The 72,089-nt window shown below is 44.8% G+C and overlaps 1 protein-coding gene across 2 annotated transcripts; it reads right to left on the bottom strand.

The window, feature by feature from the left end:
• Positions 1 to 34,554: 34,554 nt before the first annotated feature.
• LOC144594461 (E3 ubiquitin/ISG15 ligase TRIM25-like) lies at positions 34,555 to 67,730 on the bottom strand. 2 transcript variants are annotated; one of them, XM_078400955.1, is made up of 10 exons: positions 66,650 to 67,730; positions 63,901 to 63,996; positions 63,565 to 63,795; positions 61,013 to 61,184; positions 57,938 to 58,006; positions 54,015 to 54,113; positions 43,474 to 43,565; positions 41,583 to 41,670; positions 39,495 to 39,625; positions 34,555 to 36,477 (listed from the first exon to the last, which is right to left on the bottom strand). In XM_078400955.1, exons 1-10 carry the CDS (start codon positions 67,235 to 67,237, stop codon positions 36,397 to 36,399), a joined length of 1,647 nt encoding a protein of 548 aa, XP_078257081.1. In that variant the 5' UTR covers positions 67,238 to 67,730; the 3' UTR covers positions 34,555 to 36,396. The 2 variants fall into 2 exon arrangements, with proteins under 2 accessions (XP_078257081.1, XP_078257082.1); XM_078400956.1 differs by having other exon boundaries at positions 39,495 to 39,600.
• Positions 67,731 to 72,089: the final 4,359 nt, after the last annotated feature.

Raw genomic sequence — 72,089 nt, 5'->3', positions numbered from 1 at the left:
TAGACCTCAGCAAACTGACCTTTTGAGGAATGTTATGCCTCACAGAGACGCAATGAAACACTGGGATTATTTTACAAGCCCGCATAATGTCCCAAGAAAATACTGTGCTTTATTTTGTGGCAATGAATTATCCTCACGGCCCTAATGTCTAAGTGCTTTGGGCTGGCAGGTATGTACAAATCAGATTACTGTAATTCAATACGGCATTATGTCTCGCTTCTACACTACACTCAGAAATTATTTTCTGTTGGGGGGAATAAAGGGCAATTTAAAATATTTCAGTTTAAGTCTGAATGCTGGTCAGAAAACCTTTATGCTGCAAGAAAAGCAATTTCATAGTCATTTCTATCTAAAACGCACAATGATACAGCTTTCTGAATGCAGCCCTCTGCAAAGAAAATAGTAAAGTGTCCTGGTGTGGAGGCCTCCTTACATAATCTGGAAGTATTAAATGTCTCAGTTTCAATTTCTATCTTCCCTACAAGGGCCAAGACTGCACAGTTAGGGGTTACAAAATGATGAGAGTGGTTGCTTCTGTAAAGTGCATGATGTCGCATCCAATTAGTGCTCAAGCACTATCCGTCCCCTGTATCCGTCTCATTTTATTTGGTATCCAGGTTGCTTGCCCAGATATGCATGGGAGGTCACCCCAGTGTGCACTTCAACCCAAACTCTGAAAGTCCAGAGATTGTGGGCTGGATGAACTGGGGGGGAGAGGTGCTAAGGTCGTGAAAAGATGTTGAAGGAACGGATTGGATCTCAACATCTTATTCAACTAAATATTTCAAAAAGCTAAATGACAATCAGAACAAATGCACAACTTTTGACTCCATTTCCATGCCTCCTGCAGGTTGAAACAAGAATTACCAATAAAAAATATTTAGTCCCATTAAACAAACGTAGTTTCAGTGATTCATCATCTTTAAATCTTGCTCCAACAAGCCAGTTTCATGCACGTTTTCAATTTGGGAAGAAAAAAATTCCAAAGATTTTCCTAAACTACAACTGAACTCGACCCAAAACACCACCCATTCCTTCTCTCCAGAGATGCTGCCTCTCCTGCTGAGTCACTCCAGCATTTTGTGTCTATCTACAACTAAATAGTTTCCTTGTTAACAATAAAGCACTAGATTTAATGCAGGTTACACACACAACTGCAGTCCACACTGGGTTAAATGTTTTCATTTGGGATCATTTTAGATGGATTCCCCCTTTGTCAGCATTTAGTTCATCTGCACAAACACCTTGATGATCCTTACCTTTGTTGTGGAGAAGTCATCTGTAGATGTGATACTTAATCCTATCACCAATCTTTACAAGGCTGAGGGGTTCCAATCTGCAGAACTAAAAATAAATCATCTTATTCTTCATGAGGGCAGCAACGTAGTGCAGCGGTAGAGTTGCTGCCTTACAGCGCCAGAAACCCGGGTTCGATCCTGACTACGGGTGCTGTCTACACGGAGTTTGTACGTTCTCCCTGAGGCTGCAAGGCGTCTTCTCCAGGTGCACTGGTTTCCTCCCACACTCCAAAGATGTGCAGGTTTGTAGATTAAATGGCTTTGGCAACATATGTGTGTAGTATAGTGCTTGTGTATGGGGTTATCGCTGGTTGGCATGCACTCAGTGAGCTGAAGGCCCTGTTTCCACGTTGTATCTCAATAGACAATAGACAATTGGTGCAGGAGGCCATTCGGCCCTTCGAGCCAGCACCACCATTCAATGTGATCATGGCTGATCATTCTCAATCAGTACCCCGTTCCTGCCTTCTCCCCATACCCCCTGACTCCGCTATCCTTAAGAGCTCTATCCAGCTCTCGCTTGAATGCATTCAGAGAATTGGCCTCCACTGCCTTCTGAGGCAGAGAATTCCACAGATTCACAACTCTCTGACTGAAAAAGTTTTTCCTCATCTCAGTTCTAAATGGCCTACCCCTTATTCTTAAACTGTGGCCCCTTGTTCTGGACTCCCCCAACATTGGGAACATGTTTCCTGCCTCTAACGTGTCCAACCCCTTAATAATCTTATACGTTTCGATAAGATCTCCTCTCATCCTTCTAAATTCCAGTGTATACAAGCCTAGTCGCTCCAGTCTTTCAACATATGATGGTCCCGCCATTCCGGGAATTAACCTAGTAAACCTACGCTGCACGCCCTCAATAGCAAGAATCTCAAAAGTCTAAAGCCACCGATGGTTAATGCAAAGTCAACACAATAAATGTAGTACTCTTTCATAATGTAATTAATTTAATTACAAATAATCAATTTAAACATTGATTTTAAATTCAACAAAGGCAAAAGGAAATTAAAATTTTAAATCATTATCGTGCATCCCTATTTTTCACGTTACTTGTGAACAGGTCAGGCCAGACCTCCAATAAAATATGTCACATGCTCCCTCTTCAAGACCACACAGACACTGAAAAGGTCCCTGAAAGTGAACTGAACGGTTTATGTTGACGTTACCCATGGACCACAGAGCCTAAGATTCATCTCAGACAGATATATTTTCCAGAAATATTGAATGAATTAATAAATACAGCGTGCAAACAAGTTGTTTGGCCCACCGCATCCATACCGATCTTCGATCACCCATTTCACACTAGTTCTATGCTATCCCTCTTTAGCCTCCACTCCCAAAAGATTAGGCAATTTAGTGTGAGGAAACCAGAGCACCGAGAGGAGGCCCATGCCATCACAGGGGGAATGTGCAAACTCCGCGCAGGTCAGGATTGAACCCTGGTCTCTAGTGCTGTGAGATACCAGCTCTACCAGCTGCACCATTGTGCTGCCCTTGATGGTCGAAACATAAACCCTTGTTTATGACACAATCTGCTGATCTCAGCTTTGTTCATAATATATGCTGCAGGTGGCCGGGGGTGGGAACAGAACGGGCTGTGCAGCAGTAGAGTTGCTGCCTTATAGCGCCAGAGACCCAGGTTCGATCCTCACTAAAGGTGCTGTCTGTGAGGAGTTTTTACGTTCTCCCTGTGACTGCCCCGGTTTCCTCCCACACTCCAAAGAAGTGCAGGTTTGTAGGTTAATTGGCTTCAGTAAAATGTAAATTATCCCTGGTGTGTGGGATAGTGCTAGTGTACGCGGTGATCACTGGTCAGTGCAGACTCAATGGGCCTAACAGCCTGTTTCCCTGCTGTATCTCTAAAGTCCAAATGACAAATATGAAGGTACAGTCCCGATCTGAAGAAGGGTCTCGATCCAAAACGTCACCTATGCCTTTTTTTTAGTTTAGAGATACAGTGCGGAAACCGGCCCTTCGGACCACCGAGTCCGCACGAACCAGCGACCCCCACACATTAACACTACCCTACACGAACTAGGGACAATTTACACTTATACCAAGCCAATTAACCTACAAACCTGCATGTCTTCGGAGTGTTGGAGGAAACCGAAGATCTCGGAGAAAACCCACGTGGTCACAGAGAGAACATAGAAACATACAAACATAGAAAATAGTTGCAGGAGTAGGCCATTCGGCCCTTCGAGCCTGCACCGCCATTCAATATGATCATGGCTGATCATCCAGCTCAGTAGCCTGTAACTGCCTTCTCTCCATACCCCCTGATCCCTTTAGCAAAAAGGGCCACATCTAACTCCCTCTTAAATATAGCCAATGAACTGGCCTCAACTACCTTCTGTGGCAGAGAATTCCACAGACTCACCACTCTCTGTGTGAAGAAATGTTTTCTCATCTCGGTCCTAAAAGACTTCCCCCTTATCCTTAAACTCCGTACTGATAGCACCCGTAGTCGGGATCGGACCCGGTTCTCTGGCGCTGCAAGTGCTGTAAAGGCACTGATGCGCCACCATGCCACTCTCCAGAGATGCTGCCTGACCCGCTGAGTTAATCCAGCATTTTGTGTCTATGCACTCTGCAATATCTCCATAGGTTCTAATAACCAACCATCTCCCAGTGTCCATGATCCATTATAAAATAAGTCACTGGTATTTATTCACAAAATGCTGGAGTAACTCAGCAGGTCAGGCAGCATCTCGGGAGAGAAGGAATCTGAAGAAGGGTCTCAACCCGAAACGTCACCCATTCCGTCTCTCCCGAGATGCTGCCTGACCTGCTGAGTTACTCCAGCATTTTGTGAATAAATACCTTCGATTTGTACCAGCATCTGCAGTTATCTTCTTATAAAATATGTCACTCTCGACAAGAAATTGTAGCACCTTGCCTCTCGTGAAGCTTGGCGTATGCATGATTCAGCAGTTTCTTGAAAACCGGGGACAAGAATCGAGAGCAAGGAAACAATGCAGAAATGATAACTTTTACTGCATTTTCCCTGAACTATTTCTCAGGATAAAACCCGAACAAACTGGAGAAGATCAGCGGAGGAAAGCTGAGCTCTTATTACTGACGTGACTGATTCCACAAATTCCTCTCGAGTTTGGGCAGCGCTACTCCCTCGACGGGGAACGGCAAAGCAGGTCCTTTTTTGGGGGGTTTCTTGGCAATCTTTGAATAAGAAAATTCAAAGAAAGAGAGTGTGTGAATTGTCCCACCGGTGCAGTAAAGTGCGTTCCTTCGACGTCGAGTTTCTGGCTGTGTAGTCGGGGGAGGGCTGCACTCCATTTCGAATGCACAGATCTGATCTAAATGTAGGAAAGAATATTACGTTTCCGAACTTTTCAATCCGCCCTTCACTAAGCACATTTGCCCAGCAATATATAACCTCGACTGGCTTACAATTTTCAATAAACGTAAATGTTTCACTTTGCTACATCCAGATCCGGGCATATCTGCTCACATCCTTCATCTGATTATTTACTGCATGGCTTAGGCTGACATTCATCTGGATTTTGTCCACTTTTAAACAGACAGACAATTTTTCGAGCATTCAGCTCTGAGGCAGCACCAGAGAACCTTAACTACATCCAGCCCAAGGCTATCCTCTCCATAAATTAATGGTGTTTGATTAGATGGAGAAGACATAACAGACCCTGGGGCCGGGACTTAGAGAGGGGGTTGGGGATATGCATCGTGTGTTGAAGGTTCCAGCAGGGAACTAAGCATCAGAGACATTGGGATGGATGGAGGCTTCGGTTATTTAGTTGGATTAGGTTTAGCCACGGGGGAATATCTGTACAGGGTCATCCTTTGGTGCATGAAATGAATGGGGTGATATTCAGGAATCAGCAGAGGCAGTGTATTCTGTGGAAGGTGAAGCCTTTTCTTTTGGATGAATAGTCTTCTCTTGTTCCACGTTTCCCGATATCATCAATCCAGAAGGTCCACGTGGAATACGGGTAACAAAGTTCACAGGGTCTCCTCCACGCCCCCTGGATGAGACTGCTGCCTCTGCTCTGCAAGAGTTCAGATGGAGCATTAAACACAACATGTGGCGCCAGACAAGAGTGAGTGGACTGTACAAAGACTTGGCTCCTGTCTCCGTTATCCCACATCAAATGCCTGGAGCCTCTGTTGCTCGTGCTAACTAACGATCAGGATAAACTTTTAATTTCCAATTTGCTGCATTCAGATTCTTCCCTCCAAAGTATTATTAACTGTATTTGCATCTCTTCAGAGAACAAGCCTTTCATTCCGCAAATGGATGAATGGAGCCATTTTTTTCCGTTTAACATGGCTAACGGCACACGTTTCCCATTGAGAATGAGTTGAGCGATCTGCACTGGCAGAACACCTCTCCCTCGACAGTCATCCTCCCTACTCCTGTGCCTCTAACAGATGGCAGGCACAAAAAGCTGGATTAACAGTGAGTCAGGCAGCTTCTCTGGAGAAAATGAACAGGGTGATGTTTCGGGTCGAGACCCTTCTTCAGGCTGAGAGTCAGGAGAAAGGGGAACGAGAGAGAGATAGACGGTACTTGGGAGAAACGAATGGAAGGTATGCAAAAAGCAACGATAATCAAGGAAATGTAGGGCACACAATAGGCCATAATTGGCCGTGGGATAGGTGACAATGAGTAAACAGAGGAATTTAACAGGCCGACAGTAAACAAGTACGATGACCAGGGTGAGCGTGGGACGGTGCGAGGGGGACAATGCAAGGGTTACTTGAAGTTAGAGAAATCAATATTCATACCGTTGGTTTGTAAGCTGCCGAAGCAAAATATGAGGTGCTGTTCCTCCAATTTGTGTGATCTCACTCTGACAGTGGAGTAGGCCCAGGACAGAAAGGTCAGTGTGGGAATGGGAAGGAGAGTTAAAGTGTTTGGCAGCCGGGAGATCGCGTAGGCCGAGGCAGACTGAACGAAGGTGTTCAGGGATTTGCCAGGCAAAATGATGGTGCGAGTTAATCCACCATGTACTTGAAATATTGATGCACATGGATGTGCACCATAATTGTTGTGCTTTCTGCATTCTTTTGGTTGAAGGTAAAATAAGACATCATTGAAAATTGAGAGTCGAAATCATAACTGCATGGATCATGCACTCCAAGACTTTTGTTCTGGCCCTGCATGAGTCCAATACACTGGCACTCTGAAGGGTTTTGACGTCTGCCTTGCACTTTAAATATGTGGTGTGTGACTCAATGGAACTTCTCTGAGCTGTCACAGGCTGAGGTTAGGAATGTCCTTTATCTTGGCTTCTCACTACACCGGCCTTCATGATGGCACCACCCTCTCGCCCAACTCAGTGTGCTTTATCCAAATACCCCACACCCAATAATCTGCCACTTAATGCAATGCAACATAATCCCAACATTAACACACACCACCATTGCCCCACCCAACCACCTTGATGGACGATCATACTTTCTCAACACAAAACCCCACCTATAACCTCCAGCCATGTCCCTTGGGCAGATGTTGGTTACAAGAGTCCTTGACCAGCGAACACTCCCATCCCAGCACCTCGGGCCTGGTGATTGCAACCCCTTACTTCAACCTCTACATCCTACTCAATGCCACTGCAGTCCACCGCCATCCCTCGACAATCCCTTCATCTTAACCAGTAGGTTATGGCGGAGTGAGCGTAAATGTTCAGCGAAATGGTTGCCGGGTCAATACTTTGTGTCCCATTCCAACACTCACCTTTCTATCCTGGGCCTCCTCCATTGCCAGCGTGCAGCCACATACAAATTGATGGAATAGCTCCTCTTATTTTGCTTGTAACCCAGCTGTATGAACATTGAATCTTCTAATTTAAGGTAGCTTACGCAAACACTCCCACCCCCCTTCCCCTCGCTCTCCTCCTTCCTCCTCCCCCCCCCCCCCCCCTTCCTCCACTAAAAGTCAGCTAACCAGTTCCACAATTCGTAACCATATGGAATCTTGGGTTCACACCCGTCCCTAGCCAACAATCGGCCTACCAGGGGACCTCCTTGTCTGATCAGGGTCATCTGTTGCCCGGTCCTGATTTGTCCTGGCCTTTTTTTGCTTCCAGATCCCCCCACCTTCCCCCCCCCCCCCCCCCCCCATCTCTCTTCAATCAGTCTGAGGACCCAAAACGTCATCGATCCATTTTCTCCAGAGATGTTGCCTGGACCGCTGAGTTACCCCAGCATTTTGTGTCTACCTTTGGTATAAACCAACATCTGCAGCTCATTTTTATTACCCACTGCACCTTTTCTCTTTACTCTCTCTCGCATACATACGGTGAATTGTTGATACAAAGGAGTGTCTATTAGGAAGGGTTCTGCATTCAGAATATCCAAAGGCATTTTGTTCCATCAGTGGTAATGGTTTCCACTTGCTCTAATTATCCTTCTTATTCCCAGAATTAAAGCCATTCCATTCATTGTTGAAACAATGAAGCATCACCAGAAAACACTGCCCAGACCCGCTCCCCACACACAACTTATCTCTGTAATTGCTCAAGGGAAATGTGAATTCCAGGCAGATTTATCAAAGAGCTTCCACTCTCCCCAGTTCTTCCTATCAGCACTGATAAATTGGAAGCTGTCTAAGGAAAAAAATAATTACTTGGCTTGTTTGTAGATAAAGGCAAATGTTAGATTCCTACCCCGATGGTGATTATGCAGTTTGTATTAATTGCACATCAAAACTACTCCCATTTCTGGGAACAACAGAATAGGGAGGATGGGACAGCTTGTTGAAGACTGTGGCAGGATTATCACTCACAGAGTACATCCTGCTGCACCAACTCTATAAGGGGTGTTCAATGAGTTTATTTTAAAATTCCTTCCACAGGGAAGAAAATTATAGACAAAAAATTCTTTCAATCCATCCTTGCCGATGATTTTTCTCTTGCAAAGGATCATCTTAAGTTAAATCTAAGGGGGAAATATGTACACTGAAGATAGACACAAAATGCAGGAACGACTCAGCAGGCCAGGCAGCATCTCTGGAGAGAAGGAATGGGCGACATTTCATGGTCACAACCCCAAAACGTCACCCATTCCTTCTCTCCAGAAGTGCTGCCCTGTCTTGCTGAGTTACTCCAGCCTTTTGTGTCTATCAACAGGGTAAAATGTATCTACAGTTCTGAGGGTCTCTGTCATAATTCATTAAACAAACATGACTAGGTTTTACACAAAGTGCTGGAGGAATTGAATGGGTCAAACAGCATCTGGGGAGGGACTGTTTTATAGTTTTAGAGATGCAGCATAAAAATAGGCCCTTCGAAGAAGGGTCTCTACCTGAAACATCACCATTTCTTCTCTCCAGAGATGCTGCCTGTCCCGTTGAGTTACTTTTTCGGTTGTGTCTATCTTCGGTTTAAACCAGCATCTGCAGTTCCTTCCTACACCATTGATTCTTCAGACCCGTCAGTCTGAAGAAGAGTCACAACCCAAAATGTTACATATCCATTTCCTCCACAGATGCCGCCTGATCCGTTGAGTCCCTCCAGCGCTTTGTGCTTTGGTCAAGATTCCAGCATCTGCAGTTCTTATGTCTCCAACAATTCATTGATGACAGGTTGAAAAAGACATTAGGTGTGAACAGAATTGTTGCTCAAAGGCCAATGTGTTGACTTGTTCACAATCACAGTGAAGCTAAGAGCACATGATTAAGTTGTGTGAGATTACACAGCTAAACGTCTTTGCTGACGGTAGGAAGATCTGACCACAACCAGAGAGCAGTCCTGAACTACTATCTACCTCATTGGAGATCCTTGGACTATCTTTTTATTCACAAAATGCTGGAGTAACTCAGCAGGTCAGGCAGCATCTCGGGAGAGAAGGAATGGGTGACGTTTCGGGTCGAGACCCTTCTTCAGACTGATGTCGGGGGTGGGACAAAGGAAGGATATAGGTGGAGACAGGAAGATAGAGGGAGATCTGGGAAGGAGGAGGGGAAGGGAGGGACAGAGGAGCTATCTGAAGTTGGAGAAGTCGACGTTCATATCACCGGGCCGCAAACTGCCCAGGCGAAATATGAGGTGCTGCTCCTCCAATTTCCGGCGGGCCTCACTATGGCACTGGAGGAGGCCCATGACAGAGAGGTCAGACTGGGAATGGGAGGGGGAGTTAAAGTGCTGGGCCACCGGGAGATCAGTTGCGTTAATGCGGACCGAGCGCAGGTGTTCAGCGAAGCGATCGCCGAGCCTGGACTATCTTTGATTGGACTTGACTGGCTTTAACTTTCACTAAACGTTATTCCCTTATCATGTATCTGTACACTGTGAATGGCTCGATTGTAATCATGTATCGTCTTTCTGATGACTGGTTAGCATGCAACAAAAGCTTCTCACTGCACCTTGGTACACGTGACAATTAACTAAACTCAAGTAAACTAAACTAAGAGGTGTCTTAAGCGTCAATCTGACTGAAAATCAAATGAGTTTGAACTCAAGACTTGGGTTGCAGTATTGAATACCAATCTCGATCTTAAACCAATTCTGCTAATCATGGACTCATATTTCTTAATTCCATAACCTTGAATATGAAAAATCTCTTACTGGGAAACTGAAATGTGTATACACTGGAATTTAGAAGGATGAGAGGGGCTCTTATTGAAACATATAAGATTATTAAGGGATTGGACATGCTGGAGGCAGGAAACATGTTCCCAATGTTGGAGGAGTCCAGAACCAGGGGCCACAGTTTAAGAATAAGGGGTAGGCCATTTAGAACGGAGATGAGGAAAAAACTTTTTCACTCAGAGAGTTGTGAATCTGTGGAATTCTCTGCCTCAGACGGCAGTGGAGGCCAATTCTCTGGATGCTTTCAAAAGAGCATTAGATAGAGCTCTTAATGATAGCGGAGTCAGGGGGTATGGGGAGAAGGCAGGAGTGGGGTACTGATTGTGAATGAACAGCCATGATCACAGTGAATGGCGATGCTGGCTCGAGGGGCTGAATGGCCTACACCTGCACCTATTGTCTATTGTCCCAAATCCCATCCATCATATTCTATTATGCAAACTGCATTTACAGCGATGCTAGCGTAGAGATGTGGTTACAAAGCTGATATCCAGAAGCTTGGATAATAATCTGGAAACTTCAACTCAAATCCTACTCTGACAACTGGAGAATTTAAATTAAACGAATGACATAAATCTGGATTTAGAAGCCTAGTAATGGCAATGATGAATGTACCGATGATATCTGCAGATGCTAGAATCTCGAGTAAAATACAAAGTGCTGGAGTAACTAAGCAGGTCAGACAGCATCCATGGATAGGTGACGTTTCGGGTCGGGGCCCTTTTTCGGACTCATCCATGTTCTCCAGAGGAGTCACCTATCCATTTTCTCTGGTTGAAAATAATAGGTTTAGGGGAATATAGGGATGTATATAGGTTTAAGGTGAGGGGGGGGAGATTTTATAGGAATCTGATGGGGCAACTTCTTCACACAAAGGGTGGTGGGTGTATGGAACGAGATGCCGGAGGAGGTAGTTGAGGCAGGGACTATCATAACATTAAAGAAACAACAAGACAGGTACATGGATAGGATAGGTTTAGAGGGATATGGAACAAACACAGGCAAGTGCGACAACTATAGATGGGACATGTTGGTCGGTGTGGGCAAGTTGGGCCGAAGGGCCTGTTTCCACACTGTATGACTATGACTCGAAAAGTAATTCACAGCAGTGACATGATACCCCTTAATTCAATATGCTGTACAGGAGGAATGGGCAGTCAGTAGTGTGCTGCTCCATAATCAAACCCACTCAAACTCTCATTTGCAAAGACGAGTTTACCAACACTATTCCACCAGGTGGCGCCGTCAGCGATGGCAGCCTCGCCAACAGTCTGTCTGTCTTTTCATCTTTTTTGCTATTTTTAGTGTGTTTTAAAAGTTTGTGTTAATGTTCTTTGGTTTGTTTTGTTGGGGGTGGGGAAGGGGTCAGGGAACTTTTTTCAATCTCTTACCTTGCCGGAGATGCGATTGTTTTCTGGATCGTATCTCCGGTCGCTCTGCGGCCTAGCATCATGGAGCCGGCGGCCTAGCTCGAGACTGACTTTGAGCCCCACCGCGGGGAGTGGACTTACCATTGGAGCCTGCGATCCCTTGCCTGGGATCGGCGTTCCAACTGCGGCCTGCGGATTTCAACATCGAGGAGCTCGCAGTCTCGGGTAGAGACCGATGTCGGGAAGCTCCAAGCCGCAGGAGGTTTGACTAGCCCCGACCCGGGGTCCGATCGCCTGGCGGGGGGGAGTTGAGATCCCCCTGATGCAGGAGCTTGATCGCCCCGATGCAGAGGGCTCGACCGCCGGGTATGGGAGCCAAGATCGTCCTGGAAGGCTCGAGGGCCCCGACCGCGGGAGGACAAAGAAGGGAAGAAATTGAACTTTTCTTTCGCCTTCCATCACAGTGAGGAATGTGGCGAAGTCAATGTGGTGGGTGTTTATGTTAAAATGTATTTTGTGTGTTTTGTTGCTTTTTATTGATGTGACAGCGTGGCAAAGCAAATTCCTCATATGTTGCAAAACATACTTGGCTAATAAAGTAAGATTATGATTATGATTTAGATCATTTAACCTGTAATACAAAGTATGCATTATTGTATGATGAAGGTAGAGTTGTTGAGGTCTATTCATATTTTGTACTTCACAACACTCCAATGATAAAAGTATTATCAATTAATTGAAATTATTGGAAAAAGAAGCTGTTTCATTAAATATTTTATTTGTTCTGGGTTTTTTTAAAGAGTATGGAATGAAGATGAGGAGGGTCCTTTATTCAGAGGGTAGTGAATCTGTGGAATTCGTTGCCACAGATGGCTGCAGAGTCCAAGTCATTGGATGCTTTTAGAGCAGAGATTAATAGGTTCTTGATTAACAAGGGTATCAAAGGTTCCAGGGAGAAGGCAGGAGAATGGAGTTGAGGAATAATAGATCAGCCATGACCAAATGGTGGAGCAGACTCGATGGGCCAAATGGCCTAATTCTGCTTCTGTGTCTCATGGTCTTCTGGTCCTCCAGAATGCCATGCAAAACAGAACCTGGTTCATTAATTTAGATTAGTATATTACTTGCCAAAATTAATAATTATTATATTTCATATTTTCATATTTCAGATACAGCGCGGAAACAGGCCTTTTCGGCCCACCAAGTCCGCGCTGCCCAGCGATCCCCGCACACTAACACTATCCTACAAACACTAGGGACAATTTTTACATTTACCCAGTCAATTAACCTACATACTGTGTGATGTGTGATAATGTGTGATAATTAATAATAATAACAACCATATTAATAATTACTAACAATGATAATAACCAGTTGGACAATTAGTCCAACTGTTATAACAATAACAATACTCATTATAATAATATAATATTAATGCCATAATACTTATAATAATAAATTATTTATATTATTATTAATGATAGTAATAATAATAATTAATTATTCATATCAGCTCCAAATGGTGGATTGGGTGTTATATTATGCAACATTTTAAGGTGTTTTGGAACATAATCATTAGCTGCTTACACCAAGCTACAAATATCTTTGTGTGGGAGGAAAGTTCAGCTATAAAACTTAATTCTTGCTCTTTGCTCCACGTGGATGTGCCATTAAAAGGTCTCGTGCTTTAATACTGGCAGAGAATCGTGCGGCACAGTGGCGCAGCGATAGAGTTGCTGCCTTACAGCGCCAGAGATCCAGGTTCGACCCTGACTACGGGTGCCGCCTGTACAGAGTTTATACGTTCTCCTTGTGACCACATGGGCTTTGGTTTCCTCCAACACTCCAAAGGTTGGTAGGTTAATTGGCTACAGTAATTAGTAATAGATAGTGTTAGTGTGCAGGGACTGCTGGTGGGCACAGACTCGGTGGGCCGAAGGGCCTGTTTCTACGCTGTATATCTAAAGTCTAGAGTAAAGTAACGGTGTTTCCCTCAATATCATCTTCAATATTATCCCTCAATCAACGTCACAATAACAGATGATGTGCTCATCAATATATTGCCCTTTGTAGGGACATGCTGTGGTAAAATATGAATGAATGAATGAATGAATGAATGAATGAATGAATGAATGAATGAATGAATGAATGAATGAATGAATGAATGAATGAATAAATGAATAAGCTTATTGGCCAAGTATGTGCGTATACAAGGAATGTGCCTTGGTGCTCCGCTCACAATTGACATCACAAACATACAGTTAACAATTAAGAATAAAGTATAAACACATCAAAACAATAAGGATACAACATTACGATCTAAACATGTGGGTGAAAATAAACCAGAGCAAAAAAGAGACTACAGATTGTGGTTATTAAGTAGAACTACCACTCGTGGAAAAAAGCTGGTTTTAGATAAAATATCCTCCTGGGTTTCCTTCAATACAACAATACTTTCTGTTGTATTCCTTCAATACAACAATACAACAATACCTTGCTCCTTTAGTTGTGAACAGCTTGTGGTTCCACTATCTTGAGGGTGTTAAAGCCTCTTTCTTTTTGCAGTGTGCAGAAATCCTGGGAGGGGGAATAGTATTAAAGACACCCTTCAGTTTTTTAATGAATAAATATTACCCAATGTCACAATTGGTCAACGGAATGTGCTGCCCAGTCCATCAAAATGAGCAGACCCTAGATTTATCGCAGGTCAGGTTGGCACAGCGGTAGAGTTGCTGCCTCACAGCGCCAGAGACCCGGGTTCGATCCTGACTACGGGTGCTGTCTGTATGGAGTTTGAACGTTCTTCCTGTGACCGCGTGGGTTTGCTCTGGGTGCTCCGGTTTCCCCCACACTCCAACCCATTATGGTTAATGAGATAAGTTTAGCAACAAAAAAAACTGCAATTATATTTAATTACTTAATTTTAAATTCCTCAGTGGGATTCAAACATGGGTCTTTGGATCATCGGGTTCAGTAACTAAACCCCTTACTAAACCATATCCCTGTTTGAATTATTCACATTCGACCCTCTTGCCTGCCCTGCAAATGGTATCATTAAACCAATTTGAGACATACCATGCAATCTCTCTCTTCGCTCCCATTTCCCTACATTTGCAGTGAATTATTAGTTCATCCCGGCTGGAATCCTGTCCGACCACATTGTTGCCTACTGGGTGACTTTAACATTTCTTGGTTTGGAAAGGTGGGACAGCTTTAAGAAAGTGATTTTAAATGAGTGGAACAGGCCAGACGCGAGCTTTCAAAAGAGCACCGCATCATCGAGTCGACCGCCACCCTTTGCTGCTTCAGTTCTGTGCCACAACACACTCTCCGACTTTATTCTAGACTCCATCCCTGTGCAGAAAACAGCCCATTTTTCACTGAACCTCTTCAGAAAAGAAAGATTTTCCTTTTGGACTAAAGCCTCATGCACATAAATTTTGTCCTGACCTCCGTGACATAAAACTGTTCGTACCCACTGCATGCTGATAAAACACAATTAATTGCCAGAAAAAAAAAGGCTACAGTGAACAGCCTTTAAAGCTTGTCATTTTTTTTACACACAGTAAAATTGACTCCAAGCTTCTCAGCTTTGCTTACGTTCAACATCTGGTTATGCAATTTTCTGAGCTCCTTCTTTCAAGTAGTTTGTTTAAACTAAATCTTAAATTACAGCAGAGATTCTGAGTCACTCCACGTTTTATAAGGCAAATACCGCACTTTATACTTCTAAACAGCAACAAAATGGATTTATGTAGTGCCTGTAAAATCAGGATATGAAGTAACCCTATTTGACACTGAGCTACACAGAAGGATATTGAGGCCGCCAAGTAAAAATGAAGTTTGAAAAAAACTGCAGATGCTGGAAATCCGAAATAAAAATTGAAAATGCTGGAAAGACTCAGCAGATAAGGATGTATCTGTGGATAAAGAAACCGAGTTAAAGTTTCTGATCAATGACCCTTTTGTCAAATTGGGAAGGAGGGAAAACAAGACACACAAGAAACTGCAGATGCTGGAATCTTGAGCAAAACACAAACTGCTAGAGGATCTCAGCGGGTCAGGCAGCATCTGTAAAGGGGATGAATGGTCTCCCCAGAGGCCGGCTGACCCACCTTGACGAGAGAAAACAGGTTGGTTTAAAGTTGCAGAGAGGGTCAGGGTAGAGGGAATGGAGAGGATGAGATGGATAGAACAAAGGGAATATCTCAGATGAGGTGAGCACACGGTTGCCATGGGGATGAGCTGTACACGAGACCATCCAGTCAATGGGTTATTGAGGGCAATTAAAGAAGTAGAACACAATCAAAGGAATGTATAAGTTGCAAAACTGCGGGACGTTGGGGGAACATAGGCAGAACATCTAGGCCACTGTGCAGATCAAATAGACAATTCGGACAGAGACAGAGAAGGCAAGATTAGCACAGCCTGATCTACACGACATGTGCTGTACCGCCTGATGAAAGGTCCCAAGAGGAAGCATTGCCTGTCCATTTCATCCCCAAATGCTGCTTGACCTGCTGAGGTCCTCCAGCTCAAAATGTCAGCATCTGCAGATTCTTGTATCTCTCTGTTCAATGCAGACAGGCTGACCAATCCAAGTGGAGTTAAAGCAAGGTTAGCTAGGCTGACCTGCCGCACAGGTGTTGCTGCTCTACATTTCACACCTTCTCCATTCCGTCACTTGCGTTGAATATGAAGAAAGACTGGATAGGCTCGGCTTGTACTCGCTGGAATTTAGAAGACTGAGGGGGGATCTTATAGAAACATACAAAATTCTTAAGGGGTTGGAGAGGCTAGATGCGGGAAGATTGTTCCCGATGTTGGGGAAGTCCAGAACCAGGGGTCACAGCTTAAGGATAAGGGTAAGTCTTTTAGGACCGAGATGAGAAAACATTTCTTCACACAGAGAGTGGTGAGTCTGTGGAATTCTCTGCCACAGAAGGTAGTTGAGGCCAGTTCATTGGCTATATTTAAGAGGGAGTTAGATGTGGCCCTTGTGGCTAAAGGGATCAGGGGATATGGAGAGAAGGCAGATACAGGTTACTGAGCTGGATGATCAGCCATGATCATATTGAATGGCGGTGCAGGCTCGAAGGGCCGAATGGCCTACTCCTGCACCTATTTTCTATTTTTCTATGTTGCTTTCTAAACGCCTTTATTTTATAGTTTATACGTGAGTCAGAGTATCGGAGAGAGAGCGATCGAATGATGAGTGGTGCCAGGCAACAACCTTGCTCACATCAACAGGACCAAAGAACTGATTGTTGACTTTAGAAGAGGGAAGTGAGGATCCACAAACCTGTCGTAATCAACGTGTCAGTGGTGGAGAGAGTCAATGACTTCAATTTCCTGTGTGTGCATATACCTGAAGATCCGTCCAGCACAATGATGTAATCATAAAGAAAGCCCATCAATGCCTCCACTTAGAAGATTTGGTATGTCGATAAATAATCTCTTGAAATTCTACATATACTGATGAGCGAAAACAAATGACCTAATGAGCCAAAACATGATGACCAACGGCCTAATACGCTGTTGGTCCTCCGTGTGCAGCCCCATACGCAGCAGGGTGTGATGAACTGTGTATTGTGACACAATCCTCCCGTGACCACCATTAAAATTTTCTGTGACTTGTGCCACAGTAGACCTTCTGTCGGTTCGGACCAGACGGGATAGCCTTCGTTGCCCTCGCGCATTGATGAACCTTAGGCGCCCAACACCCTGTCGCCGGTTTGTGGTTTGTCCCTCCTCGGACCACTGTCGGTAGATACTCACCACTGTGGAGCACCCCACAAGCCTTGCCGTTTCAGAGATGCTCTGACCCAGTCGTCTGGCCATAACAATTTGGCCCTTGTCAAAGTCGCTCAGGTCTTTACTCCTGCCCATTTCTCCTGCATCCAACACATCAACTTCAAGAACTGACTGTTCACTTGCTGCCTAATATATCCCACCCCTTGACAGGTGCCATTGTAACAAGATAATCAATGTTATTCACTTCACCTGTCAGTGGTCATAATGTTTTGGCTTGAAGTATGCACAGTGGAGAACATATTGATTGGTTGTATCACGGCCTGGTTCAGCAACTCGAATACCCAGGTACGTAGGACATCACACAATGTGGTGGACACTGCCCAGTCTATCATGGCCACTGACTCCACACCATCAATGAGATCTATAGAAGGTGCTGCCTCACATAGACCCACACCACCTGGCCACGTTCTCATCACACTCCTACCATCGGGAAAAAAGTATAGGAGCCTGAAAACGGTGGCCTTGACATTCAAGAACACCTTCTTCCCAGCAGTGATTAGGCTCATGGAGAGTACAAACACTAACAGATCTGTGAACTACAAACTGTCATGGTTACATAAAAACATAGAAAATAGGTGCAGGAGTAGGCAATTTGGCCGAGAGACCAAATGTAAATTGGTAGGACAATATTTCATATTACGATTGTGTAATAGAAACATAGAAAATAGGTGCAGGAGTAGGCCATACGGCCCTTTGAGCCAGCACTGCCATTCAATATGATCATGGCTGATCATCCAAAATCAATACCCGTTCCTGGTTTCTCCCCATAGGTTTGTAGGTTGACTGGGTAAATGTAAAAATTGTCCCTGGTGTGTGTAGGATAGTGTTAATGTGCGGGGATCGCTGGGCGGCGCGGACTCGGTGGGCCGAAAGGGCCTGTTTCTGTGCTGTAGAATCGAAATCTAAAATCTAAATCTAACATCCCTTGATTCTGTTCACCTTAGGAGCTATATCTACTACCTCTGTCTTGAAAACAACAGTTACATGAAGGACTTGGGGCTTTTGGAATAACATTCCAGTTTTTAATTTATTGATTTTTTGTTGTTTATTGTGGTGGAGTTGCTGCTCTACAGGGCCAGAGACCCAGGTTCTATCCTGACTACAGGTGCTTGTCTGTACGGAGTTTGTACGTTCTTCCCATGACCTGCCTGGGTTTTCTCTGGGAAGCTCCAGTTTCCTCCCACACTCCAAGGACATATAGGTTTGCAGGCTAATTGGCTTGGTATTAATGTAAATTGTCGCTGGTGTGTGTAGGACAGTGCTAGTGTGCGGGGATCGCTAGTCGGCGCGGTCTGGGTGGGTCAATCATTCTGTTTCCGCGCTGTATTGTTGGCGCAGCGGTAGAGTTGCTGCCTTATATCGCCTGCAGCGCCAGAGACCCGGGTTCAACCCCGACTACGGGCGCTGTCTGTAGGGAGTTTGTACGTTCTCCCCGTGACCTGCGTGGGTTTTCTACGAGATCTTTGGTTCCCTCCCACACTCCAAAGACGTACAGGTTTGTAGGTTAATTGGCTGGGCAAATGTAAAAATTGTCCCAAGTGTGTGTAGGATAGTGTTAGTGTGCGGGGATCGCTGGGCGGCGCGGACCCGGTGGGCCGAAGGGCCTGTTTCCGCGCTGCATCTCTAAACTAAACATTAATTCTGTGTTATCCTATTGGTCATGCACTCCCCACTCACCAGGGGGTGCTTACAGAGACCAATTAACCCACAAACCGGCACGTCTTTAGGATGCGGGAGGAAACCGAAGCATCTGGGGGAAACCCATGCGGTCACACGGAGAATGTGCAAACTTGTCACAGGCAGCGCCGGAGGTCAGGATCGAACCGGGGTCTCTGGCGCAGCGAGGCAGCAGCTCCACCACTGAGCTGCCTCTAAATCCCCAATGCCCCTTTAAGATTCTCCTCCCAATGCCTGCTAGCGTTCAGAATGCAATCAACAATGAAAGCATCGATGTGTTCTGACCCGTTTTAATCCTTTCAAGACATAAAACCACCTGTTAGAACCACATTACACGGATACATCATTAAAGTGGAACTATAACGCACCACAATCTCTTCCATTTTATACCCAAGATTACAGAGTTTGGACTTAAAAGGACCCTGTGAGTTTGAACAGCCCACCACTGACCTCCACCTCGACTTGTCTGGAGTTCCTGCAGCTGTAAATCAGACCAATTTTCCGAAATAAAATAACATTTAGTCCAATAGATCGCAGCCAGGACATAAAAGACACCTTTGCGCGATTTATTGTATAATAAATACACATCATAAAAAATGAGAATTGTTGGAGTGTTGTTGCTCCTGTTTTATTTCTTGTCTCATTAGGTTTGGTTGCCTTTGTTCTTGACATGACTCTATGGTCTTATGGAAACGTGACACTTCTCCAGCATCTCTTTAACTCCACACACGTCTTTGAATGAAGCCGATGCTGCTTGCTGTGCAGAACCTGATTTCATTTATCAGTTCAATGTGTTGTTGATATTCACCGTGCAACGTGTGCGCATTTGGAGGGACATGAAGGAGATTTCAGCGAGCAACGAATCACCGATTTCCAATGTCCTCAACACGAGGAACTGCAGATGCTGGCGTACAAAAAAGACACAAAGTGCTGGAGTAACTCAGTGAGTCAGGCAGCATCTCTGGCGAACATGAATAGGTGATGTTTCGGGCCGGGACATTTCTAGACCCGGATCGCGGGTTTGGGTCGGCCCGCTGTGGACCTTTCACCGTCCGGCGCGGCCTGGAACGTGGCAACTTCCACAGCCTGACCGCGGGACAAGACGGCAGGGGAAGAGAGGACATTCTGGCCTTCCATCACAGTGAGGAGGGGACTGGAGGAGACTCACTGTGATGGATGTTTCTTTTTTTTGTGTTTTGTGTTGGTTGGGGTTGTGTAATTTGCTTATTTTATTGCTTTTATTGTTGGACTGTGGGTGACTAAGTTTCATCAAAAAAACTTGTTTTTTGGATGACAAATAAAGATATCCTGAATCCTGTATCCTAGACCTGAAATGTCATTTGAAACATCCATGTTCTTGAGAGATGCTGCTTGTCCCGCTGAGTTACTCCAGCAGTTTGTGTCATTTTCTATATACTTGACCCGGGTTAATGCTTGTTTGCTGTTTGCTTGTTTGCTGAGTTACTAAAAGTACAAATATGAAAGGTGTAGAACTGTCACCTGTGAACACAAATAGTGAGAGGTATTGGGAGCCTGGCTTTGGGTATTTTTTTTACAAAACATAACAAACTGACATTTTCAACATGCCATCGATGCACAGGCGTGGACCATAATATCAGCACACACGGTCTCTCTCAAGCCAAATCCGATTGAAGATGCTGGAATATGGAATTTTGAAACAGCAGACTAGTGGAGGAATTCAGCAGATCAAACAGCATCTGAGGCACAGAACCTTTTGCCCCCACAGATAACAGTCATAGAGTCATTCAGCGTGGAAACAGGCCCTTCAGCCCAACCTGCCAACGCCGACCAACATGTCCCATCTACACTAGTTCCACCTGCCTGCATTTAGCCCATATCCCTCCAAACCTGTCCTATCCACGTACCTGTCTAAATGTTTCTTAATCGTTGCGATAGTCCCTGCCTCAATTACCTCCTCCGGCAGCTTGTTCCATAGACACACCATCCTTAGTGTAAAACGTTACCCCTCAGGTTCCTATTAAATCTTTCCCCTCTCACCTTGCACCCATGTCCTCTGGTTCTCGATTACCCTTCTCTGGGCAAGAGACTCTGGGCGTCTACCCAATCTATTCCTCTCATGATTTTGTACACCTCGATAAGATCACCCCTGATCCTGCTGTGCTCCAAGCAATAGAGTCCTAGCCTACTTAACCTATCCCTATAGCTCAGGCCCATTGAGTCCTGGCAACATCATCGTAAATCTTCTCTGAACCTTTTCATAGAAACATAGAAAATAGGTGCAGGAGTAGGCCATTCGGCCCTTCGAGCCTGCACCGCCATTCAATATGATCATGGCTGATCATCCAACTCAGTATCCCGTACCTGCCTTCTCTCCATACCCCCTGATCCCTTTAGCCACAAGGGCCACAAGGGCCACATCTAACTCCCTCTTAAATATAGTCAATGAACTGGCCTCAACTACCGTCTGTGGCAGAGAATTCCACAGATTCACCACTCTGTGTGAAAAAAAACGTTCTCATCTCGGTCCTAAAAGACTTCCCCCTTATCCTTAAACTGTGACCCCTTGTTCTGGACTTCCCCAACATCGGGAACAATCTTCCTGCATCTAGCCTGTCCAAACCCTTAAGAATTTTGTATGTTTCTATAAGATCCCCCCTCAATTTTTGTAAGTTTCTATAAGTTTTGTAAGTTTCCAATTTGAAAGGCTGATGCTGACTGACCCTCGTGAGCTTACAGTGTTCCGTATTTAGTCTCAAGTCAATTCCTTATAACATAGCAGAGTACAGCACAGGAGAAGGCCCCATGTCCCACAATGTCCGTGCTGAACATGATGCAAACATTAAGCTAATCTCATCTGCCTGCACATGATCTATATCCCCCCCCATCCCCTGCATATCCATGTGCCTGTCTAAAAGCCTCTTAAATGGCACTATCGTATCTCCCACTAACTCGAGTTTGACAGAAACCATTAGGATGAGGTTACAATGACCTCCCTGGGGGTTATTTCTTCATTGACCCTATCTAGGGGCTATCCATTCCTACATTTGCTTAAAATCTGACAACTTGCGATCGTGAATGGGATACATACTGTATGTAGCCGAATTAATGTTTGGGTATTCAAAACATCAGGATCCTGTTGCAGAACAGGGTAAGAAACAGATGGTTTCATAAACTCGAAGAGTAAAGCCAATTACTAAATCAGCCAAGCCTTGAGACTGGATTAAATTCAAACCTGATCTGTGCTTTGATATGGTTTACATCTTTGGAGCTCAACTCTTTCATTACCAATGCTAATCACTACCATTACGCTCGTTACGTTCTTTTATGCAGTTGTGTGGTAGCGGGCAATAACAGGGTGAAGAATAACGTGCTGCAGGATAGGGTAACACACGCGGTCAGACCAGCGACAGAGTTGTGCTGCAGGATAGGGTAACACACGCGGTCAGACCAGCGAGAGAGTTGTGCTGCAAGATAGGGTAACACACAGGGTCAGACCAGCGACAGAGTTGTGCTGCAGGATAGGGTAACACACGCGGTCAGACCAGCAACAGAGTTGTGCTGCAAGATAGGGTAACACACTGGGTCAGATACCAGCGACAGAGTTGTGCTGCAAGATAGGGTAACACATGCGGTCAGACCAGCGACAGAGTTGTGCTGCAAGATAGGGTAACACACGCTGTCAGACCAGCGATAGAGTTGTGCTGCAGGATAGGGTAACACAGTGGGTCAGATACCAGCGACAGAGTTGTGCTGCAAGATAGGGTAACACACAGGGTCAGACCAGCGACAGAGTTGTGCTGCAGGATAGGGTAACACACTGGGTCAGATACCAGCGACAGAGTTGCTGGGCATTCCTGACAAATCATTCATTATGTTTAGTTTATTTTAGTTTAGGGTTACAGTGCAGAAACAGACCCACCGGGTCTGCACCAACCAGCGATCACCCAGTGCACGAGCACTGTCGTACACACTTGGGACAATTTTTACATTTACCAAGCCAATTAACCTACAAACCTGTACGTCTTTGGAGTGTGGGAGGAAACCCCCGCAGGGCATGGGGAGAACGTACAAACTCCGCACAGACTGCCCCCCTAGTCGGGATTGATCCTGGATGTCTGGCGCTGTAAGGCAGCAACTCTACCGCTGCGCCACCGTGCCGCAACATTTTGTTCCAAAGGTTTTTACGTTGCAAATAATCCTGGAGTCAAGAAGTGGGGACAGACAACCAGGCTACTTGCCTTTTCAAACCATGTAAATCCACCATTTTCCTTTCCATTTACTTTCATTATTTACTTCAAAGATACAGCGCGGAAACAGGCCCTTCGGCCCACTGAGTCTGTGCCGACCAGCGATTCCCGCACATTAACACTATCCTACACACAAATTTGGCAACTTACAGAAGCCAATTAATCTACAAACCTGTACGCCTTTGGAATGTGGGAGGAAACCGAAGCACCCGGGGAAAACCCACGTGGTCGCAAGGACTCCGTACGAACACCGTACAGACAGCGCCCGTAGTCAGGATCGAACCCGGGTCTCTGGCGGTGTAAGGCAGCAACTCTACCGCTGCGCCACTTTCTGCTTGTAACATTAAAAAGAAAAGTGGATTTTAACCCTGATATTAACTACTGTAAATATCATTGTAATGATCATAAAAGGTAACTTAATGACAGGGCAGGGCTGATAGCTGGTAGAAAAAATGCTGGTGGTGTTATACAACAGCTGTCATAATAAACCCAAGCTAATCCCAGTGTTGGCTGAGTGCTGACGGAACTGTAATGTTGAACATGGAGCAATGCTGCCACCTACAGCTCATGGCCATGAAGGACAATGGATACATCTGAACGACAGTAAAACCAACACTTAATTTATCTCGAAGATGGACACAAAAAGCTGGAGTGACACAGCGGGTCAGGCACCATCATCTCAGGAGAAAATGAATAGGTGACGCTTCGGGTCAGGATCGTTCTGCAGACTGATAGTCAGGGGAAAGGGAACGTGAGCGAAAGATGGTGATATAGAGAGATATAGAAATCAATTAAAGATATGCAAAAAGCGACAAGGAAAGGTGGAGCCCACAATGGTCCATTGTTGGCTGAGTTACATCGTTGCTTTTTGCTTGGGTAGCCTACAACCCAACATACGAACATCGAGTTCTCCAATTTTAGGTAACTACAAACCTCCCTCCTTCCTTTCTATCCAACCCCCCCCCCCCCACACCACTTCCCTGTGCTCCACCTGGACTCGCACCTATTTCTCCCCTCTCCTCCCACCTACGTTCCTTGCTCTAGCGTTAGAATGTACAACTCTTCAATCCTTTCGTCTCACAGCATCTGTCTTTTCATCTCTGGTCTTTGAAAGGTAGAGGAGAGGAAAGGCCAGACAAAGTGTGACAGGTAATAGGTGAACACAGGTGAAGGGGTTTATTGCCAGGCAGATTGAGGAGTGTGTGGAGTGTGTGGTGTGCACATGTAGAGTGAGGCCACATTCACACTGGAGAAACAGCAACTCATAATCCACTTGAGTAACTTACAACTAAACGCTATGAAGTTTGAATTCTTCAATTTCAAGTAACATCTAACAAACCACCCCTGACCCCTTTCTCCCCCACAAGTTAATATGCCAACTATCTCACTCCCAAATACAGGACAAGGTGACATTACCACCCTGCACCTGGTGACGTCACCCAGCCAGCAGCCACATGCTCCTGCTCCACCAATGGCGGCCGCCCGGACCGGGAGGCGGGTTGCTACGCAACCTCCGTTAGGTGAACACACTCGGCCCCACTCCCCGACCACACTCCGTTAGCCTACAGCGGCCTACCGGCCTAACATGGGACAAGGGCGGTCCCGTACGGGACAAACCAATTTAGCCCAAATTACGGGATGTCCAGGCTAATACGGGACAGTTGGCAACCCTAATATGCGGGGATCGCTGGTCGGTGTGCATCAGTGGGCTGAAGGGCCTGTTTCCGCACTGTATCTCTAAACTAAACTAAACTACACCTTCCCATCTTCCTCTCCCTCAAATTATATGCAGCCCAGTTGATTTCCTCCCTTGTCTTTGAATCAGCAGAGTTTGTGGAGGAAGTGTTGTGGGACCCATTCCTTCATTCTCGTGTGTGATTGACTTTCTCAATCAGGGCTTTACACAGGATGATTCAGGCCTCTGCCAGGGCTGCCTTCACACATGTTTTAGGCACTGCACGATTTTCGACCTTATAAATAACGCTTTTATTTCTGAACCAGGGAAGGATAATAACGTTAAACAAATATGAAAGACAAAAAGCAATGACTGGAGATAAACACCAGGTCTACTAAATCTGAAAGGGAACAGGCATATTAAAATTCCCAGAGGAGCTTTTAAACAGCATGATAGTTCATGACAGCCACATTGCAGTTATAACACATAAAACACCAGCGATTAATGCAAAACAGACCTTTCACTTCATTCTGCCTACATCAATCCCAGGTCTTCAACTCCAGTGCAGTATTTTCATCCAAAACCTGCTGTTGTTTTCTTTTGAATGTACAGGCTAATTTCCCAAAACAAATTTTACCAGGGATAGGAAGCATTGGGAAGTTTGGGAATTCTCAAGCTTATATCCCATGGGTTTTTTTTCGAACATTCGAATAAGTCAATGCAAAATGAAGTTCTCGTGGCTGACCATAGCCTGAATGGAGCTCTCTTATATGGCAAACTCCACAGAAGAAACAGCCAATGCAGGATCAGTGCAGGAAGGCACTGCAGATGCTGCCTTACATTGAAGATAAGCACAAAATGCCAGAGTAACTCAGCGGGACAGGCAGCATCTCTGGAGAGGAATAGGCGTCGTTTTAGGTTGAGACCCTTCTTCAGACTTGACCCGAAACGTCACCTATTCCTTCTTTCCAGAGATGCTGCCTGTCCCGCTGAGTTACTCCAGCATTTTGTGTCTACAATCCAGAATCAATATTATTATTGTTTGTTTTTTGTGTGTACGTCTGAATGCGTGTGTGTGTGTATATACATATATATATATATATGATCCATACATATATAGTTAAGTCAAGTTTATTTGTCACATACACATACAAGATGTGCAGTGAAATGAAAGATCACCCACAGTCCAACAATAAGAGCAATAAAAATAAACAATTTCACACACAATCACAAACCAACACAAAACAAAAAAAAGGAAACATCCATCACAGTGAGTCTCCTCCAGTCCCCTCCTCACTGTGATGGAAGGCCAGAATGTCTCTTCTCTTCCCCTGCCGTCTTCACCCGCGGTCAGGCTGTTGAAGCTGCCACGTTCCAGGCTGCGCCGGACGGTGAAAGGTCCGCGGCAGGCTGACGCAAGCCACGCGATTCGGGGCGGGCGAAGACGCTGCCGCTGCCGGAGCTCCCAAAGTTGGCCCTCACCCAGGGGCCTGCGAGCTTCCGACGTCCACATGGCCCGCAGCCGAAGCCTCCGAAGGCAAGTTGCAGCCGCTCCCGCAGCGCCACCACAGCCTCCGAAGGATATATATATGATCCATATATATATATATACGTGCGTGTGTATTGTATGTGTACATATACACACACTGAACTATTTTTCTCTTTGATTATTATATTGTGGCGGTACCCGAGGATTAAGCCACTCCCTGGATCATCCTCCTCGGCAAGGGTTGGACAGGGCTGGGGGAGGGACTGTTGCTACAGGGTTGGCCTGAAGGGGCTAGTTAGAGGCCTCGTGCGTTAGGCTCAGGAGAGAGTGGATGTCCTGTTGCTGGATTAAATTACTGTTAATACTTACCTGGCGTCTTGCCTTATTCCGACCGCGTCCAGACCCACTACACTGGTGACCCTCGACATTTCATCGCAAGTCACGATGGACCAAACGTTCCTCAACACAGTCAACCACCCCTGGACCCTGCCGCACCCCACCCTTTGGACCCTGCCGACCGCACCACTCTCCACGCTGTGGCGCTGAAGCTGCCTCTCCTTTGGACCGATGGGCCTGATTTCTGGTTTGACCAGGCCGAGGCGCAGTTTGCACTGCGGGGCGTGACAGCCGACGCCACCAAATACCTTTACGTTACTGGTGCCCTCGACCAGGCCTCTGCACGATGTGTCCGACCTTTCCTCCGCACCTCCCCCCCCCGGCGGCTAATAAGTACGAGGGCCTCAAGGCCCTTCTCCTACGGAAGTTCAGCCTCAGCGTGGCCGACCCAAATCTCACGGATGACTGGCCTGGGTGACCGCCGCCCGTCGAGCCTGCTGGGCGATACGCTGGCCCTGATGGGCGACCACCAGCCCTGCTTTTTATTTAAGCACGCTTACCTGCAGCAGCTGCCGTCTGATCTCCGCCAGCAGCTCACCAGCAACCCGTTCACCGACATGCAGGCGGTAGGCGAGCACGCCGATGAACTATGGATGGCCGGTCAGCAGGCCCTGGACGTTCTTCCGACGGCAGGCGGTGAACAGGTCTGTGCCTCGATCGACCGCGTCTTCACCATCGCGGCGGGATCTGGCTGCCACGGCACATCTGAAAGAAAAAACAAACTTGTGGTAAATACTTGAAGATAGAGATGGGGATGGGGGTATCTGGAGGTGAGAAAAGGCCAAAACAATGCTGTTCTAATTTTGTTCTGGCCTCTTCTTACCTCCAGCCTCCCCCCCCCCCCCCCCCCCCCCCACCCCCCCTCCCCCACCACTATCTTTCAGTCTGGAGAAGTTCTGAGGCGAAAACTCACCTATTCCTTTTCTCCACAGATGCTGCCTGACTCGCTGAGTTACTCCAGCTTTTTGTGTCCATCTTCGGTGTAAATCATTTCCTTCCTACACACGTGGCAAATATGTTAGACACTAAATGCTGGAGTAACTCAGCGGGACAGGCAGCATCTCTGGAGGGAAGGAATGGGTGACGTCTTGGGTCGAGGCCCTTCTTCAGACTGAACGGCTCATGTCTGCACCGGTCCTGTGCCTGGCAGATCTCCTTGTGGGTGATGACAATGCAGTACCGACTGCCTGTGCTTTGACAAGGATGCAGCATTTCCTGCAGTAATTTGGCCACACAGATGTACCTGCTTACTGCTTCCTTTCCATTCGACAGATCGCAGCCCCCCAGAGCTGTGCTGATGTTCTTCCAACAAGAAGGTACGAGCTGTGGACATTTGTAATGTTAAAACAAGTGATTCATAACACAAAGCCTGTTCAGAAGGGAGTCCCTAAGCTTGATATGAATCGCAACCTTGGAATCCCTGAAGAAAATAAGCCGAGGACATGGAATCTCACTCCTGCAGACGGTAAATTACACCAGAAGCTTCCAATAAACCTTTCCTACCCTTCTCTCTTTCAGTAAATAATTTGACTGCAATTTTCTGACTATTCCAGCAGCGGCAGTATCTCCTGAGGAAGCTCAACTCCTTTGGGGTCAGCAAGGACATCCTCACAACGTCTTACTCCTCCTTCATTGAGAGCGTCGTTACGTTCTCCTTCACCTGCTGGTTCCACCCCATCAGCCTTCAGAACAGAAACCGCCTGCAGAGCACAGCCAAAGTCTGTTCCAAAATTATTGGACTCCCTGTCAGAGCACTCTCTCTACCCTACGCGACCAGCAGGTGCAAAGGTCAGCTGGCAGGATTTTACAGGACCCCTCACACGTCCTGTTCTCTGCGTTTGAGTGGCTCCTCTCAGGACGCCGGCCTCGCTGCCCAGGTTGTAGGACACAGAGGAGAAGGGCAACCTTTGTCCCCAAGGATGTTCAGCTCCTCAACTCCCAACCCCCCCTGTCCCACTGTTCACCCTGCTAATCCCCCTCCAATAGTTTTTGCACTACTCTAAATGCCTTTGTAAATTGCCCCACGGGGACAAATAAAATGTTTTGAACTTGAACGTGAATTCTTTCCAATCTTAGTTGGAATAGTTTGATTAGTAAGGGTTTCAAAGGTTGTGGGGAGAGAACATGAGAATGGGATTGAGAGGGAAAGATCAGCCATGATTGAACGGTGAGTAGACGTGATGGGCTGAATGGCCTAATTCTGCTCCTATGACATATGAACTGATGAACTTATAGTTCATCATTACTGGAGGAACAGCACGTCATATTTCGCCTGGGCAGCTTGTAGCCCAGCGGTATGAACATCGACTTCTCCAACTTTAGATAGTTCCTCTGTCCCTCTCTTCCCCTCCTCCTTCCCAGATCTCCTTCTATCTTCCTGTCCTCAAAATGTCTGCAAGGTCTCATGAAGAGAATATAGTTGAAAGACTTCAACGACCAAGTTAAAAAATTCCTGGCAGGTTGTAGGTGAAAAAATAATCCTAGTTATAGGAACAAGCCAGTAAATACAAATCACTTCCTGGGATAAGTACTAACACATGCTATAACCGCCCGTGGTATAAATCAGAGTGCAAGCAAACAGACTAAGTAGAAAGTGTATTTCACCTAGTTTAGACTAGTATATAACCTCGTTTCGATCTGGCAGGACACATCAGCCGGGCTTATTATTCATATCCCATCAAACTTCAATCCTCTTCAATTTCCAATTGCATATTGTTGTATATTTTACTTTAAACCATATATTACGTAACAGCACCTTTTCAGCAGGTCTGGTGGTATTAATATGTGCAATGACATTCAGCTGTCTAGAACAATGACTTTAGAGCTTGGCTTGACTGCTCAACTCCACAAAATATCCTCAATCCTCATTTATTAATGAGGTTAAACCATTAAACACTGATAAACAAATTGAAAGTAAATACAGTATTAATATTTAATATTGAAACCATCTAAAAAAACTCTTAAGAGTATTATGCTTTCTTGTTGACTGTTTCAAACCTATCACTTTTTGCTGGCTCCAGTTCAGTGATCTATAATTGAACAACTAGATAGAGTCATGTAGCATGGAAACAGGACCTGTGGCCAACTTATCCATGCCAACCAAGATGCCCCATTTAAGCAAGTCCCATTTACCCGCATTTGGTCCATATCTCTCTAAACTTTTCCAGTCCATGTTGTTATTGTATCTGCTTCAATTATCTCCTCTGGCAGCTTATTCCATATACCCTCCACCCTCTGAGTGAAAAAGCTGTCCCTCAGGATCCTATAACATCTTTCCCCTTTCACCTTAAACCTATGTCCTCTGGTTCTTGATCACCCTACCCTGGGTAAAGGACTCTGTGCATTCACCCCAAGATAGATACAAAAAACTGGAGTAACTCCGTGGGTCAGGCAGCATCTCTAGAGAAAAGAAATTGGTGACGTTTCGGGTCGAGACCCTTCTTCAAACCTTTTCTCCAGAGATGCTGCCTGACTCATTGAGTTACTCCAGCTTTTTGCGTCTATCTTCAGTGTAACCAGCATCTGCAGTTCCTTCTTCCACACACCATCCACCCTATGACATTCCCTTATTATTTACTATTTAACTCTTCCACCTCTTATATCCTAACCACTTTCAGTAAATGCTGCTCTAAATAGACAAATGGTTATTTGCCATTCAGAATGTATCGATCTCTTTTTATATATTTTTTTAATTCTTAGGGGCTGTCAAGTTCTGTGTTAACGTTTTCTAGTGGTTGGGAGGTTTCTGCGTGTTTGTGGAATACTGAAAGATGGTGGGAGAGGGGAGTTAAAAAAGAAAGCAGGACATGTATTTATTGATCATTGTTTGCATCCCTTTCATGCGATCCCTAAAGGCCACGTCGTCAGTGTTGTTATGGTATAGGAGAGGCCACAGTCAACTTCCACACAGAGAAAACCTCCCACTGACTATAATAATGACCTGGTAACAGTTTAGGTGATGTTAATTGGATAATCAACATTGGCCAAGACACTTGATAATTTGTGTAAGAAGGAGCTGGAGATGCCCTTTTAAACTAAAGATAGACACAAAAAGCTGGAGTAACTCAGCAGTCAGGCCACATCTCTGGAGAAAAGGAATAGGTGACGTTTTGGGTTGAGACTCCTCTTCAGTGAGAGTTAGCGAAAAGGGAAACGAGATATCGACGGTGATATAGAGAGATAGAGAACAAAAGAATGAAAGAGTTTTTTATTCACAAAATGCTGGAGTAACTCAGCAGGTCAGGCAGCATCTTAGGAGAGAAGGGATGGGTGACGTTTCGGGTCGAGACCCTTCTTCAGTCAGGAAGAATGAAAGATATGCAAGAAAGTATGGATGATCAAGGAAACGTTTCATTGTTGGCTGTGGGCTAGGGGATAACAAGTTATAAAGACAATGAAACTCACCAAGCTGACAGTGAAACTAGTACAATGACTAGGGTGGTGGGAGGGACAGAGAGTGGGGCGATGCAAGGGTTACTTGAAGTTAGAGAAATCAATGTATGAACAGCGACCTTGGTTTAACATCTGAAAAGGGAGGAACACATTTTCTGTGTTTCCATCAACTGTCTACCCCTGCACTTTTGACTAATTGGAATAAAATCTCTTACCATTGGCACAGAATATGTTGGAGTAAATGGGGCTTTGGCGGGGTGATTTGATTTTGCTGCCTCCCTTCATGCCACAGATTACAGTCAGCTACGATTGAATGGCGGAGTGGACTTGTTGGGCCGAATGACCTAATTCTTCCTATAACTTATGAGCGATTACATTTTTGTGCTAAACATTGAATACCAGAATTAACAGTGTGCCTGGATGCTCCTGGATATCGGATTCATTGGTCCAACTCAAAGGCACAGAAATAAATCAGTGTAATCTAGCATTCTTACACTCTGGTACTTAAGTATGATTGTGCCTGTGTACAGTAGGATTTTTACTGAACTGCATGCAAAAATATAATTTCACTGTACCTAGGTGCACATGACAATAAACTCCCATTGAACCACTGAACTATAAGTTGAAGGTATTCACAAAATGCTGGAGTAACTCAGCAGGTCAGGCAGCATCTCAGGAGAGAAGGAATGGGTGACGTTTCGGGTCGAGACCCTTCTTCAGACTGATGTCGGGGGCGGGACAAAGGAAGGATATAGGTGGAGACAGGAAGATAGAGGGAGAACTGGGAAGGAGGAGGGGAAGAGAGGGACAGAGGAACTATCTAAAGTTGGAGAAGTCGATGTTCTGTGCTGCAAGCTGCCAACTGGAAAACATTGATGGTTCAATGGTTCTTCAATAAAATAACTCTTGAGCCATCTGTTTTTCAGTAATGTTGCCTGACCCGCTGAGTTAGTCCAGCACTTTGTGTCTTTTTCAGCCTTCCAGATCTCAGCGTTGATGCTGCAAAGTTAGAGTAGGGACCCAGATGCTTACGTGGCTTCAAGTGGTGAAGAACTGCAATGAGGACCTGGTGAACGAGATGCCATTAGATTTCCTTCAACTCACCAAACTTCCTAAAGAGCATTGGAGTGACCTGTGGCAGCTCAGACAGCCAAGGACTTTGATCAAAGAGAGGCACTGCAGTGTTGAGTTGAAATTCAACAAGATGGGTTTGGTCATGCCTGATGTAAACATAAGGAACTGCAGATCCTGGTTCACCACAAAAAAACACACAAAGTGCTGGAGTAACTCAGCAGCAGGTCAGGCAGATCCATAAAAGGTGATAAAGTACTTTTAAGAATGACAGATTCCATCGTAGTCATGGAGCCATGCAGCGTGGAAACAGACCATTCGGCCCAACTTGTCCACACCGGCCAACATGCCCCACCTACACTAGTCCCACCTGCCTGCGTTTGGCCCATTACCCTCCAAACCTGACCTATCTGTGTACTTGTCTGTTTCTTAAACGTTGTGATTGTTCCCTCTTCAACTACCTCCTCTGGCAGCTCGTTCCATGCACCCACCACCCTTTGTGTGAAAAAGTTACCTCTCGGATTTCTATTAAACCTTTTCCCCTTCACCTTAAACCTCTGGTCGATTCCCCTACTCTGGGCAAGAGACTGTGCATCTACCCGATCTATTCCTCTCATGATTTTATACACCTCCATAAAATCACCCCTCATTCCTTGTTATCCAAGGAATAGTCCCAGCATCTGCAGTTCCTTGTGTCTATTCTAAGACAAATTTCTTTGAGGTTCTGCTATTACACACAGCTAGATTGGGTTAGGAAGAACCCTCAAATCCAGTTCACAAAGGGGACTATCCTTTACCTCCTTCTCAAGGAAAGGGATCAGTACCAGTCCCACTTTGGTGTTTTGCCTGAGATAGTCAATTCTAAAACACAACGTCTCGCTCTGCAATTACTCTGCACATCTGATTACATTCCATGGCATTACTTTAACAAGGACCATCGGCATCTCCACCCCGCCTTCCACCAGCGACCTGAATCTTAACTGAATTAGCTGTTGTTTTGAGAGCAGGTCAGAGTTTAGGGACCTCCCTGAAGCTGGGTGACTTCCTGACTCCAGAAGTGCACTGAGGTACAAGTCAAATCAAGTGCAGCTCCCAATGCTTAAAAATGCATCTCAGAGTGACGTGTATAGACCATTGCAGGCTACGTATCTATGCAGTCTATGACCATCGCAGGGTCTGTGGATCCTGTGTGTGGATGCGTGCAGATACAGTTGGATTCCAAAATAATGAATTCGTTCGCAGCAAATCAATCCACTTGAGCAGTACCCGATTCACATCTATATCCGATATGTCACAGTTGCATTCTACACTTCCAATGATATGCGCCAAGGCAAGTTTTCGGAGCCTCTGTGGCAGCTACTACCTAACCCTCCACTGATAGGAAGAACAGAAAATGAAGGGAAGACATCAAATTCTCCATCGTCATGCACTAATCCAACTTGGACATATAATACTATTTAAGGGAGATGCAAGAGATTGCAGATGCTGGAATCTTGGACCAAACGCAAAGTATTGGAGGAAATCAGCAGGCCAAGCAGCATCTGTGAATGGGGGCATATCAGGTCAGGGCCCTTCTTTGGACTGATTGGACTAGGGATGGAGGGCGGGGGGGGGATTTCCCACAGAACGTCACAGGATTGGAAAGACTGGGCTTGTATTCACTGGAATTTAGATGGATGAGGGGATTTTATAGAAACGTACATTACAAAAGGAACGGACAAGCTAAATGCAGGAACAATGTTCCCAATGTTGGGGGAGTCCAGAACCAGAGGCCAAAGTCTAAGAATAAAGGGGAGGCCATTTAAAACTGAAGTGAGAAAAAACTTTTTCACCCAGAGAGTTGTGAATTTGTGGAATTCTCTGCCACAGAAGGCAGTGGAGGCCAATTCACTGGATGAATTTAAAAGAGTGTTAGATAGAGCTCTAGGAACTCACGGAATCAAGGGATATGGGGAGAAGGCAAGCACGGGTTACTGATTGGGGATGATCAGCCATGATTACAATGAATGGCGGTGCTGGCTCGAAGGGCCAAATGGCCTCCTCCTGTACCTATTTTCCGTGTTAATTCTAGGAGATCCTTTTTCCCTGTTGCTATCAAACTGTACAACTCCTCCCCCTTCTGTCATGGGGTCACGTTTGTGCAATATTACATATGTGCTGTGCAATAACTGGTCACTTAAATTTCATTGTTGTTATAATGCACATGACACTTTCAATGCCTCGTAACTGTATCTATCGACTGGTGACAAACCAATTTCCCATCCTGGATGAATAAAGTTGTATCGTATCGCACCGCTCGATGCCCTCATTGTTAATCCTAGAACTCTACCCAAAGCTTTGTAGGGTACCTTCATGACACGGGTTGCAGTGCTACGAGAAGATGGCTCAACCCAGCTTCTCCAGGGACATGGATATCGACCAGCTTTACCACAAAGATGAACTCCTCAGAATAGCTGGGGAGTGTAGAAGAATTATCATTTGTTATTGGAGATTTATCGACTGCCATACGAAAGGCAGAATGAAATTATAAAATACAGATTTAATTTCAAAATAATTATATTTCATGTTAAACAACCCACAGTGGACAACTTACAATAAAATGAACATATTTTGTGAAGAAGATTTCCCGTCTTTTGTATTGGCCCATTGCATCAACAGGCCAAACAACAAATGTCTTTTGTTCATTGTAGCAACTGAAACTTCCCTTTGTCAGAAAGATATTTTAAGGAGAATAACTCATCCATGAAAACAAGAAATATAGTAATGGCATACAAACGTATTAAAGATTCATATCAAACTTTCTTTTTAAATATAAACTGCTCTAGACTTTAGTGAAGACAACAATAGATAATATTCAGATCTGTGCCGTGCCAAGTCGATAATCAACTTGCACGTCCTGGTTACCCAGAATAATCAATGGAATCATCGAGTCTGTTTACCTGGAACTCATGAAACCGAGTTCCACATGAGACTTCCTTGGAGATTTTTGGTCCTCCACAGATATTCTGCAGCTGGCATTACCACAGACCCTAACTTGCCTCTCGCAAAGATTGTTAGCTGTGCCACCAGGAGTGTCACTACGGAGAGGCCTGTGGAATGGGTGCCTCGGCAGCTAAATTCTGGAGCATGCACTCCCTAATATCTTTAGCAAACTCTATGGGTGTGAACAGTAACTGAGCAGTCTTTGGTGATTTCTTAAACTACCCAATCAAGTATCTCCATCAGGTAACTCTCTCAGGTCCCTTTAAATAGTGATAAATCACGATGTGCCTGTTTTTGCACAGAGACTGGTCCACAAAGGGCATCTTGGAGCTCCAATTTTCAATTGTGAGGGAGCGAATCAGCATTTCATGAACGTTATCATTAGATTTGGATCCGATGCTGGAAAAATGACAGGTGCATCAACACGAACAGGATACAAAAAGTGCCTAGAACACTTTCAAAATGGATAGGCGCAAAAAGCTGGAGTAACTCAACGGGTCAGATAGCATCTCTAGAGAAAAGGAATAGGTGACGTTTCGGATCGAGACCCTTCTTCAGATGGGGGCTGAAGAAGGGTCTCGACATGAAACGTCACCGATTCCTTTTCTCCAGAGATGCCGTCTGACCCGCTGTGTTCTCCAGCGTTTTGTGTCTATCTTCGGTTTAAAACTGCATCTGCAGTTCCTTCCAACGCACTTTTAAAGTGGACATGATTTTACATGGACATAACCAACTTGAGTAAATTAAATTGATTTTTGTATCGTCTGTGCATAAATAAAAGCACTATTCGATCTAGTTTCTCAGCTTGTGTGTACTGGAGACTGAAGTAAAATAAAATAAATTGCATCTCTTAAAGTTTTCAAAAAACAACATTTATTTAAAAGGCACATTCTACTGAGGGATGAATGCCAATCTAGGGAAATGCAAGAGATTTTGTTTCGTTTTTCATTCAATTCCCATATGATATGTTTTAGTGCACCTCATATAGAATTAACATGCCCCTACTCTGAGCCTCAGAAATATCTCTTCTTACTGGACTCAGAAAACAATATCCAGTGCATCAGGTCAACAATTCCAGCATCATTCATCCTTGCAGCTTTTCGCAGTAACTGTAAGTGGAATGTGAATTCTGCACTAACCAACGCCACATCTGTAGGAAGTTTTAGATTGGTTGAGTGCTGGCCCGTGTTCTCTGGCTTCAGACTTTACTGATACCTCCCTGGGAGCTCTCCGATTCTTGAAGCCACCCAATCCGGTATCTCCACTATGAGCAGACTGCTTTCAAAATCCAGTCCCAATATTCAATAAGCCACCAAGGTAACCATTCATTCTTCAGCTGAGCCTTACTGTAAGCTAATCACACAGCAGCTGTTCGACACAAGCTGCGCTACCACAAATACTGATAAAAAGTCCTGCTTGCTTGTTGCTTCTTATTTCTTCCGCTTGGAAGTTTTCAGTAGGAAGTCCCTCTGAGCCTGATACCTCTGGAGAGCCGACACAGCATCATCAACCTATGCAGAAGCACAGAGCAGAGAACAATGAGAGCTCGGCAACAACTGATTCGATGCAATTTGCACTCTTAACCTGCTAGTTAAATAAGTACATTAACTGTAAAACAAAGCAGAAATCTTAATATTAAAAAGATAACAAAGGGCGGCACAGTGACGCAGCAGAGTTGGTGCCCTACAGCCACAGACCCCCGGGCTCAATCCTGGCTACAGGTGCTGTCTGGAAGTAGTTTGTACCTTCTCCCTGTGACCACGTGGGTTTTCTCCAGGTACTCCGGTTTCCTCCCACATTCCAAAATTGTGCAGGTTTTGTAGGTTAATTGGCTTTGGTAAAATTGTAACTTGTCCCTAGTGTGTAGGATGGTGCCAGTGTACGGGTGGTCGCTGGTTAGGCCAAAGGACTCATTTCCACACTGTATCCTTAAAGCCTAAAGTCATAATACGATGTATAAATCTGCATGTAAATTTATAAAGTGTGGGAACCCTTCTTCCTATCCATGTTATTTATGTCATATTATGCAGCATTAAGTATATCTAATCATATTTGCTGAACAATAGCAGGAAAGCTACTATAGCAACTATCGGTTTCATTGTTTGTGTCACCATATTATTTCTCCAAGCTGTTATAGTCCCAGTTCCAACTGAATCCCTGCACTGGCAAGATTATAAATTGAGACTTTAAAGCTGTAATCTGCCTGAAGAACTCAACCAATTGAATCATGATCTGTTTGACAGAAATATTTTAATTCTAAGCATACTTGATGTTTTGAATGAAACCTTGCTCTAATAGTTTTAAAGGTGTTATACCAGATCCAGAAACTAATTCTGATTGACAAAGGTGTCAATGATAGTTGTTCAACATTTGCTACTTTGGAGCACCTCAGTGGGTCAGGCAGCATCCCATGGAGTCATAGAGTGATACAGCATGGAAACAAGCCCTTGGGCCCAAATTACCCACCCCGGTCAACATGTCCCTCCCAGCTACACTAGTCCCACCTGCCCACATTTGGTCCATATCCCTCCATGTACCTGTCTAACTTTTTCTTAAATGTTGGGATAGTCCCTGCCTCAACTACCTCCTCTGGCAACTTGTTCTATGCACCCACCACTCTTGGTGTGAAAAAGGCACCCCTCAGATTCCTATTAAATATTTTCCCTTCACCTTAAACCCATGTCCTCTAGTCCTCGATGCACCAATTCTGGGCAAGAGGCTCTGTGAATCTACCCGATCTATTCCTCTCATGATTTCCTTCCAACTATTCCTCCCATGATTTCCTTCCGCTGACTGGCCCCTGTTCCTCTAGCAATTTATTTTTTGCCCACGATTCCAGAATTTGCAGTCTCTTACGTCAACATTTGCTACCACTGCTTTGCTAATTTTTTTTTAGAATGTTCTTTAATGGTAGACACAGATATATGATCAAACCAATGAAAAGTCTTGCAGGAAGGAACTGCAGATGTTGGTTTACACCGAAGATAGACACAAAATGCTGGAGTAACTCAGCGGATCAGGCAGTATCACTGGAGAAAAGGAGTAGGTGGCGTTTCTGGTCGAGACACTTCTCGACCCAAAACGTCACCTATTCCTGACCAGCTGAGTTACTCCAGCATTTTGTGTCTAAATTCAATGAAAAGTTTTAATTTATTCATACAATGCTTTTTCAAAGAAATTGTGAAGTTTTCCAGGTTTGCTCAAACATCATAATGAATCATCATTTAGCTAATTTCCCATTTGAGCATCATGCAATGCCACTTTCCACCACAGGATTCACCTGAGTTGAAACTTGATGGATCACATGCTTTGAATGTACTTGAATTTAAAAACAGCCGAGCTTAGAGAAGAGAGTGATACAATAGCAATGAAACAAAAGCAAAACTATTCCTAACAAAAGGACTAGAGTCATAGAGTCATACAGCACAGAACAGGCCCTACGGTTCAACTTGCCCATGCCGACAAAGATGCCCCATCTACGCTAGTCCCACCTGCCTGAGCTTGACCCATATCTCTCTAAACCTGTGTAGGAAAAAAAACTGCAGATGCTGGTTTAAATCGAAGGTAGACACAAAATGCTGGAATAACTCAGCGGGTCAGGCAGTATCACTGGAGAAAAGGAGTTTCGGGTCGAGACCCCGAAACATCACCCATTCCTTCTCTCCTGAGTTGCTGCCTGACCCGCTGAGTTACTCCAGCATTTCGTGTCTACCCTCTCTAAACCTTTCATTTCTATGTGCTACAAAAGTCAAACATGAGACTTTTAGCATGTTGGTTGGGCAGTACAAGTCTGAAGTACTAAACGGGAGGAAAAACAAAGTATTCGGATTAATCAAGTGATTGCTGCAAGGGATATTCCATAACACGTTGGAGAAATACATGACGGCAAATTTATTCCAGAAACGAATACTGAATCAACGATCACTAACATGAAAGTACAAGTCAGAGAGTTGAGTGAATACATGAAAATCAACAAATAACAACATCAAAGTCCCAGACAGTATAAAGAAGACAATGAACAGACTGGACGTGAGATGCAGCAGATATGTGAAACACTCTCAAACAGAGTGGTGTCAGATGTTGTTAGACTTCGATAAAGTGATAACACGCATTCTGAAGCTGATGGCGTCTCAGCTTATTTATTCTAGGTCCACAGACAAGCTTCCAATATTCCATAATCTTTGTGCCATTTGTGTACAATGGGGCTAGAAATGCCTAACTAGTTTAGTCTTAGATCTTGGGATCCTTATCATCCCAGAGAGCTCAATATGCCAGAAACAAGATAAGAATTACATATTTTATAACCTGCTCTTAACTTGGCTACCAGTTCTTCATTTAAGCAATTACGTATCTTTAAATCAAGCTTTCCTTCACTTGGTAACGCATTAAATTCCATCTCTTTTACAAAAATGTATAAAAAATGAAAATGAATGACCATTCTTTTACTTTGTTAGCACTTTCCCAAATTCCAGATTTTAAGTACGAAGGGATTTCACCATCAGAAAAAAAAAATCCATTCCAGGATTACCTTAGAGTGGAGGGAATCCGAGCACTCTAAGCAGTGTAGCAGTTCCAAGTTATCCAACTCCAACAGCATTCCAGTGATCTTTCCTGCCAAGACAGGCTGCAAAACACTGATTAACTTGAAAAGCCTTTCACCTGAAAATAGATTCACAGAAAATAATTTGCAAGGATGTTAGCTTGAATAATTGAGCGAGATAATGTGCTCTATCCTTCACACATCAGGCAACTGAATCTCCTGCAACCATAGAGCAATGCTGAACGACTATCTACCTCATTGGTGACCCTCGGTCTATCCTTTGCTGCCTTTACCTTGCACTAAACATTCCCTTATCATGTACCTGTACACTATAAATGGCGTGATGGTAATCATGTATTATTTTTCTGCTGACTGGTTAGCACACAACAAAAACTTTTCACTGTACCTCGGTACATGTGACAATAAACTAAACTGATAAGGTTACATTTAACTCATTTATAACTGGAGATGACTATTGGCTGATATTCATGCTGCAAGGGTTAATTGCACTTATTGGACTCTGAATGAGTGTTGTCTGGGTCTTGCAGCAAGAATGATGGATTGCTTCATTTGCTAAGAGTTGCAAATGGAATAGAATATTATTTGCAAATGATTACATATTCCTACTCCTGTAATGGCAGTGGACAGATAGATTTATAGAATTTAGTCCAACACCTAAATGGGCAGAACAGCAGTAGAGTTTCTGCCTTACAGCTCCAGAGACCCAGGTTCGATTCTGACCACGAGTCTGCACGGTGTTTGTACGTTCTCCTCGTGACTTGCACGAGTTTCCTCTCGTACTCCAAATATGTACAGGTTTGTAGGCTAATTGGCTTGGTAAATTGTAAATTGTCCCTAGTGTGTGTCCGATAGCATTAAAGTGCGGGGATCGCTGGTTGATGCAGACTCATAGAAACATAGAAAATAGGTGCAGGAGGAGGCTATTTGGCCCTTCGAGCCAGCACCGCCATTCATTGTGATTATGGCTGATCGTCCCCAATCAATAACCCATGCCTGCCTTCTCCCCATATCCCTTGATTCCACTAGCCCCTAGAGCTCTATCTAACTCTCTCTTAAATCCATCCAGTGATTTGGCCTCCACTGACTCAGCTGGCTAAATGGCATGTTTCCGAGCTGTATCGTTAAACTAAAATAAACTTTCCACAGTATAGAACATGAATATACAATAAAATGAGACGGATACAGCTTCCATTCAATTGATGTTTTTTGATGCCGCTGAAGACAGTGACCTGGGTCACTGTGGGGAGGAACTCCACAATGATGAAGGAGATCATTGATCTCCAACAACAACAAGAATCTTCCTCGTGACAAGTATAACTTCAACCAGTGTAAAATTTTCTTCTCGATGTTCACCAGTTTTACTGGGGCATCTTGGCACTATATTCGGTCATCATCAAAGGATTTCAGCTCTTTGGACAAAGTCTAAAATAAGAAGTGTGTAAACTGTACCTCAGTGAGAAGATTATTGGTGAATTGAATCTGTCCTACTTTTCACGGAATGGATGCAGCCAAGCCGTTTTCCGACTGTTGGCCACATTTCAATGCTGTAACTGTACTGGAACAGCTTGGCTGGAGGAACTGGTAGTCTTTGAGCTCGTCTTCAGCACCACAGCTGTGATGCAGCCCGGTTTGATCGCAATTTCTGTCAGGAACCTTCAGCTAATTCCTCGTATCACATGTAGAAAACGGAGTTAGTTAAAACCTAGTTTCAGTGACAGAGAGGACCGCAAGAGGAAGCCAAGGTGGATCATATACTTAGCACGTCTGGCTGAGAGCAGTTGCAAATGCTTCACGCTTGATGGTGGTAATCCTATGATTGAGGATGGAGATATTCTCATTGCCCTCTGCCTGTGGAGCATACAGTGTGGAATGTTTCGTACACCCCTTTGTGTAACAAGGTTGTACACTGTAGGGTTTAGTGAGAGGTGTGCTACACAGTGAGGTGAGGGAATAAACATAACACTTACCCTGACGTGCAAGGCTTCTATCCAAATGTGTTTTTTTCTATAATTGTACATACAAGGCTTAATCCATGACTATCTAAATTTCACATACCTATGCGTTGTTTCTGTTCCTGGAAGGGGAGAACTGAAAGCATCGCAGCTGTGAGGGGCTCCTGTTCCGTTCCAGCTGCACTCGATGGCTGCAAAGAAAATAAAAGGAATATTAATCTGGGGCTACAGACTCACTCCACGGCTGGGATCTTTCCTTTAGCAAATGCCCTTTTCATAAAAAGGCAACAATTTGTCAAGTCATGCTGTCACACAGAACACTACAACCCACCTTTTGCACGAATGTGGACTTGTTTCCTTTTTTAATCATGTTTACACATTCATGTCTCTTTTTTTTGTAGTTTTCATTCTTTTTGACAATTTTACCCACGATGTACATTATATATTTATGTATAATTTGGTTCTGTTTGTTTGCCAGGGTCTATGTGCCTGAGGTGCTGCTGCTGCAAGCAAGATGTTTCACTGCAACTCTACCTCACTGTGTTCATGTGCATGAAATAAAGTGGAACTTGAACTGTTGTGAACAGAGTTGGCTACAGCTGATAAATCTTGTCAACGTCTATAGTTCACATACAACACCCTCCATCTTAGAACCCTTCTATCTTTACAGACTGATTCATCCTTCCTTTGTCCCGCCCCCTTGACATCAGTCTGAAGAAGGGTCTCGACCCGAAACGTCACCCATTCCTTCTCTCCTGAGATGCTGCCTGACCTGCTGAGTTACTCCAGTATTTTGTGAATAAATACCTTCGATTTGTACCAGCATCTGCAGTTATTTTCTTATACTATATGATTCATCTACAAGGCTTCACTTCCAGTTTCCATGTTTCTATATGCCATTCTAACCTCCTGTACAGGTTTACAATATAGGTTGTCGCATATCGTGTTTTGCTATAATACACCCACTGACAACGGTGATGCTCCACCACTTCTATCTGTTTAACCCTGCAGCTCTTCAGACCATCTCTGCTTTAACTCATCATAGGGAGAGTCACAGAGTCATACAGTGTGGAAACAGGCCCTTCGGCCCAACTTGCCCACACTGACCAACATGTCCCATCTACACTGGTCCCACTTGCTGGCGTTTGGCCCATGCCCCTTTAAACCTGTCCTATCCATGAACCTGTCTAATTGCTTCTTAAACATTGCGATGACCCCTGCCTTAACTACCTCCTCTGGCAGCTCGTTCCATACACCCACCACCCTGTGTGTGAAAAAGTTACCTCTCAAATTGCTACATAAATCTTTCCCCCTCACCTTAAACTTATGCCCTCTGATTCTCCATCCCCCCCATTCTGGGCAAGAGACTCTGCGTCCACCAATCTATTCCACTCATGATTTTATACACCTCAACACCAGAGACCCATGTTCGATCCTGACTACGGGTGCTGTCTGTACGGAGTTTGTACGTTCTCCCAGTGACAGCATGGGTTTTCTCCAGGTGCTCCGGTTTCCTCCCACACTCCAAAGACGAGCAGGTTTGTAAGTTAATTGGCCTCTGTAAATTGGCTCTAGTGTGCATGATAATGCTAGCGTACAGGTGAATGCTGGTCGGCACGGACCTGGTGGACCAAAGGGCCTGTATCTCTAAAGTATAAACCCTCATCAACAATGATCTTGGCGGAATGCCTAATTGTGACCCTTTTTAGTTGAACCAAACAGGTGACCAACCAAGTACGAAAGAAAGAAAGGCACTCTGTTAGAATCTGAATCATTACTGGCACATTCAAAATGCCTTTGTCCATTCATGGCGATCCGTGATTGTGTTGCAATTTTTTTAATGACATAAATCCATGCTGCACCATTGTGCAATGTACAAGGCAATTATGAGAACTGAAGGACTGCAGTTCCAGGTGACCAAGTTAACAAATGTTGTGGTAATCAAAGATTAAAATTAACATAACCTTTGTATTTCAGCGGCAAGCTGTTCATACCTGATGCCTAACTCGAGTTGGTGCTGACATTAATGGTGGGACAAGAGTAGTCCTGCTTGGAACAATGGTACATCGGCCACCCATGTCCATACCTGCAATAAAACATGGTTGCACTATTATAGTCTATGTAACTGAAATGGAATGCACCAAGATGCAGGACACAACGTCACAGGACATCCTTCTTCCCTGTGGCTATCAAACTGTGCAACTCCTCCCCCTTCTGTCGTGGGGTAGACTGAGACTGACTCCCCCCCCCCCCACCTCCCCAATCTTTACACATCCCCAATCCTTTCCAGTCGTCACTTTAATTTCATGTATTTTCTGCTGTTAGGCAACTGCCGGCAACTGCAATAGTCGTAGCAGGTCGCCGAAAAATCAGCAACTGAACCCCCCCTACGACAATGTCTATGACAAGCTACAACCACCTACCACCTAGTTGACATCAAGCTACGGCAAGCTACCGACAACCGGCGACCCAATCGTCGCGACTTAGGACGTCTACCTACGACCGCCCCCACGACAACCTACTACAACCCGACAAGCTACGACAAGTTACAACCAGGTCGGCGACAATTGAAGACAATTCACGTCATTTTGGCCTCTGGTTTTGACATCGGTACCCGTCGCCGGTTGACGTAGGTAGTCACCAATGGAATTCTACGAAGTCAGCACTGGCGACAACCTACGTCACCTGGCGACAACCTGGCGACAACTTACAACAGCGCCTACGTCGGGAGACGTCAAGCTACGATCATTGACGTCAAACACAACAGTCGCCGAAAATGTTTAAACATTTCAAAATCCAGCGGCGACCAGAAAAATGCTACGACTCTTTGGAGACGACTCATGACCGTACAGGCAACACCCCGGCGACCGTGTGGCGTCAGCCTAGTCGCCTGTAGTCGCCTAAACAATCGCCAAAGTAGGACAGGGGTTTTAGCAGATCAATTTCCCTCCTGGGATAAATAAAATTCTATCGTATCGTATATCATATCGAAATTAAAAAATATTTTTTATGATTCATGAAAGTAGTTCTTAGTTAATACTTGCTTCACGGTTTCATTAAGCATGGGATGTATTTCAAGTGTAAGCAACATTTTTCAGAAATCTATTTAGATCATAATACTGTCTACCCGACAGCAATTTTACTTTATTTCTCGGGGTACAAAAAAAATGCCCCCCAAGTGACCCCCAAGAAAAGTTGTGCATTTATTGAGTCTCGACCCTAAACGTCAGCCATTCCTTCTCTCCCGAGATGCTGCCTGACTCGCTGAGTTACTCCAGCATTTTGCGTCTATCTACTTAATACAATGTAGACACAAAATGCTGGAGTAACTCAGCGGGACAGGCAGCATCTCTGGAGAGAAGGAATGGGTGATGTTTCGGGTCGAGACCCTTCTTCGGACTGATCGTCTGACCATCAGTCTGAAGGGTCTCGACCCGAAACGTCACCCATTCCTTCTCTCCAGAGATGCTGCCTGTCCCGCTGAGTTACTCCAGCATTTTGTGAGTACCTTCGATTTAAACGAGCATCTGCAGTTCTTTCCTACACAACTCCTTAATACACGTACATAGATTGAGTTGTAGAGTTATAGATTGATACAGTGTGGAAACAGGCCCTACGGCCCAACTCGCCCACACCGGCCAACAATGTCCCAGCTACCCTTGTCCCACTTGCCCGTGCTTGGTCCATAACCCTTGAAACCTGTCCTATCCATGTACCTGTCTGTTTCTTAAACGATGGGATAGTCCCAGCCTCAACTATCGCCTCTGGCAGCTTGTTCCATACACCCACCATGAAAAAGTAACCCCCTCAGATTCCTATTAAATACATACAACAAAGTTAATTTTATCAAAGCTTGAAAAATATTATGAATTTGTATAGCAACATTTAACACAGTAACATGCCCAAGGTGCTTCATGTAAGTCATATTGGCCAAGTGTTGTGACCCCAAATTTGTTGCCCACTTGCCCTTGCGTTAACTGAATGCAGCCTTCCACTGAGAGCATGGGTTTCGGGTCGAGACTCTTCTTCAGACTGATGCCAGGAGGGTAGGATGCAGAGATAAGGAAGTGTAAGGTGTGAAAACAGGACAAAGGGAAGGAAGCTCAAGGAAAATGTAGAATTGACATTGTTAGCTGGGAGAAGGTAACAACAAAGCAAACAGAGATAAAATGTAGTCGTAGACAGTAAGACTGGTCGGAGAACTGGGAAGGGGGAGGGATGGGGAGAGAGGGAAAGCAAGGGTTACTTGAAGTTAGAGAAACCAATATTCATACCATATAGCAATTGAGAAAGAACATCGACATATTTCCAAGCCAGGATGATGTGTTGCTTGGAGGGTGATGACAGTATGCATGGGGAAATGCTTAGGCTACTTTTTTAGGAAAAGCAACACTGATGTACAAACTTGTAAACAATTCATAGGTTTAAAAAGCAATAACAAGAAACTATTATACCAAACCTGTTGGACTGTGAAATTTTAAGGTGTATTGCAAGAATCAAGGTGAATTAGCAACTTTCAAAAGTTGAGTTCAATATATAAATATGATTACTTTGTTGCTTCAATAATACCCTTTACTATATAATATATGGAGGAAGTCATTTAATTGAAACAGCACATTTCAGAAACTAAGCAGCATGTTTATACAACAGAAGGTTAAACTTTTCAAATGAAATGGGGCACATAGGAATTGAACAATTATATCTTCATTCTTCATAATATATTCCATGATTTCCTTGAAGCCTCACCCCTCCCATGTTAATTTTCTCTTCATGTTCCATAGGAAGTAGTGTTACATGGGAGCTATTAATCACTCTCTGAAGTCTGAGATAGTCATTACAAAGTCACATTCAAACCCTCTTTGGAAGGCTCCATTTGAAAAAACATTGAACACCTTGATGCTGTTTGTGCATGAACCCACGGTACAATGACGTAAATTATGTCCAATACATCATCAGAGTACCTGGCATAAAGTGATGGAAAGCACACTCCTTGCTGCTCTGTGGAACCAGACATCAATGCGTCTAATTAATATCTCAACAGTAACACATCTGTACTGTGATATTATGCAGAAAGCCCACAAGGTGCAGATGTAAAACAAACGAGCACATAAAATAAGTCTGTACTGCAATAAAGAAGAGAACAAAGAAATTATAAAACTCAAATCAGACACCAATCTTGTAGTTTTGATGTAAAGGAAACCGTTTGGTATTTGAAAGGAAACCATTTTGTATTGGACTCCATGTACAGATTTGCTTTTATTGAAAGAGGATGGAGTATAAGTCTCCATAAAGCATCGGTCAGATCACATCCTCAATACGTATTTAAGAAGCAATACTGTTGTATTAGACACAAAAAAACTGGAGTAACTCAGCGGGACAGGCAGCATCTCTGGAGAGAAGAAATGAGTGATGTTTCGGGTAGAGACCCTTCTTCAGACGAAGGAGAAGGGTCTCGACCCAAAACGTCACCCATTCCTTCTCTCCAGAGATGCTGCCTGTCCCGCTGAGTTACTCCAGCATTTTGTGTCTATCTTCAGTTTAAACCAGCATCTGCAATTCCTTCCAACAGAGGCAGGTGTGTAGGAAGTCCTACACACCTTCCACCAATACAGGTGAGGCTCTAATACACCTGCCTCACCTGTATTAGAGGCAGGTGAGAGAAAGGTCATCACGTAGATTCCTGGGATGGGGGCCTCAGCAAGATCGATGTTGAGAGGATGTTTCCCTCAAGGTGGAAGGAGAGAATAGCGTTTCAAACTCAATAGTTGAATGGTGCTGAATGTGTCACATGTGCAACTGCGCAGTGAAATGCTTTTAGCATATTTACTCATGCAGGCCGCCATTTCCAAAGTCCGGGTTCACCCATGCGCTCTGTCTACAGGAGCAGTTCCCAATCCAGGCAAGCCCCAGGCTCCTGCAGGGCCTTCCCCTGTCGCCTTCAACTGGATGGGCTTGCAAACTGACGTCCCTCTCCTCGCCCGGCCACCTTTGTGTCCCGGGGGCAAAATAAAGGCTGACCCATTGAAGACAGAGATGACAAGGAGTTCCTTCTCAGAGGATCACAATTCTTTGCAATTCTCTACCCCAAAAAGCTGTGGCAGCTTCAAGTCAAAATTTACTTAATACTAAGATGAACAAATATTTTAGCAGAGAGGTGGTGAAAGGGTTAGTTTGGACGGAAGAAGTAATACTAAGTCTTATGAAACAACAGAGCAGGTTCAAGGGACAAAGTGACCTTATTCCTGTGTCTATTTATGTTGATACAAGCTGCAGCTTTCATTTCCCAGTACATTTTATGCTCCTGAAGTCAAGGTAAATACCAATTTGACATTTTCTATTTCTCATACCAGCTATCAAGTAGTCCATAACAGGAATTCAATGTAAAGCTGAAATAACAGTGCTTTTGTACTATGAATTTCACTCAGGAGGGACTGAAACAAGATTACCTAAACATACTTCAGTTGGGATTGTTGGGATGAAAGCAATCTTTGTATTTATCGTGGCAGATTGGATTCACATCCAGCTCCCACAGGGGAAAGACTAATGCCGTGCTGGCAGCTGGACTTCAGGTGAGCCTGAAACAACCTGGTTTCAAGTCCCCTCTCCCCCACATACTGCTGGAAAATGTACACGCTATTGGGATCAAACTGGATGAACTTAAAATTAGACTTACCTGCTTGGGGAACTGAGAGACTGCTGTGTGCTCGGTTTTACAGAGACATGGCTCACCCCTGCCTCACGTGACTGTGCCGTTCCACCTGTGGACTTCTGTTACACTGGATGGTTCGGCATGGTGTCCTCAGGTGTGGTTAAGGGTGGAGGGGTCTGCTTTCTAATTCACAGCGTGGTGCACGGAAATGGAGGGCCTGGAGAGCTCCTGCTCCCCAAAAATTGAACATCTGACGGTGAAGTATCGTCCCTACAACCAGCCGCAGAATGCATTTCGGCTACCCTGAAAACCGTCCACATCCTACCCCAGGCCAATGCTGAACTTGCACTTGAGGAACAACGGCCATGTTACCAATAGCTTTGAAACAAAGTACCCCGAGGCCTTATTTATAATAGCCGGGGACTTCAACCAGGCCAACCTCAAGAGGGCGCTGCCAAAATATTATCAGCACGTTTCCTGCCCAACCAAAAACCCAAACACCCTCTACCACTGCTACACAAAGGTCAAAAATGCATAAGGTTCCGTTCCGAGAACACACTTTGGTCATTCTGATCACCTGGCTGTGCTTCTATTCCAGGCCTGCAAGCAGAAACTGAAGCGGGAGAATCCGGTGTAGAGAGACATGCAGGGCTAGTCCAAGAAAACAGATGACATCCTTCAAAACTGCATTGAGTCGGTGGACTGGCCCATATTCAAGGACCCTGTGGCTAACCTAGATGAAAACACCACTAATGTCCCAGACTTCATCAATAAGTGTGTTGGGGACTGTGTGTCACAGACGATGATACTTGTGTTCCCCAACCGTGGAGCCATGGATTTCTGGTCCACTCCCTGATGAAGAACAAGTCCACACCAAGTGGTACAAGAAATCTCTCTACGACCTTTGCAGAGGCATTCAGGATGCCAGGAGGGGATTCTTGACCAAGCTGGAGTTAATGACAAGGACACCTGCAGATTGTGGCAAAGCTCGCATGTTATAATGGGCTAAAAGGCAAAGGCAGGCAGCATTGCTGACCACAATGAGGTCCCCACCTGCTTCAAGAAGATCACTTTCAACCCGGAGCCAAAGAAAAGTGAGGTGGCAGGCCTTAATGACTACCTGACCTCCACCATCATGAAGGGCTCCAAGAGACTGGTGCAGATTAACTCCAGCCTCCCAGCCACCCTTGGACCACTGCAGTTTGCATCCTGTCACAACAAGTCCATAGCAGATGTCATCTTCCAGGGCCCAAATTCATCTTTGGCATACCTAGACAACAAGGACTCCGACGTCAGACTCCCATTTATCAACTATAGCTCTGCCTTCAACACCACAATTCCATGTAAACCAAAGAACTAGAGGAACACGATAGACCACTCGACCCTAAAAACCGTAGTACATCATGGTGCCATTTTAGTAGGCAGAAACTTGCAGAAACATTTAAAAAGAAAAATAACAAAAATCTGTGTTGATAGACGAGATATTTTCTGCATTTTTATGGTATCATCACACATACTGTTCCCCCAAAACACTGATTACACTGCAAGAGGCTTAGTGAACGGAGGGTTTTACCTACTAAAATGGCGGACATTCCGCTCCTTTGCGTACTTACCTTCAGTATCGGCGATTTCCATGGAGTGGTCCATCCTGTTCCTCTAGTATCTTTGATGTAAACTCGTCACAAAACCTATGAATCAGCACCCCCCTCTGCCACTGGATCCTTGACGTTCTGACCCACAGACCACAATCAGTGAGGATAAGTGAAAATGTCTCCTCCACAATAGCTCTCAACACTGGTTCCCTGACCATACCCCCTGTACACTCGCGACTATGGGGCCAAATTTGGCTCTAGCTTCAGCGACAAGTTTTCAGATGATACCACTGGCGGTGTGAGACAACACGAGCAATGATGAGGTGGAGTCCAGGATGGAGATGGAGAACGTAGTAACAGGGTGTCAAGATAACAACATCTGCCTCAATGTCAGCAAGATGAAGGTGCCAGTCATCGACTTCAGGAGGTGTGGTGGAATGCACGCCCCAGTGGAAGTGGTTGAGAGGTTCACGTTCTTTGGTGTTAATATTACCCAGGATTTGTCATGGATCAACCACTTTGAAGTGACAGCCAAGAGGGCACTATTTCCTTGGGAGGCTGAGGAAATTCGGCATGTCTCCAATGACCATTGCAAACTCCTACAGATGCACCATAGAGAGCATACTGACACCCAGCATCACATCTTTGTTTGGGAACAGCTCTACCCAAGACCGCAAGAAATGGCAGAGCTGTAGATATAGCCTAGCCCACCACACAGTCCAGACTCCCCCAACCACTGATTCCATCCTCACGTCACACTGCCTCGGAAAAGTAACCAACATAATCAGAGTCTTGCCCAAGAATGCTCATTTCTTCCTCTCTCTGCCCCCGCCGGGCTGAAATACAGAAGCTTGAAAGTACGTACCACCAGACTCAGGAACAGCTCCTTCCACTCTCGATAACCATCAAGCTTCTGAACTATCCTTCCATAAGCTAGGGTACTGTCCGATTCACCCCTACCCAAATGCAGACATGGCACTTTGTCTGTGGAGCTGATGCACTACAATTTGAATCTGTATTCTGTACTCTGTATTTTCCCCTTTGCTCTGTCTATTGTACTTCCGTTTGACTTGATAGTATTTATGTATAGTGTTATCTGATCCGATTAGACAGCACGCAAAGCAAAGCTGTACCTCAGTGCACGTGACGCCAATAAATCTAAACCTAGTATGACCCAGGGTCATCACCACCCACCACTTGTGCTGGATTTTGACACGATGTTAACTGCCTATAACTGCCTACAATGATAACTGGCAAACTCCTTATCATTTAGCTAAGGGGTGACCATTGCCCAGAGATCTGGTGACAGCATTAATGATTAACGATCGGCACTGTGGAAAATAGGATTTGGCAGGGACTGAAAATCAGGGGAATACACTCCGATCTTTATCAATGGGTACAATGTGGAGAGAGTGTCCAGCTTCAAGTTTCTGGGCACTCACATTTTGGAGGATCTCACATGGTCCACTAACACTGCTGCGCTGGTCAAGAAGGCACAGCAACGACTGTTCTACCCGAGAACACTGAAAAAGTCTGGTCTGCCCCAACAGCTGCTGACGACCTTCTACCGCTGCACCATAGAGAGCATCCTAACGCATGGCATCCCTGTGTGGTACCTCAGCTGCACGGAGGCAGAGAGGAGAGCTCTTCAGCGGGTAGTCCATAGAGCTCAGAAGACTATCGGAACACAGCTACCAGCCTTGGAGGACATCTACAACACACGATGCCTCAGAAAAGCCACCAGCATCCACAAAGACTCCTCACACCCCTGCAATAGTCTGTTCGAAATTCTACCATCGGGCAGACGCTACAAGGCCTTCTACGCCCGCACCTCCAGACTCAGGAACAGCTTCATCCCCAGGGCCATAGCTGCCATGAACCGGTCCTGTTGAGCCGGATGGTCACATCGCACAGTGAACCGGCACAGATCTACTTGCACTTTATACTGTTTTAAACTGTTTCTAATTTGTTTCACTGGGTTGTATAAATTTATACTGATTAGCTAATTAATTTATTGCATCGTATGGGAGGCACATTCCTAATCTCGTTGTACCCTGTACAATGACAATAAAGATATATTGTATTGTATTGTATTGTAACAGAAAAAAATATCCCTACCCATTACTACTTGACACCGTTACAAGGCTTTGAAAGAAAAACTTCTTAATATTCAATTTTGAAAACATAACTCTTGAGTCATTGACAAGATATGCAGCTGGCTGATGCATACCGTTGCCTTTTCTCACCAACTACCAGCCCATTATCGAGATACTTGTTATTTACTAATCCATGGTACTCCGCAATAAAACAAGATTTATTGAAATAGTTCACAGCAGATGGAATGAGGACAACATTGAAAATATACAAACTATGGCCTTGTTTATATAGAATACTGTGACAAAAATGATATGATATTGGGCGTGGACTAAAGTATTGATGTTCCATATTGCAAATATGGAAGACAGAAGATATAAAACAAAGAGAATACTTTCCCACTACTTACAGGAGACTAGAGGTACAGCATGACAAGATGACATAGTAATTTCAATAATAAATGACAGTTAAAAAGTTATGGAAAACATTGGTGTGGGAAGGTGTGTGGAGGCACAACTATTTTAAACATGATAATTGTTTGATTGCACCTTCCATCCTATGAAAGTTCAAAAACCCCATTGTTACTATCAAAATGATTTTTAAAATTTGGACAGGCACATGGATAGGACAGGTTTAGAGGGATATGGGCCAAATGCAGGCCGGTGGGACTGGTGTAGATGGGGCATGTTGGTCGGTGTGGGAAAGTTTGGGGGAAGGGCCTGCTTCCATGCTGTATGACCCTATAACCTGAGTTGTTTCAAACTCCTTGGATACTACCTGTGACCTACAAGCTTTTCCATAATTTTCCAGTTTAGACCCTTGTTACATTATCAGGTCTGCTATCCAAGGGTACAATAAGTGGGCTATGAAATTATAAAAGATCAAAAAGAAAGAAAACCAAACAAAAATGAATTACAAACTTTCTACAAACCATGAAGTTCTGTAAGAGACACAAAAATTGATAAAATCGTACAGAACTGTAAGGCAAAGAGATAATTAAAGTGAGATCATTAAATTAAGCTGAGAGCAGAGTTTGGATCAACTTAAATGCAGGCAAATTCAAAAGTAGTGGTACTTTTAAGGCAACTATCATGGTCTGCATGAGAAGGATGAATTTTACACTCAGTAAAACAACTCACTTTAAGAAATGGCATAGACACAAAAAGCTGGAGTATCTCAGCAGGACAGGCAGCATCTCTGGAGAGAAGGAATGGGTGATATTTCGGGTCAAGACCCTTCTTCAGACTGGTTAGGGATAAGGGAAACGAGAGATACAGAGAGACAAAGAACAATGAATGAAAGATATGCAAAAAAAGTAATGATGATAAAGGAAACAGGCCATTGTTAGCTGTTTGGAGGATGAAAATGAGAAGCTGGTGTGACTTGGTGGGGGAGGGAGAGAGAGTGGGAATGCCGGGGCTACCTGAAGTGAGAGAAATCAATATTCATACCACTGGGCTGTAAGCTGCCCAAGCAAAATATGAGATGCTGTTCCTGAAATGAAATGATATGAAATGGCAGTCTTGGCCAGCGGATTATCTCACAATATTAATTCTCATGTGTTTGTGGTGCAGCTGCTGCATCACAGTGCCAGAGACCCAGGTTCAATCCTGACCTCAGAAATTGTTTATGTGGAGTTTAAACATTCTCCATGTGACCTGGTGGGTTTCCTCCGGGTGCTCCAGTTTTCTCCCACATCCCAAAGATGTGCGGGTTGTAGGTAAATTGGCTTCTGTAAATTGCCCCAAGCGTGCAGAGTGGATGAGAAAGTGGGATAACATAGAACCAGTGGGAATGGGTGATCGATGGTCAGCGTGGACCCGGTGGGCCAAAGGGCCTGTTTCCACTCTGTATCTTTCAGTCAATCAAATCCCAGCATTTGTATAATTGTGACATTTTGGGTCTCGATCTTTCAATAACTCAATCAGTATAATGTGCTTAGTTTAGAGATACAGCATCAAAAACCGCCCTTCAGCTAACGAGTCCGCACCGACCAGCGATCCCCGCACATTAACACTATCCCACACGCACTAGGGACAATTCAATTAACCTATAAACCTGTACGTCTTTGGATTGTGGGAGGAAACAGGATCACCGGGAGAAAACCCACGCAGGTTACGGGGAGAACGTACAAACAGACAGTACCCGTAATGTAGTGATACCTCAGTGCCACATATTCCATAATTGATGAGCTTCTTACCAGTTACTGAAGAACTTGGCCAAAAGTCCTGAGGACAGGAATGCACGAGAGGCTGAGGGGCGTGGCTGGGACCAGCGGTGGGCATAGACTGAAAATCAACTGGAACAGGAAATACAAGTTAAATGGGAAGCCGGCACATTGTTATACCATGTAAGAATGCCCTGAAAATGATAACATACATTACTTTTCCATTGAATGACATATTTCAGGTCATGTTTGAAAACGTTTTACTTTGGCTACACAGTGGGCAGGCACAAGAACTCTCATGAGCTGAAACTTAACTTCATGCTTAAAATGAATGATATTGTGCAAGATTGTAAGCCCACAACACACTCATTACACGTTGGTGGAGAAAGGACGCAGCTCCTGATATGCACTGAACATTACAGATCACAAGGTCAATATGGATAAGGGAGACTAATTTGTCCAATGTCATTTGATTAAGTAATCTGGATTAATAGACTTTTTTCAGTTGCACTGAACATGAAAAATCGTCTTAAAATCCTATCTTTAGTTTAGAGATACAGTGCGGAAACAGGCCCTGAGCCAACCAGCGATCCCTGCACATTAACACTATCCTATACCCACCCACTAGGGACAATTTTTACATTTACCACGCCAATTAACCTACAAACCCATACGTCTTTGGAGTGTGGGAGGAAACCGAAGATCTCGGAGAAAACCCACGCAGGTCACAGGGAGAACGTCCAAACTCTGTACAGACAGCACCTGTTGTCGGGACCAAACCCAGGTCTCTGGCGCTGCATTCACTGCAAGGCAGCAACTCTACCGCTGCGCCAACAATCTGGTTTAACAATCATCCTTCAAAAAAATCTGCCATCTTCACCCAGATTGTCTTGTATTTAAGATAGAAACAAAATGCTGGAGTAACTCAGCAGGACAGGCAGCATCTTTGGAGAGAAGGAATGGGTGACGTTTTGGGTTGACAGCCTTCTTCAGACCTTGTATTAATCCAGGCCACCAGCAACTTTGCTGACTCCTGATTGCCCTCTGAAATGACTAGTAAGTCAATCAATCAAAAACCACCCATGACAAATATAAGATTTTTACCGCAAGGACAACAACAGTTCAAGGTAGTGGTTCACTCCCATTGTGTCAAAGTCCAGTTAGATGGATAATAAATGACTACATTTAAAATAAACATTCTTTCATACAATTAGACTACTGTATTTCACCAATTCAACACTTCAATTGTTTTTCCCCTTAAATTATTGCAGTTTTGTCTAGTTTGTTGGTTTATTCTTGCCTATTCTACATTTTAAAACCAAAAAAACTGCCGATGTAGGAATCTAAAATATAATTTAGTTTTTCATCTATATAAAATCTATATTTTAACCTCTTGAGTGTAACCTCTAGTGTTAAGGAGGGCGGCACACTGGCGCAGCGGTAGAGTTGCTGCCTTACAGCGGCGGAGACCTGGGTTCAATCCTGACTACGGGTGCTGTCTGTACAGAGTTTGCACACTCCTTGTGACCGCGTGCGTTTTCGCCGATACGCTAGATTTCAAAGATGTGGTGTGTGTTAGTAGATTAATTGGCTTCTGTAAATTGGCCCTCGTGTATAGGATAGAACTAGTATATGGGTGATCGCTGGTCGGTGTGGACTGGGTGGGCTGAAGGGCCTGTTTCCATGCTGTAACTCTAAACTAAACTACTTACATATACCAGATTCAATATGCCAATTGCTCATTTACACTCGTCCTACTCTCTTCCTCGTTTGATTTAAAGTCATATTCAGTTTATACTTGTTCTCATTACTGTGCACTTCTTTCACATACTCCAGACAGTAGCCGCATGTCCTAACAGCCAAAAGATGCAAGCCTGTTCCTGTTGTTGAGATGTGGCTATCAGTTCTTTGTTTGTATGCCCACTTTAGACAGGAGAAATCAATTTAGTAGTGATTTTTGGGGGTATTAATTGGTGCTATTTAGACCATTCAATAGAAATGATCTGAGACACTTTGTTGGTCTTGAAGTTTCTTTAAATCATACTTCTAGTTCCAATAAACATCAAATTTCCCCCCATGTCCTGTGAACTCCCCGATATTTAATTCCTTGCAGAAACAATTCCTTGCAATTCCTTTCCAGAATTCCTTTCCAGAAAAGGAAACTAAAGAACTCTTCAGTTCTACCGATGCTGGTTAATACACAAAAGGACATTCCTTTTCTGAAAGGACATTCCTTTTTCTTTCATTCTTCCTCATACACAAATAAGTTTCATCCGTCCTTATGCATCCTGAATGACGTCTTAGACCAGTTTTTACAATACACACTCAAGTTATTCTGCTTCACTGCAATGTAGAATAAACTAATTTCCCTTCTCCACTATTTCTTCTGAGCACAAACAGTACAATCCTTTCCCTGCAACCAGAACTGGATCTGGTAGTCGAGGTGCAGCCCTGTACTCCCTGTACACACATGACTGTGTGGCCAGGTTCAGCTCAAACTCCATCATCAAGTTTGCTGATGACACTGTGGTGGTGGGCCGGATCTCCGACAACGATGAGAAGGCCTACCGGGAGGAGGTGGCTGATCTGGCACTCTGGTGTCAGGGCAATAACCTCCTCTTGAATGTCAAAAACACTAAGGAGCTGATTGTGGACTTTAGAAGGGCTCAGCATCCGAGGACGTACACGCCACTGGAGATAAATGGGTCTACTGTGGATAGGGTGAGCAGTTTTAAATACTTGAGAGTCCACATCAAAGAGGATCTGACATGGACAACACACATTGCCGCACTGGTGGGTAAGGCAAGGCAGCGCCTTTACCACCTCAGACAGCTGAGGAAATTCAGAGTGTCTCTGAGGATCCTTCAATGCTTCTACTCTGGGGCTGTAGAGAGCATCCTGTCCGGCAACATCACAGTCTGGTTTGGGAACAGCTCTGCCCAGGACAGGAAGGCCCTGCAGAGAGTAGTGCGTTCGGCAGAACGTACCATGGGAACTACACTCGCCCCCTTGCAGGACCTATACATCAGGATGAGCAGATCAAGAGCAAGCAAGATTATGAGGGACCCCTACCACCCCAGCAACGGACTGTTCCATCTGCTACGGTCAGGCAAACGCCTCCGCTGTCATGCTGTGAAAACGGAGAGGATGAGACGGAGTTTCTTCCCACATGCCATCAGGACTGTTAACTATTATAACTCCAGGGGCTAAATTTTCTTTTCTGTATTAATTTTAATTTATATGCTGTAATTGTAATTTTTTTTGCACAATCCGCAGGCATTGCCACTTTCATTTCACTGCACATCGTGTACGTGTATGTGACAAATAAACTTGACTTGACTTGACCTGACTCCTATCGTTTGATCTACCCAGTAGATAGAACAACATTTTTCAGATCAATAATTTTGGCCTGGCCAGATCTCATGGAATTTTTTTTCCAAATGGATTTTTAAATTTGGCTAACTTTGTCACCAAATATCTTCATGTAAGCAATAGAGGACATGCACAACTGGGTAAAGGCACAGAGTCTCCTACCCAGAAATGGGAAATTAAGAACCAAAGAACATGGGTTTAAGCTGAGAGGGGAAAGATTTAACAGAAACCCGAAGGGTAACGTTTTCACACAGTTATATGGTTATATGGAACGAGCTACCAGAGGAGGTAGTTGAGGCAGGTACTATAACAACGTTTAAAAGGTATTTGGACAGGTACATGGATCGGCAAGGTTTAGAGGGATGTGGGCCAAACGCAGGCAGGTATAGATGGGGCATCTTGGGGCATCTTGGTTGGCATGGGCAAGTTAGGCCAAAGGGCCTGTTTCCACGCTGAATGACTCGATGAGAGGCACTTACTGGTTTGCAAACGTGCTGAGAATTACAAACCAAATGATCAGCACTTAGGTTCTTGGTTCAAGAACTACAAATGTTCTTGTCAAACGGTAAGGGAAGGAAACTTACCCAAATGCTGAGAAGCTACGAGTTGTGAGTATTGAGGCAATTTGGAAAAGTTGCCGGTCGTCCAAGGTCCTGAAATGCATGCAAGAAAAGATCTTTTATTCAAATGAAAACTACCTTGAATAGCCAGACCATGTGAAAATCTCTTGCTGAAACATTAAAGTGAGGAATGGAATATAGCAACCATTCTCCCAATGTCAGCAAGATAAAGGAGATAGTGATCGACTTCAGGAAGCGAAGCAACACATACCCCAGTTTACATTGATGGTGTCGAAGTAGATATGGTTGAAAACTTCAAATTCTTAGGAGTAAATATCACCAACAACTTCTCCTGAACCACCCATATTGAAGAGACAGCCAAGAAAGCACAACAACGCCTCTACTTCCTTAGAAGTCTTAGGAGGTTCGGCATGTTCCCAACAACTCTCACCAAATTCTACAAATGCACCATAGTAAGCATTTTATCGGGATGCATCACAGCTTGGTTTGGGAACAGCTCCATCCAAGACCCCAAGAAATTGCAGAGAATTGTGGACGGAGCCCAGTCCGTCTCACAAACCAACCTCCCTTCCATTGACTCCATTTATACCCCACGCTGCCTCGGCAAGGCCAGCACCATAATCAAGGACGAGTCGCACCCTGGCCACTCCCTCTTCTCCCCTCTCCAATCAGGCAAAAGGTATAGAAGTGTTAAAATGCACACCTCCAGATTCAGCAACCCAGCTGTTATCAGACAACTGAATCATCCCACCACAACCAGGATTCACAACAAGCAGCCTTGAACTACTACCCATCTCATTTGTAGATCCTTGGACGACCTTTGATCGGGCTTTACTGGCTTTATCTTGCACTCAACGTTATTCCCTTATCATGTATCTGTACACTGTGAATGTCTCGACTATAATCATGTATTGTCTTTCGGCTGACTGGTTAGCACGCAACAAAAGCTTTCACTGTACCTCAGTACACGTGACAATAAACTAAACTAAACATAATTGCTGTAAATGAGGTAGAACTTATATTCTGACACTCACACTGACAAATGGGCCAGGACTTGAGGGCCCGAGCCATAGGGAGAGGTTGGGATTGTATTCCAGGATTGTATTCCTTGGAGCATAGGAGAATGAGGTGGTCTTATAGAGGTGTATGAGATCATGAGGAGAATAGATATGGATAGAATAAATAGATGCAGAGTCTTTTACCCAGAGTTGGGGAATCAAGAACCAGACGACATAGGTATAAGGTGAGAGAGGAAAGATTTAATAGGAATCTGCGGGGTAACTTTTTCACACAGAGGGTGGTGGGAATATGGAATAAGTTGTCAGAGGTAGTTGAGGCAGAAAATATAACAACATTTACAAGACATGAAAGTGGGACAATATAGAACTAGTGTGAATAGATGATCAGTGTTCGGTGTGGACTCGGTGAGCCAAAGGGCCTGTTTTAATGCTGTATCTCTAAACTGAGCTACAAATTGAATCACACTGAAACTTGCCATTTTCTGTAATGCATCATTCTTGTAGCCCCAGTGGTGTTCAGGAGTCAGGGTCACGTTATCTTATTCCCCACATAATGCTCCTTTTGCAACATTGGGAGGGGAATTTGGACCACATTGCCCAGGATGGTCTATCAACGGGCAGTCTCAGAACAATACGGTCTGAAAATGCTGTGTCAAATCGGGAGACCTGCGAGGCACTTGTTTGTCTTCATCCTTGGTTACCACTCCCATGGCATGCACACTGCCCCCCACCCTCCATAAAACCCCTTGTACCTGCCACCAGCAACAACTCTCTTCAAAAAATCTTTGTCCTCCAAGCTGTATCATCTTGCCCCCAACCTCCACCCCAACTAATGTGCTGCTGGTCTCAATCTCTCCCATATCCCCAGAAACAGTACCTCCCCAATCTCCAAAATTAGTTGTTCCTCTCTTCGCTCTCCAGTCTCTAGGGTTATGTGTGGACTCCCTCCCCTGGGCGCCAAGCACAAACCCACAAGCAAAGTGTCTGTCTCCTCTTCCCAGCTCCCAGTCACCTTTAACGTCCCACTCCAAACCACTGTCCAGTCATGGACCTCATTTGGCCCATGACCAATCTACACCCAAGCTCAACAATGGAACCAAAGAGAGACACAAAGTGCTGGAGTAACTCAGTGTGGCAGGCAGCATCTCTGGAGAGAAGGGATGGGTGACGTCTCGAGTCAAGACTCTTCTTCAGACTGAGAATTAGCGGAGGGGGAGACCAGAGATATGGTTGAGGAAGGTGTGAAAACGACAGATTAAAGCAGGCGATGATCAAGGAAATGTAGAATGGTTCATTGTTCGCTGAGGGGAAGGCAACAACGAGGCATACAATCAGTAAAATATCAGTAAAATTAATCAGGACAGTGAAACTAGTCGGAGAACTAAGGTGGGGGAGGGACGGAGAGAGGGGAAAAGCAAGGGTTACTTGAAGTTAGAGAAATCAGTCTTCATACCGCTGGGTTGGAACTGAAGATTCAGCTAGCACACATTAAACAACAAAACTAACTAACTAACTCACATGTGCTTTGACTAGTCTGTTAAAATTAATTCCCAAACAATTTGATGGGACAAATAACAAAACCAATCACTACATTGACACATTGACACCACTTTGAAGCAGCCTTTATGGTCCACTGGAATTTCTGGATAGACATCTCATGGATATTATGCAAGAGTCAAAGGCCAAATAAGACAATGTGATGCATCAAGGATGTGAAAGCACCATTGGAACAGAGTCAAGTTTGTCTATAATCTGCTGGATGAACTCAGTGGGTCAGACAGTATCGGGGGAGGCAATAGACAGGCGACGTTTCGGGTCGTGACCCTTCTTGAGAAAGTTTCCCAACCTGAATTGAGGCCTGATTAGTTCTTACAGCACTTTGCCTTTATCTCAGGGTTCTAGCATCTGCAGTTTCTTGTGTCTCCTTTTGACCCTGATCTGCCAGCTCTCAACATCATCGCCCAGCCAGGGATGACCATCTACACGAGAAGCTTCATGAAACCCAGGACACTTTCAGAAGACAAGGAGAATGGAATCACTTAGAATAAAAAGGTACTACCATTGTCTTCAATTGCAGGTAGCTTCTCTCGATAGGCTTCAAGCAGTTTTTCCATAATATCTTTTGTCAATTCAGCAATCGTGCACCTTAAATTGGAAAGCTGCTTATCAATATCAGTATCCAATGTGGGTAACACAAGGTCTGTCTCCATCTCTTCCAGAGTTTGATATTCCTACAAAGCAAAGCATAACAAGATTAACTCTTCTGCATGACTTCCTATCACATAAACTGCATTGTTTGCAGCCCTGAATAATGGTTCTTTTGCATTAAAAAAAAGGACACAAAATGCTGGATTAACTCAACACATCAGGCAGCATCCCTGGAGAACATGGATAAGTAACATTTCGTGTCAGGACCCTTCTTCAGACTGATTGTAGCGCGAAGAAAGCTGGAAGAGAGGAGGGGTAGGACAAAGCGCGGCAGGTAATAGGTGAACACAAGCGAGGGGGGGTGGGGTCTTTGATAGAAATGTTAGTATGGGAACAGCAAAGTGGGAAGCAACTGGGGGATCTGGTAGGCCTTGGCCAACCAAGCGCAAATGTTCGTCAAAACGGCCGCCAATTATACACTTGGTCTTGCCCATATACAGGAGGCCATATCAGCAACACTGGATGTCGTAGATGAGGTTAGAGGAGGTGCACCTGAACCTGTTTAACCTTGAAGGGCTGCTGGGGACCCTGGATGTAGGCAAGGAAGAAGGTATAGAACAAAGTTATTTTATAATAAATATCAAATAGCACTGAATTGATATTACACGCTGCTTTGACAGAGTTCTCAGATGCATGAAGGTTTACATTATAGAACTATAGATAGTAATCCATAATTATCAAACATAGTCTGAAACAACTTAATTCACGATCTATTGTTGAGCGGCAATAACGATCTTATTTCTCTACTTCTCTAACATTGCCCTAGCTGCAATGTATGAATGCACTGGAACATCTCAAGTCATGCTCTATCTTAAGAGCTTCCAAAGGATAGCTGTGAATGCCACAATGTCCAAGCCAACAAGATTCACATTCTCCCGTTATCATGACTCCAGCCAGAATGAAGGGTTTGGGATGAGAATGTGGTGAGCCGTCGACAATTGGATTACAAAGTCAATTTATACCACTCAGATTTTTCATAAACTGCTTTGATGCAGATCTAAGTACAAACCACACGAATGTTTTGACAGAAAAGACAAAAGAGGCTAATTTTAATCCCAAGAAGAAGAGTAAAAATGAATCCCTGCAAACACATCCCTGTCGAGGCATCTCAAAGCTATTCCTGTGGATGGATTAGATGTTATAGTTCATTGCTATTTATCCAGAAAAGTCTGCATCCTCCTGAACATTTGATAGTATAAGAACAAATCCAATCAAATTGCCTATAAGTTCTAATAGGAGTAAATATGAGCAGATTTCTTAAACATGGAGTGGGTGAGAAATCATGTCTGAAGAGGTTCCTGCCAATCTACTCATAGAGATTTGCAAATAGTGAGATAAGACGGTGTCCAAGATGCTTTTGTCCCACACTGCCAATTGGAAATAAATATAAGAGCAGAATTCCTGGTAGCCTAGAAAGATAGGTATATATCCATATAAATTCTCCAACTGCCTAGCAATGCGGGCAATTCAAATGCATGCTCTTCAGAAGCCATCAAAGCAATTTCAATGGATATTTTTATGGCAGAGAAAGATAGATTCGTGATTAGTACAGGTGTCAGGGGTTGTGGGGAGAAAGCAGGAGAATGGGGTTAGGAGGGCCTAATGGGGTTAGGAGGGCCTAATGGGGTTAGGAGGGCCTAATGGGGTTAGGAGGGCCTAATGGGGTTAGGAGGGCCTAATGGGGTTAGGAGGGCCTAATGGGGTTAGGAGGGCCTAATGGGGTTAGGAGGGCCTAATGGGCTATGGCCTAATTCTGCTCCTATCGTTTGTGAAAAGCCATCTGCTTTCATATTCCTCATGCATCTCCTAATTCAGTCAATGAACATTTATGACAGAATTTCTCAAGTTTAGTTAAAAAAGACAAATTTCCTCTTTTTATCATTGCATCACTGATAACCCGAAATACTGGTTACAATGGCTAGAGATAAAAAGGGGACAAAGGAGTAAGGAGTGAAATGTAAAGCCAGAGGAAAGGAAACAGGTGAAAGGAGACAGAGAGAAGGGGAAAGGATGGATTTTATCTACCCATCTTCTCATCTAAAACCCACCTCATTTGTACCCCACCTATCACTTGCCAGGCTTTGTCCCACCCCCACCTCTGCCCGTTTTTCTTCCTCCTAATTATAATCAGTCTGAAGAAGGATCCCGACCATGATTGAATGGCAGAGTAGACGATGGGCCTAATGGACTAATTCTACTCCTATCACCTACGACTTTTGACCCAAAAGTCACCTATCCAAGTCCTCCAGAGATGCTGCCTGACTTGCTGAGTCACTCCAATACTTCGTGGTTTTTAAAAATTAAACCAGCATCTTCAGCTCCTTGTGCCTGGAACTGTTTTTTCACTGGTTACAGACTAGACGAGTATCATTAAAAGCTTTGTTCAGTCAAGATCTTGCCTACCTTTAAGAGCTGGATGCTGTCAGATTTCAAGAGCAGGTCTATTTCATCAGTCTTCCTCTTGAGGCCAGTGTACCTCTGGTGCAGCCAGTTCTGGATGCTGTCGGCTTGCCCCAAGGCAACAGCTTCCTCACTCTCAATGATGTTTGTTACAATGCTCTGCGACTCTTTAACACAGTTGATAAGATCACCAAAGTTCTTATCGATGTCAGATCTCACCTGACACGTAGTTTCCTGATTAATTAAGGGAAGATTACAGAGACGCTCAGAATTGAAACAGGAAAGAGAACAACTGCTTTATTTTTCTTTAAAAAATGTAAAGACACGGTTGATACTCACTTTGATAGACGAGGCATTGTCCTTTAATTTGAGAATAGCTGCGTTAATATCTTCGATTTGAATTTGCCTTCTTATTCTTTCTTCCCGAAGAAGATTCTTTACAGAGAACATAACGGAATTTATTCACACACCATTTAAAAATTTAAAATCACACACCATTTAAAAATTTAACCCCAACTTGATAATCAAACCCGCCGACAAGGAAGGCGCCGTGGGAGTCTGGCGCGCTGACCTCTGGCTGAGGCCAGGCAGCAACTCTCAGACACCTCCTCCAACTTAGCCTTGGACCATGACCCCACAGACGAGCATCAGACCTTTATATCACACACCATTTCAAAATTTAACTAACTTCAAAAAGCCCTTGCTTTCCCTCTCTCTCCATCCCCTCCCCCTTCCCCTTCCCTGTTCTCCCACCAGTCTTACTGTCTCCGACTACATTCTATCTCTGTCCTGCCCACTCCCCTGACATCAATCTGAAGAAGGGTCTTGACCACAAACATCACCCATTCCTTCTCTCCAGAGATGCTGCCTGTCCCACTGAGTTACTCCAGCATTTTCTGTCCACCATAAGGGAATTTATAACGTGTATTTAAATACAATGTATCTGCCAAATAACATGAATTTGGAAATTTTAGTCTTAAATCACAGCAGACTCATCAAGACATGGCCGCAATCACTCGATGTTTCTCCTTTGAATGAAGCAGTTTTCACAAATCTAATTGCCTGATCAGTCTCCCAGGCAAAGTGAATTGAAGACCCCATCTGAAGGTGCCCGTTGTTAAATTTAATCTACATCGTTGCTGACCCGGCAATTTCCCCCTACCAACTCTCCTCCGCCGAGCAGAACTGGTCCTCACTCTTAACATCTTCTCCTTCGACTCCTCCTACTTCTTCCAAATCCAAGGCGTAGCCATGGGCACTCACATGGGCCCCAATTATGCCTGCCTCCTTGTAGGGTACGTCGAACAATTCCTGTTCCAGGCGTACACTGGCCCTATCCCAAACTCTATCTCCGCTACATTGACTGCATCGGTGCTACCTCCTGCAACCCTGCAGAACTCACGGACGTCATTAACTTTACTACTAATTTCCATCCAGAGATGCTGCCTGTTCCGCTTAGTTACTCCAGTATTTTGTGTCTATCGTCGATCTGAAGGAATCTCCACTCACATCCCCTCCAGCCCCACACTGCACTTTAATGCTATTGATAAAGAGCCATCCAAATCTCCTTTTGGGGCTGGATTCGGTGGCAGGAGGCACAACCCACTACAGATGCTGGAATCTGGAGCAATAAAATTCATCGGTTCAAGCAGCATCTGTGGAGGCAAAGGGATTGTCAATGTTTCAGGTCGAGCCCCTATATTCACCACTGGGAGGGTCGAGAGAAGATAGCCCGTTTATAGAAGTGAGAGGGAGGAGTGAAACAAGGACTGGGTAGGTGATGGGTGGAAATATAACAATTAAAAATTAGACAGATGGAGTTGAAGGAGTGATGGGGAAGGGTAAGGATGGAGGCTGATAGATGATAGATGGAACCAGGTGGTGCAGCAGTAGAGTTGCTGCCTTACAGCGCCAGAGACCCAGATTCGATTCTGGCTACGGGTGCTGTCTGTATAAAGTGGGTTCGTTCTTCCTGTGACTGCGTGGGTTTTTCCCGGATGATTCGGGGCCTGTTTCCACGCTGTATTTCTAAACTAAGCTAAAAGTTCCGTTTAGTTTATTGTCACGTGTACCGAGGTACAGTGAAAAGCTTTTGTCGCGTGCTAACCAGTCAGCGGAAAGACAATGCATGATTACAGTCGACCAATTCAAAGTGTACAGATACATGATAAGGGAATAGTGCAAGATAGAGCCAGTAAAGTCCGATCAAAGATAGTCCGAGGGTCTCCAATGAGGTAGACAGTAGTTCAGGACTGCTCTCTAAACTAAACAGATAAGGTAGGGATGATAGCTAGGTGGAACCAGGTGGGGAGGGGATAGGAAAGATGATAAGAGGTTGGCAGGTGAAGACATCTGCTGTGGCCAGGGATGGGTGCAGAGGTCAAGTGCTCAGGATAGTCCAGGGTCACTAATGAGGTAGATAGTCGTTCAGGACTGCTCTTTGGTTGTGGTAGGATGATTCAGTTGCACGATAACAGCTGGGAAGAAACTGTCCATGAAATCTGGAGGTGTGGGTTTTCACACTTCTCTACCTTTTGCCTGATGGGAGAGGGGATAAGAGGGAGCCTGGTAGCCTGGGATACACAACTTCAAGGCCTGGAGATTTAATTTTGCTAAGATGTCTAACACCTCCTCCTTTTCAATGGTAATCGGTTCTAGAATTCCACCACCTCCCCCAGTGTATTCTCCAACTACAATGTCCTCTACAGCAAATATGGATGTGATGTTTCCATTCAAGACTTCATTTATATTCTGTGCCCCCCTCAAATATCATCCCTATCCTTGACACTTAAAAAAAGCTTAGAATTATCCCCAATCTGGTCCACAAATGCTACTTCCTATCTGGTTTTCACCCTCTGCTTTTTGTTTTAACTATAAGTGTTCTGTATTCCTCAAGGGCTTCATCTGTTTGCACATCTCAATATCTACCACAAACTGCTTTTTTTTCTTACACACAATCCTCAATATCTCTTGAGACCAACAGTTTTGTTTGACCTGTTGGACTTGTGGGAACTCAGTGGTCCTTAACTCTCACACTACTTCAATCTTAGCAGCGTCCTTTTACAAATGCACCACAGGTGCAGCCTACCTTTTTCTCCTTGGTCTCCTCTTCTGTGGTAATGACTTTGTGATCCCGATGTGCGTGCAAGATGCACAGACCACAGATGCACATCTGATCCGTCTTGCAGAAGAACTCAAGGAGCTTCGAGTGCACTTTGCATCTCCTCTTGCCCAAATCTTTGACGGGGTGGCTGAGCTGGTGGTCACGAAAGGCCTCGCCCTCGAGGTGTGGCCTGAGGTGGCCCTCGCAGAACGTGGACAAGCAGGTTAAGCAGGACTTCACCGCTTTGGTCCAGCTGAGGCAAGAATCGCACGGCACGTCTTCTGCCAGGGTCACCCTTGCCTCCATCTGGCCCATTCTGTGGAACTCGTCCACGATCCCGCAGAGGACAATGTTCTTCTGCAGGGTGGGAGTGGGGCCAAAGACTGCCCGGCATTGTGGGCACATGTTGACTGAGCTGAGGGAATTGTGATCCCAGGTTTTCTGGATGCAATGCAGGCAAAACGTGTGTCCACAGGGAAGGTTGACGGGGTCGCTGAAGACTTCCAAGCAGATGGAGCAGGAGAGCTGCTGTTCCAGGGATGAGAGGTCTGCCGTGGCCATGGGTTGGGCCATCACCCTGGCTTAGAGCCCATTCTCAGCTGCAGACATTGTCCCAAAAAAAACGTCCTTCCAACACCCCTCAAACTCAAGCACAAGGCCCTTGCCCCTGCAACTCCCAGACACCAGGACCTGCCACCTCGCCTGTCAAACAACAAGATCTGCCCCTCTCACACCACAATCTGCACCCCCTCCCTCCTCCTTCAAACACACTCCCTCACCCCTTCATCTCCTGGATACTGGGATCAACCCTCTTACCTGTCAAACTTTTCTCACTCCTCAAACACTGGGATCCGCCCTCCTCAAACACCAGGATCGGCCCCAGATCAAAGACCAGATTTGCACCCTCACCTCTCAGAGAGCAGGATTTGCTTCCCTTGCCCCTCAACCACTGGAATCTGCCCTACTCGCTCCACATACACACAGATCTGCACCCTCACCCCAGGCTCAGGGTGATGCCTCACCCCCCTGGGTCTGCACCCTCACCCCCTGAGTCTGCACCTCACCCCCTGGGTCTGCACCCTCACCACCCTGGGTCTGCACCCTCACCCCCTGGATCTGCACCCTCACCCCCCTGGGTCTGCACCCTCACCCCCCTGGGTCTGCACCCTCACACCCTGGGTCTGCACCCTCACCACCCTGGGTCTGCACCCTCACCCCCTGGGTCTGCACCTCACCACCCTGGGTCTGCACCCTCAACCCCTGGATCTGCACCCTCAACCCCTGGGTCTGCACCCTCACCCCCTGGGTCTGCACCCTCAACCCCTGGGTCTGCACCCTCACCCCCTGGATCTGCACCTCACCCCCTGGATCTGCACCCTCACCCCCTGGGTCTGCACCCTCAACCCCTGGGTCTGCACCCTCACCACCCTGGGTCTGCACCTCACCACCCTGGGTCTGCACCCTCACCCCCTGGGTCTGCACCCTCACCCCCTGGATCTGCACCTCACCCCCTGGGTCTGCACCCTCAGCCCCTGGATCTGCACCCTCACCCCCCTGGATGTGTATCTCGCCCCCCGGCCCGGGATCCACCGCACACTCCCCGCCGACCGTCTCCCTCCCCCGGCCGGTTACAGCAGCAGCAGCACCAGAATACGGCGGGGATTCACAAGGCACTGGGCCTTCCTCCCCAGCTCAGTGTCACCGCCTCCCTGGCAGCCTCGCCTCAGCACAGCTCATCTGCTTCCTGCTCCCTGGTCCCACCCACAGCGCCTCCCTCTCCTCTGTCCGCCCAGCCTCCTCAACCTCTTCCTCGCTTTCTCAGCCAAAGATACAAGAGCAGCAAGATGGCCCGCTCCGTCGCTGTCGCCGTCGCCGACACTGAAGTGTGGTGCGCAACGGTGCGGCCGCCATTTTAGTAAGCAACACCAGCCGTTGGTTGGGGCCTAGCCTAGGCCTCACGCAGTGCAGGAAAATAACTGCAGATGCTGGTACAAATCGAAGAAGGTATTTATTTCACAAAATGCCGGAGTAACTCAGCGGGTCATGCAGCATCTCAGGAGAGAAGGAATGGGTGACCCTTCTTCACCTCTCGCAGTGTAATCAGTGCTGTGGGGGGGGACAGTGTGTGATGATACCATTAAAATGCAGACAATATCGCATCTATCAACTCACATTTTGTTGTTATTTTTATTTTTAAATGTTTTCCCCTAATTAATTTATCTGATTTTATTACTTCTTACTGTTTCTGCCCATTTCCCGCCCATCCTTCCTCCACAGCCCCCTCTTTTGTGTAGTTTCTCTTGTATTGCTCAAACATACACTGCACAAATTTAACATATATATATATATATATATATAATAAGTTACATTTGTGCAGTGCCATATATATATATATGAATGTGTGTGTGTGTGAGAGGCAAGATAAAGATAAATAGATCTCAAAGTTCCTTCTCATGGATCAGAATTATTTAAATTCAACCGATAAGTTGGTCAAATAACATTGGCACCTTCTTGTTTTTTTTTTGTGATTTATGGATTTTTCGAATGTGAATATCTCATAACGACACACTTGTGGGTAAGCAGTATATTGCACCAACCCCCTTCAATTTTACATCATTCAAAAATGAACTTCATAAACAAGGATAACACTTTTTATTTAGACAATAGGTGCAGGAGGAGGCCCTTCGAGCCAGCACCGCCATTCAATGTGATCATGGCTGATCATTCTCAATCAGTACCCCGTTCCTGCCTTCTCCCCGTACCCCCTGACTCCGCTATCCTTAAGAGCTCTATCTTGCTCTCTCTTGAATGTATTCAGAGAATTGGCCTCCACTGCCTTCTGAGGCAGAGAGTTCCACAGATTCACAACTCTCTGACTGAAAAAGTTTTTCCTTATCTCCGTTCTAAATGGCCTACCCCTTATTCTTAAACTGTGGCCCCTGGTTCTGGACTCCCCCAACATTGGGAACATGCTTCCTGCCTCTAACGTGTCCAACCCCTTAATAATCTTATATGTTTCGATAAGATCCCCTCTCATCCTTCTAAATTCCAGTGTATACAAGCCTAGTCGCTCCAGTCTTTCAACATACAACAGTCCCGCCATTCCGGGAATTAACCTAGTAACCCTACTATTTCTGTTATTCATGGTAAGATTTACATTATTTTATGTGCGAGATATACAGTGTTGCACTGTTTTGCATGTCGGCTAACCAATGAAAAGATCAGCTCCTGATTTATACCAGCTCTTCACCTTCCCCCCCTCCCCCTTGTCTGAAGAAGGGTCCCAGCCTGAAACATCACCCATCCTTTTTCTCCAGAGATGCTGCCTGACCCAGTGATTTACTCCACCACTGTGTCTATTTGAATTGGATTGATGCTTCTGTACCACGTCAGGCAGCATTGGTCATTTTAGTGGCTGTCAAGGGTTTTTAACTAATCAATTCACCAATTCAAATTTTCTTGGCTCTAAACATAAAGTTAAATGTCTTTTCAATTATATTGTGGATACAGTAGAGTTCTATTGTTTGCAAATGCCTAATCTCTGCTTCCATGACTTTTTTAAATAAAACAAAAAGAGATGCAGCTTGTGGAGGTGAAATTAAAATTTACAGAGAAAGCAAAGAAGAACAGTTCATTAAATATGATCAATTGGCCTGATGCAGACAGAGTGGATCTCCAGTGCAAATATTCAATTAGTAACATCCATAGTTTAAAGATCACAAAACAGCAACTCTTCAAGAAATAGTTATAAATGTCAACTGTGAACTTATCCAAAAAGTTGAACAAAAATAATTGTTTGCAAACATATTATATATGAAGAAATCACAGAGAGTTGTGAACTGCCCAGTCTAGCACACAGAATCTGCTTACTAAAATGGCACTGAAATTTATGCATGACCTACTCCGGTTTTTAGAGTCGAGTGGTCTATCTTGCTCCTCTAGTATCTTTGGCCCTGATGCAGGATCGTGACCTGGAACATCGACCACTCCCTCTGCGTCCATAGCTTCCGCTTGTCCCACTAACCCCCCTCCAGCTGATAGACACACAGTGCTGGAGTAACTAACACAGTGGGACAGGCAGCATCTCTGGAGAGAAGGGATGGGTGATGTTTTGGGTGGAGACCCTTCTTCAGATTGAGAGTCAGGGGAATGGGAAACTAGATATATCTCTATAAGTCTATATCTCCAGAGATGCTGCCTGACCCACTGTGTTAGTTACTCCAGCATTTTGTGTCAATCTTCGGTTTAAACCAGCATCTTTATATGTTTGATTCAGCCACAGTTCATTAACCATCCCTTTTTCTTCCTGTTTGTTTAAAAAAGTATTTGCCAAAATTGTCAATTCTTTAAACCTCAGCAAATCTGCCCGTGTATCTTAATTGCGAGACAGCGAGTCAGTCAGTCTCTGGAAGGCCTCGCTCCATGACTTTGAAAGCTGGAAGACTGATAAGTTTCACTAAGAAACTGAAGAAACTAAAGCATAGCTGACTTCAATATCAATCCGCAATACCATCCTGAAAAAATCATGTAATAAATCAGCAGAAGCTTGTTGAGACATTCGTAGATTGCCATTTTACCATCTATCTATATACTTAAACTCTTGTTTGTTTTGTTTGTTCCTGAACTACAGCCAAAACGGTACATGATAGCACGACAATATTAGGCCCACCTTATTCACCGTCATCCCTTTGGTGCTAATGGAAGAAGTTTAATTGAAATCGGTGTTATATTTTTAGTTATTCACATTTTAAAGTTTAAATATATCTCCTAGGGAGGAAGGGAGGGGGGGATAAGGTGTGTGGAGGGGGGGAGAGGGAGGGAATGGGGGAAGGGAAGAGGTGGAGGGAGGGGGGAGGGTGGAGGGGGATCAGGGGGGATGGGGTAGGGGAGAGTGGAGGGAGGGGGGGAGGAGAGGATGCTGCACCAATGCAGGAGAGGTTTGGGCCCAACGGGTCCATTTGGTCTAGTAATTAATATAAACTGCTAACGGTGTAAGTGGAAACAGGGAACTAGAGATGCTGGGCTACAAAAAAAATACACAATGTGCTGGAGTAACTCAGAGGGTCCGCTTCCCCGGGAGAACGTGGATGGGTGACTTTTCGGGTCTGAAGAAGGGTCCTGACCTGTCATTGTGTTAATCCAGTGAATATTTTGGTTTGGATTAAAGGGTTGCTGCAATTGTTCCACTTCCCTTGAACTGTGGAGTGGAAGGTCAACCAGGCTTCAAAGGCCTCAGTGCTCGGTGCTGAACCCTGCTGGAAGTGTTGAAGCATTACAGGCCTTCGCCAGGTTCCATTTCAACCTACGATCATTTTAACCCAAATAAGTGGATTTTGCACAAAAGTCAGAAAATGGAGAAAAAAAACCCACTCAATTAAATAACCATATTTTTGCTGTATTGTAACGATGAAATCAAAAGTACCTA

Source organism: Rhinoraja longicauda, chromosome 6 (genome assembly GCF_053455715.1).
Source record: "Rhinoraja longicauda isolate Sanriku21f chromosome 6, sRhiLon1.1, whole genome shotgun sequence".
Lineage (NCBI taxonomy): Eukaryota > Metazoa > Chordata > Chondrichthyes > Rajiformes > Arhynchobatidae > Rhinoraja > Rhinoraja longicauda.
The sequence above is the reverse complement of the archived record's forward strand: the minus strand, read 5'-3'. Positions and strand labels throughout refer to the sequence as shown.

Bases quoted from the DNA above. Each gene is read 5' to 3' on its own strand.
- LOC144594461 (XM_078400955.1), bottom strand. From the start codon at position 67,237: ATGGCCCAACCCATGGCCACGGCAGACCTCTCATCCCTGGAACAGCAG. The intron at 61,185-63,564 runs GTAGGCAAGATC...TTTGCTTTGTAG, and splicing joins ACAGCATCCAGCTCTTAAAG to GAATATCAAACTCTGGAAGA. The intron at 36,478-39,494 runs GTAATCCTGGAA...GCTTCTGCATAG, and splicing joins CGGATTCCCTCCACTCTAAG to GTTGATGATGCTGTGTCGGC.